Source organism: Adiantum capillus-veneris, chromosome 6 (genome assembly GCF_014529385.1).
Source record: "Adiantum capillus-veneris isolate H3 chromosome 6, ASM1452938v2, whole genome shotgun sequence".
NCBI classification, from domain to species: domain Eukaryota; kingdom Viridiplantae; phylum Streptophyta; class Polypodiopsida; order Polypodiales; family Pteridaceae; genus Adiantum; species Adiantum capillus-veneris.
In genome coordinates, this window is record NC_140936.1 from 103,506,679 (window position 1) to 103,578,767 (window position 72,089).

A 72,089-nucleotide genomic window follows, 5' to 3' on the forward strand; every position below is an offset into this window, starting at 1 on the left:
CCTGACTATTTGGCTATCATATATGCTCCACATTAGCATTTTGAGGTAATGTCGTCGTATAAAAATATATAAAATTAACGACTCTACCTTGAAGCTTCATAGAATGTTCTTGGAATATCAATGCCCATCGAGTTGTGTATTTTGCATGCTTCCACATTTAGTTTGCGGGAAGGGAATCATGCATAAGTAGATATTTTGGCTTCATATTTGTTTGCAAAATGAATCTTTAACTGACAAATCACAATTCTACCAAAGAATACTAGTGTTATGAAGACTCACGAGAGGAAGAGATGATTGTGATCTATTGATTTTTTCACCGTCTGTACTCACTAAGGCATGGTGTCTCATAGCTCACAAAGGTTTTATAGGCAAATAAAAGATTTATCTTTTGTCCATTATGACTTTCAATTGAAGAATTGTTTTTATTTTTTTCACAGTTGTACTGTTTTGAGAACCATCATATATCTCAATGATTTCCTTGATGCTCCTTGGTCTCTGTAATTGCTTTACAATTATGGAATTCAATTTCTAAAGAGAACAAGAGCCTTCTCACTTGGTTCTTGCACTAAAAAAAAGGAGGTGCTTTGTGAGTGAAAAAGACATACTAAGCCAATCTCCCCTTATCTTTTACACACACATATATTAAGTTTATCATATATCTTTTACCCTCTAACTTGACGTGCTTGCAAAATCGTGGCAACATACTTGCCCTTTGTCACATACTCTACATACTGGGTCGAATGCACCTGTCATTAATTAATTTTCATCCGTGATTCCAAAGGAATCACAAATTCAGAAGCAAACTCTCTTTCCATGTCCGCTCGTCCCCCTGCGCCTCCTCTGAGGTCGACTGCATCGCGATGCCACCCCCCCGCCCTCTCACCTCCTCCCCTCGCTCTGCGTGACGAACTCAAGGAGCTCTGCATTTCCTGAGTCGTCACATATGTCGGCCCTGCAACCCAACACACCTTGTCTCCGTCCCATTGGCTCCGTGCTCGCATGTCGCCACAGCTACCAACTCGCCAGACTGAGAGAGAGAGAGAGAGAGAGAGAGAGGACTGCGCATCTCGAAAGCCCAACACACCTTGTCTCTCTCCCATTGCCTCCGTGCTCGCATCTCGCCACAGCTAGCAACTCGCCAGACTGTCCAAGCTTAAGAGAGAGAGACCTGCGCATTGCGCTTGCATCTCTGCATGCACTGCCCTGCCACCTCCTCGCCTTCGTTTCCCCTGCGTGAACGCGATAGCGCGACGACAACAAAATATCTCTCTATCTCTCCTGCATCTTAGCCGACACAGATGCCTTTTTCTCTCTCGTCCGCGTGACATGTGTCCGCTTTTCGCTTCCAACCGTTGGAAGGGATCTCCGAAGATTCCCCTTAATTCAGATGCTTCGCAAGGAAATAGGGACACATACTACTTGCCCTCAAATTTGAAGGGTGACTCTATATTTCATTTTGAAGGCCTTAAAGAAACTCCCCTTTCCTTTTCACACAAATGGGAAGGGAATGTAGCTATTTTTCCAAATTTCCTACATTTCTTTTGAAAGTTGCTTCATATTTTAGGCTTATAAGCAGGCCTTGTGATTTCATCACTTGTTGCTACTGAAAAATCTCCTTTTGCTATTAAAAAAATAATGAAACAAATTTTGTTAGAAAAATAGACGCTTTCTTTCATGATGTGTTCTTTGCACTTTGAGTGGATGTGAGGGTTGTTTTCAAGGAAATGAGCTCATGAAAAAATGACTCGTATTGGATTCCGACTCCCGAGAATGAATGGTCTTGGACTTTGCAAGAGCCGTGCAGGTAGTTATCATCCCTTGATCTAGACACAACATTGCTCATAGGTTACTCTGCACCACCGCCATAGCCCCCCCTTTACATCCTTGCAAGCTCATGGTATGCTTCTTGTGCCACCTCTACCCCAGAAAAAGTCCCTTCTCCTTCCTGTTCTCACCATGACCTTCTTTCTTCTTGGCCAGCATTACCTCCTAGCCTGCTCTTGCCCATTTGAGAGAGAGAGAGAGAGAGAGAGAGTACTATTCATGGAGACCCAACCCTAGGTGGCGAAAGAAGGAGACCGAAGAGGGTCTTCTGCTCTTATATGAGAAAGATATAGATATATATATATATATATATAGAGAGAGAGAGAGAGAGAGAGAGAGACACAGAGAGATGTAGCGCGCACATGTACAGTTCGCCTTTCAGATTGTTCACTACTAAACAGATGCTCGCCGATTGCAACTTTGCGCACATGCAAGGCAGTCGTTGAAGGAACGCTTTGCTCAGATCGCGTTGCAGGTGAATTAACCAATCAAGATGCTCCACGCCACAACGCTGCAGCTTTTGCAAATTTTGTAGCACGCTCAGTCTTCTTCCCGTCTTGTGAACGACGTGAACGTCTCTCAACGTGAGGAGAAGGGAAGGAAGGGGGGGGGGGGGGGGGGGGGGGGGGGCCGGGGGGGCTCCATTGCGATACAGCCGTTGAGCATCCAATGCCTTGAGGACAGGGGCGTGGGGGACCTGCTGATGTGGAGGGCTCTTTTTGACCGAACGCAGGGATGAACGACGCCATGTGCGCACCACAAGAGAGATGAGAGAGAGAGACACGTGTGTGACTACTGTCTTATCTCACCTCCTCCTTCATATCTTCCTGATTGTTCCTCTACCTCTCGCCATCCACCTCTCACCCTCATCATCTTCACCTGGGCTCTTCCTTTCTTGTATCGCCCTATCTCCCTCTGTCTACACAGTGTAACCAACACACATGCACAGAGTGCGCCCCCCTCAATTTTATATGGTATCTCGAGTGCATGAGTCGGTGCCCTGCTGCGCACCCTCCTCGATCATGGCTTCTATTGTACCTGTGCCTTCGTCCAGCCTATGGCCTTCCTGGAGGAACCCCAGCTCAGTCTCTTCTGTACCTGCTCGCTCCAGCATGCAGCCTTTGATGATGATTATGCTCTTCTTGGAGGGAAAGCCTCGCCCCTTGGAACTGCTCATGCAGGCCCATTAATCTTGCCTGCGGATTTGGGGACCATGCCCTACTGTGGCTTACACGCACCACCTGGCGCATTGGCTGTCATTCTCCTGCATGACAGCCAATGACCTGATGAAGGAGCCCTATTTTTAGATGATGTCACTTCTAAATGTCCTACCCTTCAACCTGCATTGGCCACTTCTGGGATGGCCAACCAAATTCTTTCTTGCTCTTGCAATAATGCAGATGCTACAGTACGCCACAAACTTTGTAAGCAAAGATGGGACCCCACGTAGCTACACAAGTCTAGACCTTGCCGCTATGCTTAATTGCCTTGCAGATGCAGCACCTGCTTCAAGTCTTGCCACCGATGATGCAATCATTCTTAAAGATGCAGGACAATCATCCTTGTGGCTAGATGATCTTTTTACTGAGGAAGATGCCATTCTTACGACCTTTTTATCTGACATGATTGATGAGGCAGACCCTTTTTTGCCTACACGCAAGCATGACGTCCAAGAAGATGCAGCCCTTAAACCCGTTTTGGCAACTTTCTTTACTAGAGCAGCGCATACTGTAGCCCTTCTCAGATAACTTTCTTGGCTTGGCTAGCCCTTCTCTGTTGCAAGTTGAGGCATTCTAATTTGACACTTCTGTAGCCGTGGTGCTACTGGCCAATTCGGATGCCTACTTATGCGGGTGTGCTATTGCCTATTGCAACAAATGCTACCTACGCTGCTGCTGAAACCAAGGCAGAATCTGATGTAGAAGTCGTTGATGGAGTCTGTCCTACTGCTGTAACGAGCCAAATCATGCTGGTTTTCCCCTTTTGGCAGCCAATGCTCAATTCCAGCTCCTGCACGAATCTGTTCTTGCCGCCATGGATGCTACAGAAGATTACCCGTTTGAAGAGGATCAAGTCAAGAGGGTGGAGCAGACAATGTAGCACTTGGTCCAGCATGGCTCCCTCCTATGATCGCTCTTCACAATGAAGTTGGTGACATGGATGCGGAAGAAAATGGGCACGCTGATCTGCAGATCCTCGTGCATTTCTTGAGGCTAATGATTTTCAATATATGCAGTGCTGCAGATAATCAGGAACCGAAGTCGTTCTGTCACATAGATGTTTCTCAAGCGTATGTTGCTTTCCCTGTGGGAGACACTGTGAAATTGCTCCAGTTACTGTTTCTAAGTTTCCATTTGCTTATGCAATCGGCCTCTCAATGGTCAAGGATACAGATGTACCACCTGCTCAAGAACAATTTTCAAAAAATGCAATATTAGCAATTGACAATGCTTCCTTGGTCTCATTGACGAGCCTCCTTGCTATTGAATGTTCGCATATTACAAGTTGGGCCTTTGAGCCTTCAATAGGCAATGTATCAGCTTGAAGGTGATCAAGTATTGTTGACTTTGATGGCACCACCCATTTCCATCGAGCTGTTAGAAAATCACAACCTATGCACATGAGGAGCTTTCGTGTTAACCCTAAAACAACCCACTGCCTCACCATGAGCATCTTTTGTGTTGTCATTCTCACCGAGAGATTCACCCCATTGCTCTCTATCACCGTCACCTACCCCAACCTTATCATACTTTTTTTTTGAAGATGAACAATGCTTGGAACCTTAAGAATTTTTTTATTTTTTAAGAGTGCAATAACAGGAGAGATGTGCGTCATAGCAAAGTTGAGTCAAGAAATTTTCTAAGTTCTTGCATATCATAATGCTAGAAGGGTCATGTCCCTATGCATAACTTTTCCTTGGAAGACCTTGTGATTTTTGGCTTGCCCAAAGGGCTGAGGCCTTAGGTTTGCCTCCCCATTTTGCTAACTAAAAGTAAGGTTTGTATATTTTCTTATTTTATTCTAAATTTTGAAATCTATTAATTCATTGATTGGGCGAGGGAGTGAGTGGCGATTTATGAAAGAAAGAAGACTCATGAAATGGAGCCTTCAGCATTCACTCGATGAATCGTGATGGGTTATTACCACTACAGCTTGCTTCAACAGTGCGCATGTTTGTGTAATGATGGCTCTCTCTCTCTCTCTCTCTCTCTCTCTCTCTCTCCATCCATCAAACCTGTTACTATTAGAGGTTATTTTGCAAGCCTCGTGATTTTATCACTTGTTTTACCTTGTTTCCTCTTGATTTTGCGACTCTTCATGGCCGCCAACTCTATTGCCCTCTCATAGGTATCAACCTCTTTTAGCTCAAGCTTCTCTTTGACCTTAGGATGAAGACATGCCAGAAACCGTTGCAATTTGAAGTAGCCCCCTTGAATTACGCCTGTTACTGCCGCTAATTGATCCCACAACCTTCCGAATTCACCAACAAACGCCTCGTAATCACCACGATATCTTGGCGTAGACTCTGAAGCTTCTCTTCAATTTCTCACGGTGTCACATGCCTTCCAAACTTTGCATTTAAAGCCTCTTTAAGGTTGTTCTAATTTTCCTTGACCGCATCATGTAGCCTGTTGTACCACAACTTGGCGTTGTCCTCCATGAGAAGAGGGAAAGCCGCCACCTTTGTGTCGTCTGTGAACATGTGTAGTTAAAACATATATAGCTCAAATTTCAGAAGCCATCTCTCCACTTCTTCCTTCCCCAAAAACATAGGATGGCTCGAATTTGAAGGCCCCCTTGAGTGCACTTTTATACCGATGTCGCTCCTCGGTGCGGGTCACCAAAACCTGATGAAAATCAATGGAATGCACACTCCCATTCCAACAATTGCCTCGTTATAGCTTGGAGCACTTAATTGTTGAATAAACCCCTTGAGGTGCTCTCTCTCCTTACACCTTTTCCTCCCGCTCCCCCAAATGGCCTCACTGTAGCTCAAATCCCTTCAATTTTTGTTTTCTTCCCATACACCATTAATCCCCCTCCCCCCCCCCCCCCCCCCCCCCCCCCCCCCCTCAGCACTGAAGGGCACGGCATATTAAATGAAGGTCTGGTCATCGGATCGACAGAGCATGAGTAGAAACACAGACATTGAGAGATCGCGGACCGTTAGATTGTCGAAAAGTAACCTCGGACAAAAAAAAAGTAAACTCGAACAATAAAAGTAAACTCGGACAAATATTGCAATGATGCCTGAGTTTATTTATTATGCTTAAGTCTCCCATAGTGGTCACAATGTGCGTGCGGGTGAGGTGGATAGGGCATAAGCCTCACGTGGGAGGTCGCGGGTTCGAATCACGGGGGTGCATGGGGGCCGTGCTTTTTTGTGAACCACACATCCGCCTCGAGATGCACGTGGGGATCAACAACTGTTGATCCCACCGCTTGGCCCCGTGCCCTTTGCTAAGCCCCCCCCCCCCCCCCTCCCCTCTCTCTCTCTGATCACTCTTAAAACCTCGAGAAAGAAAAAGGCATGAGTCTAAGTCCATGTTATGGTTTGCGCTGGAGCGGCTCCTGTTTCGCTCTGCTGCCTACGAGGCCATGGAGCTCGGATGCTCGCGTATGGTGTTGTGGTAGGGGGAGCGAGGCTTGAGTATGATGGGGTCGTGTTCGTGAAGGTGTTTGAGGGCAAAGTACTCGGGTGTGAGGCTCTGGGCAGCTCGCCCATTCTTGCATGCGGCCTCCTCAAGATGGTCCCCTCGTTTTTTGGAACTGGTGAAGGTCATCTCTCCTGGATTTGCAAAGCACCAAAACGGCGGTTAGTCTCTTCAACAGTTTTGTTGTGGATGGGGTCATGGTGCCAGTGGAGGGGAGGGTGCTACAATCGGGAGCGCGGAAGGCCCTGCAAATAGTCAAAAATAGCACGTAATCAACGATAAAACACACAAATCTGCATTCCTGGCCAAAGCTCATAATGAGAATCCATGATGTACGCGAACAGAGAGATACAGAGAGCAAAAAGGAGGAAGAGGGCGCGTACAGGCGCACCTCCTAGAGCAGAGTGCTATGCCGGCACGGCGAGAGAGGAGAGGAAGTAGGAGAGAGGAACAAGGTAGACACTGCGTGCAATCTCTCCCCGTGCAAAAGTGAGCATTTTTCTCTTACACGTATTTATTTATAGATTAGTGAATGCTCAAATGAATACATATTGACCGGCCGGGAAATAATTGGCCATGGCTCATAAAGAGCACTTAAATGATAAAATATATTATCCTTTTGCATAACCATTGGCCTTTTCCACCTGTCAGCTGCATAAAATATCAAAATATCAATTCCATTACATACCCCTCCATTGGAAAGCAACTGTCCTTATTTGCAAAGATAAGAATCTGCAAACCTACTTGTCAAAAATAGTGATTAGTATTCTTTGTCAAAAAATTATATCGCACAGGAAAAGAAAAAATGATGAAACTAAATAACATTGCTTATGCCTGTCATCATCCACATACTACCTATTTCAGTGTCCCATACCACTAGAATAAGCACTACATGTCATATCTTGATGAATTAGGATATCATTGGTCACACTCATCATTCAATAAATTAATTCTCATCACTGTCACAAGCTCAATTCCATGAATACTGTCGCGACAGAAAATCATCATATACCAATTTCAAATCCAAATCCAAATCCAAATATTCTTCATATTTTTATACTTGGGCAACAATATTATACTAAGGACAGTGGTGGCCAGCCATCTGCAGCGTGATCTTGGGATTGGTGTTGCCTAAATCGACGAATTTACACTCGATGTGCTGCCTAAATTGGCAAATATGCACTAATGTTGCCTAAATTAGTGAGCATGTATTTATCATATCAATTTTGCAAGGTGTGGTGTGCTGCCTAAATCAGCGGATTTGCACGGAGAACCGATGTTGCCTAAATCGGTGGATCTACACCAGAATGAGCATGTACACACTACCTAAATCAACGAATCTGTGTGTATGTGAGCAATGGACTAGACAAGACATAAAAGAAAAACATTTACTATTTATGCGACACCACTTTGGAGCATAGCAAAGTACTTACAAATTGTTGTTCATAAATCTAAAAATATCTTAGCTGATGTGAGTAGCAACAGAGCTGAATGATAATACATTTCAGTAAAATTTCATTCAATGTAAGTAGAAGCCAAGATCTAAGAAGTGTTTGATTCCATAGCGTACAAGACAATTCAGACAAACAAAATATAAAAAGATTAGTGATGTATTTGATGTACATACCTGGAGGGTATGTTGTACCAGAAAATGTATGTACTTGTGTGTGAGTGGAGGGAGAGCTAGAATTGAAAGAGTCATTATTTGGATCAGGGGGATGTCATAGACAGAATTCTCATATTGTTTGATTTGAATGGGACCCGTAGCCATATCTAAGAGTTTTGGCCCAAACTTGTAGAAGAGGGTTAGTATACTCAACCAAATAAGCACCAACCCAAAATTGGAAAATAATGGTGCAAAATTAAAACAAAGATAAGACATATCTAGCTGCTACCGATGCACTTTTGTTCGTAATGGTATGCATAACGCTTTGTGAATCATGAGACACTAAACAAGTTAGGAACAGAGAATAAAAATTGGCATCAAAATTATTAAACTAAATTTAGATGAGATAGTCACTTGTACTTAAAACAATTTATAAACATAGTGATGTTAACTAGTTGTAATTTTTAACTAGAAAGAAAACTATATGACAATGAGTCATCTGAACAAGACAAACAAAAACATTCCACAAAATTTGTAAGTGCCACAGATCATAAACAATACATATACCTTCATGTGAGAACATCATTTCATGTGGAGTAGCTTAGCATTAAGCAGCAATTGTAAAAAGTGATTACAAAGCAAGGTTGTAATAGAAAAATTTGCTTATATGAGCAAATAGCATTCTCTATTAATTGTCCTATAACATTTAGTGGCCTTGTAACTTGTGTGTAGCGGAAAATAGCATGAACATGGTGAGCATTTCATTAGAATAGATTCCTAATGAGAATAACAAGAGTGCTTGGGTGGAGAGAGCAACAAAAAGTATAACACCTAGTTAGATAGCATGAACAATACTTCAAAAGAGAGAGAAATTAAGCTATTGACAATAGTTGAGGACCAAATTCTCATGGAGCTGGTCCCCCCTCCAAAAGGCTTTGTATTATGGTTTCTCCCATCAAGAGAGACATTTTACAATATAATTCTTTGTGTTCCTTCAATACTAGCTAGTGCAATGAAGATGGAAACTTCAACCACTAAGTAAAACACTTATAAAACACAACATCAATTCCCTCACGGTCTCAGACCCAAGACCTCACACATCTTCGAAGATGGTGAGACCTAGCGGGGTATAAGAGTAGATTGAGAGGAAGAAGGAGTAGTCTTACGAGAAAGATGCACATCTCCTCACATAATCACTCATATTAACATAGCTTAGCTTAGTAATTAGCATGGTAGAGGAGATGAGCACGCATTGAAGATTGGCTCTTGGTTGGATTTGCATCACACAGCCAAGAGTTGTTGGTGTAGGCCCCCCTTCTCACAAGCTTGGAGTGGGTGATAAGCTTTCCATTAAATCTTGAGAAGGAGAGAGAGAGTCGTCTTACTCCACACATGGACTAGTGTGAGTGTGTATGCAATAATGACTTGAGAAAATCAGCCCCCTCTCTCTCTTGGTTGACCCCTCTTGCTATTTGCTCATGCTCGCACCATATTGGACCTTAGCCAATGGAATTTCAAGAGCATAAGATAGCCTTTTGGCATATGTCCCCCTTTCCCCTTTTGTGAGAGCTTTAGGTAATTAGTTAATGCAACTAAACTCTCATTGGACCCCTTTGTCTCCTGGCCAATAGGAATCAGGCAAGCCATTCGGCTGTTGAATGCTCATTGGATCGCTTGGGAGACTGTCCAATAGTCTTCTAGAGAGCTTAATTCTTATTGGTTCTTTTATTAAGTGTTTTTAAATTAATTAAACTTGATTTACTCTAGCGTAATTCTCATTGGTCCACCTCCATGGCCATCCAATAGGATTTGAGTACACCTTGTGGGCATCTGGGCTAGAGTGCTGACATGTGTCCCTCATTCCCTTTGTGTAAAGGAGCTTGTGAGTGTGAGTGTGTGTGTGTGTGTGTGTGTGTGTGTGTGTGTGTGTGTGTGTGTGTGTGTGTCTGTGTGTTTCTTTGTCATCTCCTACTTCTAGGGCTCGCCCCCTCCTATGTAGGGATGCATGAAGACTTTTTGGAACACACACTAAGCATCCAATTTTCCTAGTGATTGACATTTGGACTCAACCTTTGAATTTTGGAACCTTAGCATTTTGGAAGTCTTAATGGGCTGAACCTTACGGTCTTTTAAGCCCATTGTTGCACATTGATCTTTTGCAGGTGGCCCTTCCTTTGGATCCCTATTTTCCCTCCTTTGGATCCCTATTGTGGCCGGTCTGCCAGCTTAACCAGTATTCTAGCTTTTTCTCCCATGGCACTTCCCCATATTAAATGATCAGTTTAACATGAGAAAATCATTTAGGAGAATTAGATATTAGTTATTATGACATATCCTAATTAAAATATTAACGAGTTATAAATGATATCCGATTGTGAAGTCTCCCTTGAGGTATGTGTGTCTTAATGTAATGCAGATCAATGGGAGAGTGGTGCCGTGTTAGTGATGTTTGCGGAAAGATGGAAGCTTCTAAAAATTTGACTATGTAAATGCGATATATGCTCCAAGAGACAATTGTGTCCTTCTTGTACGCCAAGAGACCATTTGCAATAGTGATCCCGACACAATGAAGAGTGTCTATGGTGTGCGCATCTGCCGCATGTGTCGGAGCTAGGGACTTTCCGAGCACCGTGTGCGAGCCACGAAGGCTGCAAGCACACAACTAGTAGGCCTAGCAAGCTCACAAGAGCAGGGGTGTGTCACTCACCTCCCTGCGCTTGTTGCCGTGAAGGATTCCTCGCCACGAAGAAGAAGGAGCCGTCGCTTCGCCACGCTCAACCGCTTCGCCGCCGCCGTCGTGCCTTCGTAATGCTCGATCGTCCACACACACTCTCTCTCTCTCTCTCTCTCTCACACACACACACAAGGAGGTGAAGAAGAAGAAGATGGAGATAGAGATGGAGCAAGAGCACTCTTCTCTTGCACAAATGAGAGAATAACTCAATTTAGGGTTAGGTGACTTTTGTATGAGCTCGCCCCATTCACATTTGGGCGCCCATGCTTAGCCAACTAACCCTTGCGTGTTCCAGTTAGAGTGCGCCTCTCATCGGCGATCACTCTACCCTTTTCCTATTGGACCGACAAGCCCGGTACTTGACTCTACCAAATAAATAATACAATGTCCGCCGTAGGTTACAATGTCCGTCGTAGGTAATAGGGTGTCCGTGAGCCATGAGGGTTAACATATGGGATGCCACATCCAATGGTGAGGTAGATTGTGGCATTGCATAGAGCTTTTGTAATGAGGGTGAAAGGTCCTTTGATGTGCATTATTTGTCTCATGTCAATCATAACTACTTGGTAATTGAACAAGACGATGTCGATCAGGAAGACGACGAAATTTTTCATGGCAAAGAAGGTGGTGAAATTAGTGAGGTCGAGGTAGATGATGATCAGAATATTAAAAACAACAAGATGAATGAAGTTAATTAAGCTCAATACGATAAGCTCTTCATCTACTGCTGATGCAAAGCAAAATGAGAGATTGACTACTGCAGTCCATGTAGAGACAACTGACGATGGTGTAGATTATTGTGTGAAAAAGCAACTCGCAATGTCAATGCCACTTAGCTCTATGCTAACATGTCCAATGTCAACCGCAGTTCCAATTAGGTCGATGCTTGAATTAAGGCTGCTTGATCAGGCTGTAATTATGCTACGAGTGTCAGTGTTTCGAGCTTACCAATGCGTTTGTATCGCATGTCTGCCCATTTTATAACGCTCATAATGTGTAGCAGGATGGCTCCCTCGACAAAAAATCTAGCAACTACAGCTTCTTGGGCTTAACTATGGAGTTTTGCTCAGGGGCAAAAGCATCATGAAGCTCATGTACAACATCATCGATGTCATATGCATTGATTTTTTGGCCCTTTTTCAGTAAGAAACCCCTCGTAATCTGATGACAATGAAATGTCATTGACAGAAATTTCAACAACTTGATCAGCCGGTAAGCCACCCCTTTTAATGGCAGACTAAGTGTTGTCTCACAATGAGGAAGAGGATGATGACATAACCAACCTCTAGGTGGTGAAAGAGCATTGTCTTTTGTGGACATTCTCCATGTATACATTTGTGAGAGACGTTCTCGCTTTGTCCAATCTACGCATGCCATCGCTATCTCTCTTAGCTTTGCTTTGGTGGAATGGAACATTAGCATCTCTACCAGGGGTTTCTGACAGTTTGCTCACTCCGATGCCACCAGCTCTACTCTGTAGTCGGTCCTTCTCCATCCTTTTGGATAATTTTGCATAAGGGGCATTCTCTTTATCATCTTTGCAGCAGATACTACGGTAAGAATTAGCCAGAGGGTTTGCACAGACATCAAGATTAGCCTCTACTTGACCACCTTTTGTTGCATTGCCCGAAGTTTCATCAACATCCCGGTTGCCTTTTAGAGCCGATATAATGTTGTTCAGAGCAACAGCCTCTGTAACATTTAATGGCCTAGTAACTTGTGTGTAGCAGAAAATAACATGAACATAGTGAGCATTTCATTAGAATATATAGATTCCTAATGAGCATAACAAGAGTGCTTGGGTGGAGAGAGCAACAAAAATCATAACACTTAGTTAGATAGGCATGAACAATACTTCAAAAGAGAGAGAAATTAAGCTATTGATAACAGTTAAGGACCAAATTTACATGGAGCCGGTCCCCCCTCCAAAAGGCTTTGTATTATAGGTTTCCCCCATCAAGGGAGACATTTTATAATACAATTCTTTGTGTTCCTTCAATAACTAGCCAGTGCAATGAAGATGGAAGCTTCAAGCACTAAGCAAACACTTATAAAACACAACATCAATTCCCTCACGGTCTCAGACCCAAGACCTCACACACCTTCGAAGATGGTGAGAGCTAGCGGGGTATGAGAGTAGATTGAGAGGAAGAAGGAGTAGTCTTACGAGAAATAAATATATCTCCTCACATAATCACTCATAAAATCTTAGCATAGCTTAGAAATTAGCATGGTAGAGGAGATGAGCATGCATTGAAGATTGGCTCTTGGTTGGATTTGCATCACAAAGCCAAGAGTTGTTGGTGTAGGCCTCCCTTCTCACAAGCTTGGAGTAGATGATGAGCTTTCCATTAAAGCTTGGGAAGGAGAGAGAGAGTCTTCTTGCTTCACACATGAGCTTCTATGAGTGTGTAAGTGATAATGCCTTTACAAATCAGCCCCCTCTCTCATCTTGGTCAACCCCTCTTGCTAATTCCTCCTGTTGGCTTCCCATTGGACCTTTCCAAGCTTTGCCAATAGGAATTACGAGGCATAAGTGATAGCCTTGTGACGTGTGTCTCCCTTTCCCCTTTTGTGAGAGCTTTAGGTAATTAAATAATACAACTAAGCTCTCATTGGACCCCTTTGTCTTCTGGCCAATAGGAATCAGGCAAGCCATTGGGCTGTTGAATGCGCATTGGACCCTTGGGAGACTGTCCAATAGTCTTCTAGAGAGCTTAATTGTTATTGGTTCTTTTATCAAGTGTTTTTAAATGAATTAAATTAAAAGTACTCTAACCTAATTCTCATTGGTCCACCTCTATGGCCATTTAATAGGATTTGAGTGCACCTTGGGGGTAGCTAAGCTAGGGAGCTGAAATGTGTCCCTTATTCCCTTTTTATAAAGGGACTTGCATGAGTGTGTGTGTGTGTGTGTGTGTGTGTGTGTGTGTGTGTGTGTGTGTGTGTGTGTGTGTGTGTGTGTGTGTGTGTTTCTCTCTCATCGCCTACTAAAAGGGCTCGCCCCCATCAATCTAGGACCACTTGAGGACTTTTTGTACACTCACAAAGCATCCAATTCCACTAAGCTTGACCATTTGGACTTACCTTTGAATTTTGGAACCTTAGCATTTTGGAAGATTTAATGGACTGAACCCTAAGGTCTTTGGAGCCCATGGTTGCACATTGCTCTTTTGCAGATGGCCCCCCCTTTGGATCCCTATTTTCCCTCCTTTGGATCCCCACTGTGGCCGGTCTGCCAGCTTAACCAATATTCTAGCTTTTTCTCCCTTGGCACTTCCCCATATTAAATGAGCAGTTTCACATGAGAAAATCATTTAGGAGAATTAGATATTAGTTATTATGACATTACCTCTCTCTTGAAATCATAGTCTTCCTCGACTATGGGATAGAGAAGATAAAGCCCATTCATTAGTCCTTTTTCTAGCTGGTAGAGGATCCCTATTTTACCCTACGACATCATTTCAGAATGGATGACTAATCCATTTGGCGCTTGAGAGCCTAAGGCTTCCGCAAGCATGTCTGTACATTAGTCCTATCAATCTTCCATAGTAGAGTGACAAGCTCTACTTGGTGTTTGGGAGACGTTGTCTCCGCAAACTTGATTCTAAGCATGCATACTACTTCACATTTGTGCACAATAAAGAAAAAGAGAGTCTTATAAGACGAAAACTTTGTGCATTTTAAACATTTGTACATTTTCTTACTCTAGGGAAGCATTGTAAGCATTAACAAGGTTTAGGTTATCCTTTAATTGTATGCCTTGCATCCATCTAGCATCTTCAAAAGGATAATTCTTAAACTTAATAAGATACCGTCGGATAATCTTACCACCTCTTAATACCTTATCTTCATGTCGGAGAATGGACTCGGGCTGCAGTACCTCTTCTTGGTCCTCGATCTCCAGTGGGTCTTCAATAGTTGGTTCTTGAGGTGGCTCTCCTTTGTAGCTTTAGTAGGCTCACATGAAAAGCATTGTGTATGAGCCAATGGCTGGGAAACTTAAGTTGATAGGCCATCTCATTGATTGGTCTAAGAATCTGGAAGGGACCATAGTACCTTTTTGCTAACTTAGCATAGTACTTTTGGTGTCCCGTAGGATTCTTGCCTGTCGTGTGCCTTAATCGAGCCTTGGAAAATTTAAGTAAGACCCAATCATTTTCTTTAAAGGATTGGGCTCTTCTGAGCTTATCAGCAGCAGCCTTTTGCCTTTGCTATGAGACAAGCCAGGTTGATAAATCAAGGATTCTAATAAAAGTTGTTTCCTAACATAAAGATGAAATCCCATTGACATATTTAGAATCCATAAACAACGCATTTTTTCTCACGTTTAAGAGGCATGGCCGCCATTCATAAACCCTGAATATGTTATGAGATATAGTCTAACTAACTTGTGAAAAGTACCCAACTAATCGGGTCCATAGCTTTTAGGGACACGTATATGACTTCTCTAATCTTGGCACAATGAATCTCTAATTTCGCTTCACTTAATAAGAGGGAGTGGAGAGTTTATCAACTAATCAAGGCTACCCATCTTTGAATAGCAACCTGAGCCAGCCCCCACTTTCCACCCCACACTCACACTTTTTATCTTGTTTTCTAATTACTACCACACTGTTTTACATATACAAACAATGTTCCTTAATTAATTCCAGACACAGGTTCTTTTATACAGCCCTTCAAACAATACCAAAATAATTCAAACAAGGCCTAATGAAGACAGTCCTATATTTCAACAAAAATAACTTTTCCAATTTCTCATGAGTTTGCCGCTACCCGCGGACTTCCTCTGTATAACCAACAGAGCCTTTGCAAAGGATTTATTCGCTAACCGCTGTGAGCAGGATGGAAACACACACAACGCCTCTATAATGACCCGACACACACTCTTGGAAGGATATACACACACACTATGGGGCACCACTCGGCTTACACAACACACCTGGCCGAGACAGGGAACACACCTATGGAGTGAGAGGAGAGAGAATATCCGTTTGCTCGCTCCACACAGAGAGGTACACACACACACACACACACACAAAAACTCAGCTCAAAAAAAGAGAATTCCTGATGTTTATATACAATTGAGATTGGGCCAACACCAATGGGGCAAATAGCTCACACAATATGGGTAAAATAAGCCAGATACAATCACAAACTGGAGCAGAAGCTTCGCTCATAGGAGAAATTTACACAGCCAAAAAAGCAGAAAAACAATGAGGAATTTGGAAAAATGGACAGCGCCATCGCGTCTGGAACCGCCCAAAACCCCAGTCTACAATGTCAAAGTGCTCAAATCCGACCTCGGATGAGTAGTTTACGGTCAAAACAGGCTCCAAAAACCCCAAAAACACATTTGCGGCTGTTCTTCCTCTCTTCTCCACGTTTTTTCTGGTCTTCTCTCTGGTTTTCAGTTCCCACACTTAGCTTTATTACTTGGGCACCTTTGGCCTTTTAGATGACCTCAAACGGACCCCGAACAGACCAAAAACTGACCTCGCAGTGCATAGTTGTCACCGTGCTGCATCCATCCGCACACCTGGCACTCAACTTTTTTCAATAATGCATCCCGCCACCACGTGAAGTGGGCCAAAAATATGATCCTCATGATGACCTCTCTGCATAATTATCACAAGAAAACACCCACGTTGTGTCCGTACTTATCCACGTGCAAGTATTGACCCCATTCCACCTCCTGACGCCACTAGATGCCATCTGACGCACCTACTTACCTCATGTCATCGGCCTGCGGATAGCTTCCTCGAGAAGTTTTACGCGCTACTAACTCCTCATTATTGTAGAAAAAACACACTGGTACTGGTGTGAAAATCGATGCACTATGGACATGTTGTCCTACCTGTACACATGTGGGGCCCACGTAACCACCTCGCTCTGGAAAATGGGCAATCCTTTATTCGATGCACCATGCTTGTTTATGTACATATGCGCAATCCCTTGCTCCAAAAAGCTCCTAACATAATTTGCCCATCCCGTAGCCTGCTAGATCATTCATGATCAGCAGTAGCAAAAAGCGATATGCGACTCGCAGCGTCACAGGTCTCCTCATCCTTCACCAATACTGCTTGATCCATAGACAACTCATCTTGCTCAACCATCATTAATCTAGCATGATACAATTTAATACGCAATCCATTTACCCTTGACTAAATCCCATCCAGGTTAGCCAACTGATATGTGCCATTCGGAAAACACTCCACTACCTTGAAAGGGCCTTCCCACTTAATTTGAAACTTCTTTTGGAAGGTGTTGTCCAGCTTACTGTTGTACCGCAAAACCAAATCATGCTTCTTGATACCCTTACTTTTGACCTTTTCATTTATCTTTGCCAAAGCCCTATTTTGCATCTACCCATAATGTTCCAATGCACTCATCCTATCTAGCTGAACCTCTTGTAGCTGTAAAAGCCTCTCTTTGAATGCATCACTAGGTGGCCCAAGCCACTTCTCTAACATCTTGACAGCAGGCAACTCTACTTCCACAGGCAATAGTGCTTCCTTTCCATACACCAAATGAAATGGAGTAAACCCGGTACCTGTCTTCACCGAAGTACGGTAAGCCCATAATGCACTAGGCAATTCCAATCCCAATTCTTTCCTTGGTGCTCTGTCACTTTCGAAAGAATTTTCACCAACTCACCTATGCGCTCCTTGCCGCATTGTCGAAGCAAGGGACTTGCCAATACACCGTGTGCGAGCCACAAATGGCTCCAAGCACACAACAAGCCTAAACTAGCAAGCTCAAGAGAGCAAAGGGTGTGTCACTCACCGCTCTACGCTCGCCTTCGTGGTGGATTCCTCGCCGCGATGAAGAAGAAGCTGCAGTCGTGCCGCGCTCAACCGCTTCGCCGCCGTCGTGCCTTCGTAATGCTCGATCGCACACACACTCTCCCTCTCTCTCTCTCTCTCTCTCTCTCACACACACACACACACACACACAAGGAGGTGAAGAAGAAGAAGATGGAGATGGAGATGGAGCAAGAGCACTCTTCTATTGCACAAATGAGAGAATAAGTGAATTTTAGGTTTAGTTGGCTTTTATATGAGCTCACCCCATTCACACTTGGGCGCCCATGCTTAGCCAACTAATCCCTTGAATGTCCCAGTTAGAGTGCGCCTCTCATCGGCGATCACCCTTACCCTTTTCCTATTGGTCTGACAAGCCCGGTACCTGACTCTAAATAATACAACGTTTATAGATCATAGGGTGTCCGTGTGCCGTGAGGGTTAACATGCACCCCTTCCTGATGTAGATTCCGTCCTCGAAAGCTATCCAGTTGAAGCTCGTTCGTCGAGGTGGAAGAGCATTTGAGATGAATGTCCTTAGCCTTCTTCAGTCACTGCAAAATCAAACAACATTGGCATAGTAATTGCATTCTCATAAGTGATTAAAAAGCATATGCAGTTTTAGGAAGACACATTGATTGGTAAAAGAATTTCAAACAATTTGTTAGCAATGAACATTAAATTGCAATGTAATCAAATGCATAAACAGATGTAAAGGTAAAAAATTAAACAAGTCTGGGGTCACTAATTTGACGGTCGAAAGGCACTAGAGATCGAATATTAATACCATGGGTAAGCTTCTTCATTTTCAGTGGTCAATTAAGTTGTTTAATCGCGAGATCCAAGTATTCATGTTTGAGGGCTGACTAGAGGCTATATCTAGAAAACCTTGTAGTTAAGCTACCATAAAAGGAATTTCTCATGAAATCATCGCCTGACTGATTACTTTTTCTTTGACCCCCCAAGGTCTTTTCACAGTGATTCAATTTGATGTGTGTGCTTATTTTGTATGCCTTGGGTTTTTTGCTTTTCAAGGAAAAGCGCCCACACTGGGAACCTCTAGGGCTCTAGTACCATAGGCGATACATGTGAGTGAAGTACCAATTTAAGCAGGGATCTCTCTTCCAGCTTAAAATTTTACATTGTGGCACTGTGATTTTTTGTTTGTTCATTTTCAGCATTTTAATTTTGTAACTTTGGGGGGTCATATAACACTGTTACCCTCCCCAGGCTCATCACATTAGTAAATCCCTTTATAATACTTAAGCTAAAGGTCAATAGGGTTAAGCCCACTTGAAAGCCCTAGTACATTTCACACAATGCTGCCTAAATTGGATTAAGAACCTAAGTAACCATTGCTTATTAGGAAGGCATTCCCCATGGTATTAAGAGAAGATTTCTAATACCTAGCTTGGTCAAACTAGCTTAGTCGGACTGCTTGATTTTTACACCTAGACAAGTGATTATGACAAAACATTACATTGAATTAAATGTTTGATAGTAAGCAAATGCATTGAATATTAGGCTACCAATCACAATCAAAGCAGACAAACATGGATGCAAAAAGATAAGGGGCAATGCTAATGGACAAGAAACACCTGTTTGTGTCGATGGTCGCGCTTGATTTGAAGTGTGAACGAGAGAAAGGTTCCATGAAGGTCCAAATCCTATAAATAGCAACACGCTCCTGTACACACTAGGAAACAAAAGGAATACCTCCAGGAGGCACATTAGTGGGAAAAGAGAACTTCGCTAATCTCTCAACTCTAAAACAGAAACACTCCTATCGTACTAATCTTACCTACCCTCCATCACTCAAGTGATGAGGATCAAAGGTGTTTTATGGCATAGGTTTCTGTCAATGTACCAGATGTGACATGTGTAGGTCTGAGTCAATGTTTTGACTTTTATTGTGCATACTTGTTTGCTAATTGCTCTTGCTCTTTATTTTTTGTTTTTTGTGAGTATAAAGCTTTATATGTACATTCCCTAAGATTGGGAGATATAGAGGTCAGGGAGAAAGGTTGAGAGGGAAGCAAGTGAATGATGACAGTCAGCAAACACTCCCCCCTTCCTTGGGTAGATCATACCATTTGAAATGAGCTTGTCACCCTTTGAAACCAATTGTTCCAGTTGGTAATCGGTGAGGATTTTTGCCAGTAGTTTTCTATTACCCTAGGTGCCTCGTCAAGTTGCAAGGGTGGTAAGGTACTCTCCCAGGATCGAACTTGAAGTGGTTCATTAGGTGATTCTTGAACACTGGGAGGTGTGGATTCTTTTGTAGCTTCATGGAGGTCCACTACTATAGATGGAGGCTGTGTAGAAGCTTTTACCTCTATGGATGTATTACATGAGGAGCTAGAAGCTTTATGGGACTCCCCCCCTTCCTGAGCTAGGTGGAACAAATCGTTCTTTCTTTGGTACCCAAACTAGCTCTGGACTAGGTGTGTAGCATTCTGTGATCTTTCCCTTTCCACGATCATTGATTCGTTTTGGAGCTACGGGATTGGGCTCACTTGGGTCAGGTGATAGGTAAGAGCACAATCTACGTTTTGGCACCCAGATTTGATCATTTCCTTGATAGTAGCCTTGGGCTTCCAATAGTCGTTTAGGGATCCATCGCAACATTTTCTTACTTTTCTTGGAGCGAGTGGTACGTTTTTTACAAGGCTTCTGTTTTTTAGCACTAGCTATGGTCACTAAAGAAGCTTTAGGGACCCACTTGTATGTTTTCTTCGTTACATTAGGATGAGTCTTGTCGGAAGCGATATGCATTGCTTGTAGCATATTTAAGGGTACAGGCATTTCATCCCCCTCAGGTGTTACCCAGGTCGTCCCCCTATTTTCCCAAATGTCTATGGTTGCTGCTAGGTGGACCCAATCCACATTGTCCGACTCGGTCATCCCAGGTAGGATATCCATATGGACACTCTTTGGGGGTGTGGGGTCCACGTGCGATGTGAAAGGAGAGTCCATTTCCCCACCCCCTTCGTGTGCTTCATTTACATCAGGTTCCGAGCGAGTAGCTCTACCCAATGTTTCCATGAAACGGCTAAACATACTAGTACTAGGCTGTGGAGCTTCGGGAGGTGCATGGCCTTCTCTCTCAGTGTTTTGGGTAGGGTATGCTTCCATGATTTCTGAGTCGGAGGAGGAATCACTAGCGGCTATTTTAGGGTCTTGGGTGGTGCTACCTTGTGTCCCCGCTGAGGGTCTAGAGCCTATCGTGGATGGGTAATGGGTGTCCGTATGAACAGAGGCACTACCAATGTGATCGTGCTCTAACACTCGTCCAGAGCGTAGGTTCATATGACTTGATCCCCTAGAAGTGTCAGTGAGTGCCCGTGAAGGATGCTCACCTAGTATTTTTGGGTGTTTTGCAACCCAAGTCTTCCCTTAATTTGACTTTTTGGTCCTTTTTTTCTGACCCGGCTATAGAATAGAGCGTATGATAGCTCAAAACGAGCGTCTCGGTCAGAGGGTCGTGCCGTGCTTTACAGCCCTCCGTTTGGTCACTCTATGCCCTCGGAATCCCTAAAACTGTCAATTTCCAGTAGGGAACTAGGCCCAAACTAGAAAGTCTAAGGGTGCAAGTGGGAAGAGAAGGGAGGAGAGTGGAGGACTTGTCCCACATGCTCTCATTCCCTCTTGAGGAGGTAGGGTATATATATAAGAGTGAGTCTAGTATATTTCATAAGACTGAGGCCTGGGCCTGGGCCTGGGCCTGGGCTTGGGCTTAGGCTTGGGCTTGGGAAAATGATCCCGATCCCGATCTAACTTTTATACAAACCAACCCGTCCGTTTTAAAACTCACGTTTTTTATTTTTGAAAATTTATCCTCCCCCTCACTCACGTTTTTATTCTTTTTTTTTTCGAAAAAAAAAATTTCCAAAAAAAATTAAATTAATTTTTTTCTTAAATGCAGAAAATGCAGAAATTGAAAATGCAAAAAATTTAACACAGAAAATGCAAAAATTGTAGAAATTGAAACTTGACAGAACCAGAAAATGCAGAAAATGCAAAAACGCAACAAATGCTAACTGTGCAGTGCAAACCAGAAAACGTAGAAAACGCAGAAAACAGAAATCTCCACACAACTACACACACTCATTCCCTGCCTTTCCTATGATAGAAATTGCACCACAAGAAAGCGTAAAGTGCTTAACCGAGCTTAGTGTAGGGCATTTCCCCGGCAGCGGCGCCAAAAATGTGCGCTCCTTGCCGCACTATCGAAGCAAAGGACTTGCCAATACACCGTGTGCGAGCCACAAATGGCTCCAAGCACACAACAAGCCTAAACTAGCAAGCTCAAGAGAGCAAAGGGTGTGTCACTCGCCGCTCTACGCTCGCCTTCGTGGTGGATTCCTCGCCGCGATGAAGAAGAAGCTGCAGTCGTGCCGCGCTCAACCGCTTCGCCGCCGTCGTGCCTCCGTAATGCTCGATCGCACACACACTCTCCCTCTCTCTCTCTCTCTCTCTCTCTCTCTCTCTCTCTCTCTCTCTCTCACACACACACACACACACACACAAAGAGGTGAAGAAGAAGAAGATGGAGATGGAGATGGAGCAAGAGCACTCTTCTATTGCACAAATGAGAGAATAAGTGAATTTTAGGTTTAGTTGGCTTTTATATGAGCTCACCCCATTCACACTTAGGCGCCCATGCTTAGCCAACTAATCCCTTGAATGTCCCAGTTAGAGTGCGCCTCTCATCGGCGATCACCCTTACCCTTTTCCTATTGGTCCGACAAGCCCGGTACCTGACTCTAAATAATACAACGTTTATAGATCATAGGGTGTCCGTGTGCCGTGAGGGTTAACATCACCATTGAATCTTTCATTTAAGCCATTACACTGCAATTAATAAGGAGTGGTATGCTGGTGCCTAATCTTCATCTTTGCGCATAAAATGTCTAGCAGTTTAGCTCTAAATCCTAGCCCCTTGTCCGAAAGTAGCTCTAATGACACCCCAAACTTGCAACATATTTCATCATACACAAATTTTGCCACATCCTTTGCAGTGATTTGTTTTACTGCTATAGCCTCTGCCCATCTAGAGAGATAGTCCACTGCAGTCAAAATATATCTTTTGCCCCTGCTTGTGATAGGTAACGGGCCTATTGCATCAATCCCCCACTTTTCAAACACATCAAATGCCATAATGGTTTTTCGTAGCTCTGGCTTCAACACTCTCTTCCCAAATGCTTGGCACCTATTGCAAGACCTACACCAATGGTGAACATCCTTGTGCAAACTAGGCCATACATACCCCTCTTGCAAGATCTTATGCAAGGTGATCTTTAGAGCAAAATGTCCGCCACATGCACCTTCATGATTCTCTTCCAACACTCTATAAATCTCCTCCCGCCAATGTACACGTCTCAACACGAGATCAGCCCCTTTCATGTACAAGACATCACCAATCAATTTGTACCTATATGCTCTACGCACAAAGCCATACTTTTTAGACTTCTGAATGTCCTTCGGAATGATTCTGTTAGCAAAATCTCCTCTTCTTGAGCCAAACTTTCCCGGACATGATAAAGAGGTAAATTGGTCCTCAACACAAATAGCTCTCCAATCATGCTTTGAGCTGCTTCATGTGCCTCTCCATTTAGAGCACGTTCAATGTGTCTGATGCTCCATGCTTCGAACTTTTTTAACAGGCCTTTAATTTTAAAGCACATTTCCTTCAATGAGGTGTTCTTGCTCTTCCACACACCCAACACTTGCTTCACAACTAACAAGGCATCACCTTTTATGCTCAACCTTCTAACCCCATGCTTCAAACAAATGTGTAATCCGGCTTCCAAAGTAGCATATTCAGCCTCATTGTTACTATGAGCATCCAAACCCTCTCTTGCATACTAACTGTCCCTCTGGATCGTAGAGTGCTATACCCCCTGAAGCCGCATCATGGCTCTTTCTGTATGAGCCATCAAAGAACAAAACATGTGCATTGCTGATCTGTGGCACTTCTTCAACTACCTTTCTCACCACCTCTTCCTTAACAAGAAGGGGATTCTCCTTGTACGTCAACAAATCCGCTAGGGTAGCCCTTGTATTGTCTTCCACTAGAAAAGAGAACTCAAAACCACATTTGACATGTTAGTGCCATTAATTAACTGTGGCAAAAAGGCGTAACTCTTCAAGAAAACAAAAGTTCGTGGTAGCAAGTAATGACGAAATCGTCGACAAGCAAATATTACACTGGCCATCACTAGCTCTACTTCCGAGAACTTTCTCTCTGCTACCAAGTTCACTCGGCTTCCACAATACACTGGCCTCATATAATGGCTGCCCTTCCCCTTTTTCAATAGCATGGCCCCAATGGCATCATCCCCTACTGATGGATTTACATAAAATACTTGCTTCCAATTAGGAGCCTGCATGGCTGACAACCCCCCTAACACCTCTTTCACTTCTTGAAACACTTCCTCACACTTGTCATCCCATTGCAATGGGTCATGATTTGCCACTTGTTGTAATGGATAAAGGAGCTGTGAAGACAATGGAATAAACCGTGCCATGTACTTCACTTTGTGTATAAAGGTTGCCAATTGCTTCGTACTCGTAGGTGATGGAAGAAGAATAATAGACTTAACCTTATCTGGATCAGCCTCATTGCCATTTTCTCACACCATATGGCCCAATAACTTCACTCTTGGCTGTGCTAGATGACATTTCTTTGGATTTAGTTGTCCTCCACATTCATTATATTGAGCCAATACCATCTGCAACTTCTCATGGTGCTCAGCCCTACTGCTGTAGACACAGAAGTCGTCCATAAAAGCTTTAGCACAACTACCAATGAATGGTTCCAATACCCAATTTGCTCTCTCTTGATAGAGAGAAGGTCCATTTGACAACCCAAATGGTAATACTGTGTAGCAATAGCAACCCCATGGCGTAATAAAAGTTGTCTTTGTGCGGTCTTTAAGAGCAATCTTCAATTGAAAATAGCCTGAAAAACCATCACACACACTGTACCTCTCATAGCCAGCCACTGAATCCAAGATTTGATCAATGAATAGAAGAGGATATGGGTTCTTCTTAGTGGCTGCGTTTAAGGGTTTAAAACCTACACAAATCCTCCACTTCCCATCCTTCTTTGGACTGACTACTACTGGACTCACCCATTTTGTGGTTTCCGCTGGAATTATGAACCCTGCCTTCAATAACTTGTCCACCTCTTCCCTCAAGGCTTCCATCTGCTCTTGCCACCCATCCTTCTTAGCCTTTGCCGCACTGGCTTAGCACCTTCTTTCAGCTCTATATGGATCTCTTCTCCTTTGAACCCTCACATCTCTTCATATGAAGTAATGAAAAAATCAAGAAAACTAGCCAGCATGTGCAAATATATCTCCTTCTCCATAGCTGAGAGGTCCCCACTGATCATGTGTGTCATCAATTCTTGCTTCTTTGACGATTCAACCTTGGTTTGCATCAACCCTTCAATCACTTCATAAGGCCCTTCACTTTCATCTTCAACTTCATTCGCAAATGCAACTAAACCAGACTCTTGGATTCCTTTGTCCATCAAAAGAAATGCAACATCAGCATCCTCATCACTGTTGGTAGTGCTATCACTATCCTCATCAGTCACTATGGAATAGTCTTCATCACTAGACTCATCCTCATCTTCATAAAGCTCCTCCAATTGTTTCCTTGTGTCCATATTATAAATCTTCTTGGCACCTGTCTTTCCATAGAGGCTAATCGTACCACGTCTCCAATCTTGAGCAGCTCCCACTGCACGTAACCATGGTCTGCCCAGTATAATAGGATATGCTCACAGCCCCGCTGGCATCACATGAAAATCAACCACTGCCTTTGCATCATATGCTTCCACTTCTAAGCTCTTTACAACACCCAAACATTTTACTTTTTGATGGTTTGCCAATATGATCAGGAAGCCTGACACCCCAGTCACTGTGAGACCCATCTTCTTAATGCATGAGTGTGTTATGACGCATATTTGGGCTCCACCATCCACATAACCTTGTCCCAGATTTTTTATTTTGTGCCACACATCTACTATTGGACAAATGTCTGGTAGCTCATCCATCGCTAACACCTTCACTGAACCCCTCTCTGGCTCTATCTCCATTGGGTTAACCATCCTCTTCCACTCTCGCTTTAGCTTAGGCACCATCTCTATAAGCTGCCTAAAAGTAACATCTGCCTTCCTGCTTGTCAGATCCTCCTTCAAGTCATAGCTTAATTTCCCATCCCCTAGTGGAAAATCTGAAACATGAAACTTGCGACGAGCCCTTCTTTTCCTCTTGGCCTTGACATCCTCGTCTTCATGACTCTTTCCCTTCTTCTTACTAGGACCTGGGGCACTTCTTCCTTCCTTGTCCTCTGCGGTCCTCTTCCCAATAGGCATCACTAATGTATCCTCTAGCTTTGATGCCTTCTCCAACGTGACTACACTTAACACTTTTGTCTTTCCCTTTTCCTCTTGGATTAATCCACTGGTTCCTTCTTTTCTCTTAATTTCAATGCCATAATCATTTGACCTAGTTAGCACCTGTCTTGGCAATGGATACATGTCTCCCCCCATCCTTGGTGGCTTATCACATTGCGGGCTAATGTGGCCCAACTCTCCGCAATTATAACATGTGGGCGTCTGCCTCCAGAACCTGCCATTACTTTGTCCACCACCATTCCTGGGTCTTTCCTCACCTCCTGGCTGATTTGCAAACCTCCCTCGACCTCGATTATTTCCCACTTGACCTAGCATGTTTAAGCTGAGATTCTTCATTAAATCTACCACTTGCCTCATGTCTTGCCTTAGCCCATCATCTTGCACTGCTGTAGTGACCACTGCTGGCATAACCTGAGGAGTAACAGGAACCACTAGTTCATGATGAACCCCTGGCATGCGTCCTTGTAAAGAGTCCATAGGCTGAAATTCAGACCTCATGGGCAAAGACTCTACTCCTAGCAGGCTCATTTTCCTCAGCTTCCACTCTTTGTTTCTTGCTACTTCTAGTGCATCTTCATATGTTCTAGGCTTCTTTAGCTCCACTCTCCAACGTATATTCTCCCAAAGACCAGCCAAGAACCTATCCTTCTTCATCATGTCAGGCGGGGATACCTGTGGTGCTAAGGCCTTGCACATCCGCTCCCATGCCAATGAGAACTTACGTATGTACGCATCTACTGGCTCACCTTCCTTTTGCACCAAACCTTGTACTTCTTGCCACACTTTGTCAGGATCTTCTGTTTTCACAAACTCCACTTCCAATCCATGCCCTAGATTGTCCCAACTCAACCTTACGGGTGGATCGGCCGCACGCAGCTCCTCTTCAAATGCTTTGGACCAAACACATGCATCACTCTTCAAACAAATCTGGAGAAGACGTAACATATGTGACATGTCATGGATCTGGTTGCTAATGCAAGCAACCTCCATCTTTTCCAAAAAGTCTTCCACATCTTCATCACTTCTTCCATGAAACTCCGGATAAGAGAAAGCCATGGCTACCCAAGTTTAATGCTTTAAGAATCCCTTCGAACACACGTGCAAGAACCCAAAACTTTTGACTGACTCAATCCCCAGAAACCTCAATGGAGCTCAACTTTAGATAAGGACAAACACATGCACATCAAATGAGTTTTCATAGTTAATCATCGGAATTACAACAGGCAAAGGACATTCCAGGATCTCTCTTAATCTTCTTGGCCCGAACATAAAGACTATGCGCTGCTGGAAAAAAATCTTCCTGGACACATGCACATTTATCTGGATTCTTTGATTTAAATAAAAAGGAGTGAATTGAGGGCCATTTTGATCATCCATTAAAGTCAACCATGCAGCTCCCAAGAAAGCACACCTGTCTTATCCTCTGATTTTGCCAAAATTTCAACAGCATAACAGCATAAATGGCTTAAAAGACCAAAAAACTAGCCATCATAACTTGGAAAATGTTTTACAGAGTTTCCCCAGAAGTGGAGCAGTGAGAACCCAAAATATAGACTGTATATGTATGCATAAACTGCCAACAATAGAACCCGAGCATCAGGTAGGAATCACTAGTACATAGCCTATGGCGAGGTCACGAAAAGGGTGCTCCAGCTACCTGTACCTGTGTGAATCACATGTACATGTCCCTGTAACCTGTAACCTGTAATCTGCAAACTGTAATCCCGAATGGCGAAGCTGGAAGCTCGAAGCAGAAGGTACTCGAAGAAGATCCTCAGTGGGGGCACCAAAAGAATGTGAGCGGGATGGAAACACACACAACGCCTCTATAATGACCCGACACACACTCTTGGAAGGATATACACACACACTACGGGGCACCACTCATCTTACACAACACACCTGGCCGAGACGGGGAACACACCTATGGAGTGAGAGGAGAGAGACTATCCGTTTGCCCATTCCACACAGAGAGGTACACACACATACACACACTCAAAAACTCAGCTCAAAAGAGGAGAATTCCTGATGTTTATATACAATTGAGCTTGGGCCAACACCAATGGGGCAAATAGCTCACACAATATGGGTAAAATAAGCTAGATACAATCACAAACTGGAGCAGAAGCTTCGCTCATAGGAGAAACTTACACAGCCAAAACAGCAAAAAAACAGTGAGGAATTTGGAAAAATGGACAGCGCCATAGCGTCCAGAACGGCCCAAAACCCCAGTCTTCAATGTCAAAGTGCTCAAATCCGACCTCGGATGAGCAGTTTACGGGCAAAACAGGCTCCAAAAACCCCAAAAACACATTTGCGGCTGTTCTTCCTCTCTTCTCCACGTTTTTTCTGGTCTTCTCTCTGGTTTTCAGTTCCCACACTTAGCTTTATTACTTGGGCACCCTTGGTCTTTTAGATGACCTCAAAAGGACCCCGAACAGGCCAAAAACTGACCTCGCAGTGCATAGTTGTCACCCTGCTACATCCATCCGCACACCTGGCACTCAACTTTTTCCAATAATGTATCCCGCCACCACGTAAAGTGGGCCCAAAATATGATCCTCATGATGACCTCTCTGCATAATTATCACAAGAAAACACCCACGTTGTGTCCGTACTTATCCACGTGCAAGTATTGACCCCATTCCACCTCCTGACGCCACTAGATGCCATCTGACGCACCTGCTTACCTCATGTCATCGGCCTGCGGATAGCTTCCTCGAGAAGTTTTATGCGCTACTAACTCCTCATTATTGTAGAAAAAACACACTGGTACTGGTGTGAAAATCGATGCACTATGTACATGATGTCCTACATGTACACATGTGGGGCCCACGTAACCAACTCGCTCTGGAAAATGGGCAATCCTTTATTCGATGCACCATGCATGTTTATGTACATATGCGCAATCCCTTGCTCCAAAAAGCTCCTGACATAATTTGCCAGATAGTTGTCACCCTGCTGCATCCATCCGCACACCTGGCACTCTACTTTTTCCAATAATGCATCCCGCCACCACATGAAGTGGGCCCAAAAGATGATCCTCATGATGACCTCTCTGCATAATTATCACAAGAAAACACCCACGTTGTGTCCGTACTCATCCACGTGCAAGTATTGACCCCATTCGACCTCCTGACGCCACTAGATGCCATCTGACGTACCTACTTACGTCATGTCGTCGGCCTGTGGATAGCTTCCTCGAGAAGTTTTACGTGCTACTAACTCCTCATTATAGAAAAAACACACTAGTACTGGTGATAGTGAAAATCGATGCACTATGTACATGCTGTCCTACCTGTACACATGTGGGCCCCACGTAACCACCTGGCTCTGGAAAATGGGAAATCCTTTATTCGATGCACCATGCATGTTTATGTACATATGCACAATCCCTTGCTCCAAAAAACTCTTGACACCGCGAATTGCGCAACCTTGTCATCTCGCTAACCCCGAGGCATCTTGCTACCCACGAGGCATCCCGCTAACCGTGACGAAGAAAAGAGAGATGATAACCTTAGCTTAATCTTTTGCTAATCGCGAAATCATCTCGCTAACCGCGAGGCACAAAAGATATTCTTCCAATAATATTTTCTTTAATTGATTCTTCAAACAGGATCAACCAACTCTTCATATCGCCAGTAACAAATTATCAAACAATAACAATTTAACAAACAATGACAATTTATCAAACAGTTCTTTCACTAATCTATGAAAACATATGCTTGTCTCTTGTGATAGAATCACGTTTCTTGGACAGTTTAAGAGATTCTTTATGCTTGACTTCCCAAGTCAACATGAATAACAATGCAGAATTATAAATTTGTCTTACCAAATTAGCGACATGTTCTATTACCTCCCGTATTTAAGGTTGGACGATTTCACCTTCTTTCGGAGTCGATACCTCCGCTTGAGATTGGAGTAGATGATATCTTCTTTTGCACCTTCCGTGAAGATGGAATGACATGACCATCCTTCGAGCTTCGGATCACTCGCTTCGGGGCCATCGTAACGAGGTAGAGAAAAGGGAAAGAGAGTCAAGAATCCGAAGGGCAACACGACAATGGTAGAGAAGACTTGGAGATGGAGATGGCTTGAAGGTAAGAGCTTGAGGGAAAGAAGGTAACTCCGATGTCAAGGCAAGAGAGCTTCCGCTTCTGAGAGTGTGTATCTGTGTCTCTTAAAAGTGAAGGGAGAGGGTCCTTTATATAGGCTCTCAAGGCTAGCTAAGAATAGAGGGAAGCAAAGAGAGATAAGTTTGCGTACGTTCGCGGCTCTAAAAAATAAAATAAAAAAGTCTTTTTTATTTATTTTGCGGACACAAAATCCAATGCGTGATTTCGGTTCTCCAATTTTAAAAGAAGCTTGGCTTCAAAGACAAAAACTCTAAACTTAACTCCCTCCTCTTTCTTTCCTAAAAATACTCCTCCTTTCCTAAAATTGCTCTCTCTTTCCTAAAAGGTGAACTCTTATCTTTATATACAGTCTTGAGGCTTAAGTTTCCCATCAACCTATGGTTTTTAAGTGAATAAGGGTCATAATTCATAGTTCAAGAGTCCGATTTCCGATCCGATCGTTCCGTTGGAACGCTTTAAGACTTAACAAAATACAACCTTAAATATTTGTAAAGTAAATGAAATACTTTTATTGAAAAATGTTGGGTACATTACAAGTTGCACCATCGCTTTCTTCAGAAGATGAAGAATTTGAGCAGGTGACCTCTTTCTTGCCTTGGTTATCTTTGTCCGCACCATCACTTTCTTCATAAGAGGAAGAGGATGAAGAAGATGGAGAAGAGGATGACCTCTTTCTCGCCTTTTTCTTCTCTTGATTTTTGTCATCCCTCTTTGAATTATGGTGTGGAGAAGTGTACGATGGTCTTCTCCGTTTAGGAGGTGATGGAGAGCGTTCAGCCCGCCGTCTTCGTTGAGCCATCTCCGTCGAGGTGGCAGGAGACACACTTCTTTCTCGTTTCTTTGGTGGGGGCTCTTGAATTCTCCTTTGGGAAGGAGATGCATCATCAAGAAGAAAATTTTTGAGCCCTTTGTATGGATCCTCTTCTTCTTCCCAAATCGAAGAGAGGCCTCTTTTGGAAGTCTCGCAAGGAGGCTTCCTAGGTACTCTCTCTTCATGGTGGGGAGCTTAGAGAATCCCATGAGAACGTAGTCGCCTTTGCACTTCACTTTGGACGGATGGATTGTCCATGGCCTGTTGAAGCCTAGAAACAAGGTAGTTAACAAGCATAGGGGCATCATGAGTAGCCTACTCATTAGAAAAATCAAAGCTATCAACATTAATTTCACTCTCTTTATAATTCTCAGCCATTCTAACAACTTTCGGTGTAGACTTCTTTTTGGTGTACTATGGCACTTCAAGCCCTAGTTGCTACTCCTCTTTACCCCTTTAGAAAAGCACTCAAGCTATTGTACCCGTGGCTCGAATACCATTAATTGCAAGAAATAGAAGAGAGGGTCTTTCAACACCAAAACAGCACCGGCTCCAATCAAGCTTCTAATAGCTCAATAGTGATTAAGCCGTAGGCAAGTCCCGTAGGACTCCACTAGTAAGACCATAGCTCTCGATGGTGATGCCCCGTTATCTGCACCAAGGCAGACGCACTACAAGGCTGAAAAATCCATATTCTACTCACTCAATTGCAATTAATAATAACAACCATTTATAGCTAACTTGAGGACCTCCCTTCTTGAGCAAGATAACAGAAACCTTGTGCTCTGATACCAATGTAACATTTAATGGCCTAGTAACTTGTGTGTAGAGAAAAATAACATGAACATAGTGAGCATTTCATTAGAATAGATTCCTAATGAGCATAACAAGAGTGCTTGGGTGGAGAGAGCAACAAAAATCATAACACCTAGTTAGATAGGCATGAACAATACTTCAAAAGAGAGAGAAATTAAGCTATTGACAACAGTTGAGGACCGGATTTACATGGAGCCGGTCCCCCCTCTAAAAGGCTTTGTATTATAGGTTTCCGCCATCAAGGGAGACATTTTACAATACAATTCTTTGTGTTCCTTCAATCACTATCCAATGAAATGAAGATGGAAGCTTCAAGCACTAAGCAAACACTTATAAAACACAACATCAAATCCCTCACGGTCTCAGACCCAAGACCTCATAGACCTTCAAGATGGTGAGAGCTAGCGGGGTATGAGAGTAGATTAAGAGGAAGAAGGAGTAATCTTACGAGAAAGAAATATATCTCTTCACATAATCACTCATAAAATCTTAGCATAGCTTAGTAATTAGCATGGTAGAGGAGATGAGCATGCATTGAAGCTTGGCTCTTGGTTGGATTTGCATCACAAAGCCAAGAGTTGTTGGTGTAGGCCTCCCTTCTCACAAGCTTGGAGTAGATGATGAGCTTTCCATTAAAGCTTGGTAAGGAGAGAGAGAGAGAGAGTCTTCTTGCTTCACACATGAGCTTTTGTGAGTGTGTAAGTGATAATGCCTTTACAAATCAGCCCCCTCTCTCATCTTGGTTGACCCCTCTTGCTAATTCCTCCTGCTGGCTTCCCATTGGACCTTTCCAAGCTTTGCCAATAGGAATTAATAGGCATAAGTGATAGCCTTGTGACATGTGTCCCCCTTTCCCCTTTTGTGATAGCTTTAGGTAATTAAATAATGCAACTAAGCTCTCATTGGACCCCTTTGTCTTTTGGCCAACAGGAATCAGGCAAGCCATTGGGCTGTTGAATGCTCATTGGACCCCTTGGGAGACTATCCAATAGTTCTCTAGAGAGCTTAATTCTTATTGGTTCTTTTATCAAGTGTTTTTAAATGAATTAAACTAAAAGTACTCTAGCCTAATTCCCATTGGTCCACCTGTATGGCCATCCAAGGATTTGAGTGCACCTTGGGGGCAACTGGGCTAGGGAGCTGACATGTGTTCCTTATTCCCTTTGCGTAAAGGGACTTGCATGCGAGTGTACGTGTGTGTGTGTGTGTGTGTGTGTGTGTGTGTGTGTGTGTGTGTGTGTGTGTGTGTGTGTGTGTGTGTGTGTGTGTGTGTTTCTCTCTCATCCCCTACTAAAAGGGCTCACCCCCATCAATCTAGGACCACTTAAAGACTTTTTTGTACACTCACAAAGCATCCAATTCCACTAAGCTTGACCATTTGGACTTACCTTTGAATTTTGGAACCTTAGCATTTTGGAAGCCTTAATGGGATGAACCCTAAGGTCTTTGGAGCCCATGGTTGCACATTGCTCTTTTGTAGATGGCCTCTCCTTTGGATCCCTATTGTGGCCGATCTGCCAGCTTAACCAATATTCTAGCTTTTTCTTCCCTGGCACTTACCCATGTCAAATGATCAGTTTCACATGAGAAAATCATTTTGAAGAATTAGATATTAGTTATTATGACAGTCTCTCGATGCAGAGATGCGCTTTCTTGAACTAGGGTGTCCCTAACCACCGGTTGAACCACACTTTGCTTGCAGGATTTGAGAGAATGGTGGAGCAGAGGACTTCCCACAGTGGAGGGTCTATCTTCCAATCCATGTGATCGGTGCTTCTTATCTACTTTTGTTTCTGCTTCATGTCTTACGAAGAGATCATGACAGCTAGTGCCATGTGTACGCCCAGGCCAGAGAGAGAGAGAGAGAGAGAGAGAGAGAGACAGAGAGAGAGAGAGAGAGAGAGAGAAGGACGTCTGCATGAGGGTACCAATGCGTGTAAAGCAGGAGACAACGAGGGAAAAAGAGGTAAGTAGGGGGATGGCGGCACAACTGAGAGAAAGAGAGAGTGAGACGTTCGACAACTGTGGTTGGCAAACATACAAATAAAAAAGACTGAGAGAGAGACAGCTGTGGTTAGCACCACTCCACATGGTTGAAAGTGGTAGGCGAGAAAGATCGTTGCTGCGTGGTGGGCGAGTGAGGTGAGAGAGGGATTACGGCAGCAGCTAGTGCATGCGCGCATGCTGGGAATTGAGGTGGTGGGCGAGAGTGAGTAGCCAAGACAGTAAACAAGGGATAGAGATAAGTAGGTGAATGGCTGCATGAAAGCAAGACAGATTATAAATAATTTTTTAAAAAAAGTGGACAACACATGTACTGCAGCAACGAGGGTATAGAGAAAGAGAGAGATACAATTGCATGCGCTTGGCCTTGGCCTTGAGGTTCCGTCCAATCACAAGTGGCATGAATGTGCTATGCGTCGTTTGGAAGCGGAAAAGAGAGCATATTATGCATTTGAGAACCTGTGTAATGCGGGAAACATCAAGTGTTGGGTTCTCAAGAAGTAGCTTTTTGATGCATTGGTGACAGCGGTTCTTCTTTATGGAGTTGAAGAGTGGGGCGGGAGCATCTCAAAGTCCACTTGGAAAGAGTTTGAGAATGTCCAAAAGCATTTTCTTACAAAATTTCTCCAAGTTAAGACACAAATGCCATATATGCTCCTAATTCTTGAGTCGGAATCTCTTCTAATTGGGGTTATGGGCATGGAAAGGGTTGTGGAGTACATGATAAAGATGCGTCAAAACCCCTCATCAACTTCCCACAATTGCATGGGAAGCAAGTAAAAAAGTTCAAAAGACGCATAAAAGCAAGATCTTGAGCACGGGATGGATGCAAGACATAAAGAAGTGATTTGGGAGATGGGATGCATTACACTTGCTACAAGATGCTTCAATTGACTCCCAAGTGAATGAAGCTTTTCTACAACGCCAATGTATTACGGCTTGGGAGAAATCCGATGAGTCACGCTTCATACATTACACCACCCATATTGCCCCCAACTACAAAACCATGTTCTTCGTTGAAAGAGGAAACCATACTCACACTTACATGCTTAAGCATGTCCCCTTGTTGGTGATACGCACTATCGCAGCCATTCGGCTTAGCTCCCATTCCCTTTGATGTGAGACATGGCATTGGGGCAATGGAGAAGAGTCAAATCGACTGTGCACACTATGCTCACTACAAGTTCGAGACTCTGAGTACCACGCACTACTAGAGTGCTCAGCTTTTGGACATATCCAAACTTGCTTCTGTCACATTTTCAGCCATGACTTGGACCTACACACTTTCCTCTCCTAGCCACAATGTGGACTCTCCATTACAACTCTCATCACCACAATTTTGGAGCATCGAGAGTCGCTCATTAGCCATACACATACTACATCACATGTAACTTTGGTCCCATAGGTCATATTTGACTTCGGAGGACGATAATAAAATCTCTCTCTCTCTCTCTCTCTCTCTCTCTCTCTCTCTCTCCTAGCTAGTAGCACTTCTAGTTTCATTTAATATTGCTTTTGTACCAAACATGATATCAAATTCACCAGTTTGTGTCTCATAGGTCATTTTGGCCATTTGAAGACGTTAATATATTATTGCGAAAATTACCAAAATACCCCTCTAATTTGTGGAAATTCCCAAAATACCCCTCAGATTTCAAAAATTCCCAAAACACCCTTGTGTCTATTTTGGTTGGATTGATCAAGATTTTCTAATCTTTATTCTTCTTTGACAATTGAAATCAATTTTTGAGTGCTTAGCATGTGACTTGTCAGAAATTATCCTCGAAAATAATGAAGCAATTCATTCCAAAGCCTACATAACCAACTTAAATTCTTTTTATAGCATCTTGTAATGATAGACAATCAATCTTCTTATGAAAACTACAAAAAAAATTATCTTTGGAGAAATTTAATCTCACAACCTGGGGTTTTTTGGAAAATTTGGAAAATTTGGAGGGCATTTCGGAAATTTATGACAAAATAGTGGGGGTATTTTGGGAATTTTTTTCAAAGTAGATAGGTATTTTGGTAATTTTTGCTATATTATTTTGGCCTTGATCTTGAAGTTGATATATCATTTTGGCCTCAATCTAGCAGTTAACATATCATTTCGTTTCTTTCCCATGGCCATCAACTTCAACATTCTAAGGATCACCTAACCGGCTCTCTCTCTCTCTCTCTCTCTCTCTCTCTCTCTCTCACACACACACACACACACACATGGGGATTGACTCATCTAGGTATATCTCACGTGGGGATTGACTCATCTGGGTATATCTCACGCCAGTTTCTCCAAATGGGTTTGACGCATGAGGTTGATCGAAGGAGTGGAACCGCCGTTCGATGTTGAACTGGGTTGGGCCTGCAAATCTCATCGTTACTCTCTCTCTCTCTCTCTCTCTCTCTCTCTCTCTCTCTCTCTCTCTCTCTCTGTGTGTGTGTGTGTGTGTGTGTGTGTGTGTGTGAAGCCTCCTCGACATTTTGTCCTTTAAAACCACTTCCATTTGCACTTGCAAGCGATCGAAACACTCCATACGACAAGTTCAACGTATCTAAACTGGCTTCCTGATGTAATGTCATGTGACTTTAATTTCCAGTACGGTTCGAGAAATATGCATCTCAGCTTAATACCGTGCATATAAATTAGGAAAAATTATCAAAATACCCCTCTAATTTGTGGAAATTCCCAAAATATCTTTGTATCTATTTTTGTCAGATTGTTCAAGATTTTCTAATCTTTATTCCTTTTGACAATTGAGATTCGTTTTTGAGTGCCTAGCATGTAATTTATCACATATTACCTCGCAAAAAAAAGACAATTATGTCTAAAAATAATGAAGCGATTCATTTCCAAAGCCTATATAACCAACTCAAGTTCTAGTTTTAGCATCTTGCATTGATAGACAATAAGCCTTCTTATGAAAAGCTACAAATTTTTTTATATTTGAAGAAATTTAATCGCACAGCCAGGGGTATTTTGGAAACTTTAAAAATTTTGAAGGGCATTTTGGGGATTTGTGACAAAATAATGGGGGTATTTTTGAAATTCTAGAGGTATTCTGGGAATTTCCATAAATTAGAGGAGAATTTTGGTAATTTTCCCTATAATCTACTCACCGTTGTGACTTTTACAACAACAACCAAAAAAAAAAAAGATGGGACTACAAAATTATTTTGAGCTTCCACCTTGCAGAACGGACTACAAGAGGACCCAGAAACTGCCCGCCACCAAAAAGGGAGCTCATGTGATTAGAGGCTGTCCTCTTTTGACTTTGAATCGCATGCATTTTGTAGAAGTTTCTAAAAAAGACTAGCCTAACGAGGTTGCATATGTTTCAAGCTCTATATCGTTAGAAGGATGTAGCCCCTTTTGTGAATCTTCACATACACAATCGTGCATTGCATGATCGAGTCTTAGTCTTGAGAGCACATTAGCAAAATTCTTTTCAATTGTGCATAAGAGTATACTAAGTAGTGGAAATTTTTAAAGTGGGGCTTTCGCATGTCGCAATCACAAGATCCTTATGATGCTAGGCAATGTAGGCATTCACAACTTGCCTTATGATATTGATGGGATATCTCTTCAGGCATTACGATGAGGAAGGGAGATACCCAAACTCTCACTGCACACTTTTGAGGTGCAGCTAGTTTTTTGGGGTTGGGGTTTTTTTGGGGGGGGGGGGGGGGGGGGGGGGGGGGGGGGGGGGGGGGGGGCGGGGGCGGGGGGGCCACTCATAAATGTCAATCCCCCCTCTGTGTGGCCATACGCTAGCACACGCATGGTGGACCGTAGGAGGCTCTAATGATATAGAACCTCCCACGTTTTGAATATGTCAACATGTGTGGTCCTTGACACTAAGTTCCACATGGAATCAAATGCCCAAGGATGGTGGGATCGACGACTAAGGGTGATTGCCATTTAGGGGCGTTGCATTCGACCCTAGTCCTGTATGTGTAAGGCGATGAGTCTACCAACTATGCTATGCATGTATGTTGCTAAAGTTGGAAAGTATATTAATGCTATGGTAAACTTAAGACCCCTCTCCTCTCGTTTACTTTTCCAATTTTGACGATGATCTGTGTCAAAATTTCAGCCTTATAAATCCCACTGCTCTCACTTCCAGTTCCATTAATACTCCCTAGGAATTAATCCTAAGGTTGTGTGGTTCCAATCAATAGCTTAGGTCATAAAATACACTTAAAGGGTTTTCAATTGTTTATAGCTAGAAAACAAGTGATAATTTGATCAGGCTTGTAAGGCTGTCAGATTGATCTTTAATGCTTGCACCAGGGCTAGAAAAGCACATTTTCCCTTACTGGTGAAAATAAGGGCAAACTTGAAACTCTCTTGGTTGTTAGGTCACAATGATTACACTAAAAATTGTGTAAATTTCCCAGTTCTCTTAAAGACAACAAGCTCAAAATCTACTCAGGATTTTACAATTTTAGCCGGTTAAAATACATTGGACCTCGGTTTTTTCTAACACTGACTTGCACATATCTAGACGCCTTGTCATTGCCAGTTGTTTGAAAGTATTTCCCGTGGACTCTCTCTCTCTCTCTCATTACATGTTATGAGAGCTGCTTTTGTTGTTGAGATGTGTTGGGATATTTCATTTCCTTGAATAGAGAAAAGAGCTTCTTTTGAAACTTTTATGTGGGTTTCCCATAGAAGTATTATTTTTTCTTTTGTACAATTTCTTCAACGTGGTTAAGCTCATTCTCTTTGTGAAGAAATTCTTCATAGGAAAAAGTAGAAGGTTTTGTTGATGTAGAGGGAAGGTCTTGATGATATTCCAAGGTTTCAAAATCAAAACTCGAAGAGGGGAAGGGTATCTTCTTGATGGTAGTTCATATATCGATCTGGCATTGATTTTCCAACTAACAAAGTTATTGATGAAACTGATATCAAAGAGAGGTTCACTATAGACTTCGAGCTGCTTCATTTTTTATTTATCACCCAAATCAAGTATCAGTATTCTTTCTAAAGCATGCATCTTATATTTGTTGGCTTCGTTTTTGGCATCTTTAAGCTACTTTTGATAAGTTGATACCTCATTCTTGTGATTTGTTTTTTTTAATCCTTAAATAGAGTACGAATCATTTGAATTAGATACATCAATTTGGGTGTTTCTCATGATGACTTTGCTTGCTCTAGGGATTTTTCCCTTTTTGTCGATTAAAGGGAGTTGGCATGAAGTCTTCAAGGCTCATGACATTAAGAGATATGGGCAATCTGCAAAATTTTACTCAAAGGTGTTGATTTTTTAGGAAGATGCTTCTTGGGCCAAATTGAGGAATATTGAACTAGAAATCAGAGACATCAAAGAACACTAGCCGTGAGTATCTATATCTTTTTTCTAAAATGATATTTTTAAATGCCATTGATGTTTTATTTTCTTTGGAGGTTTGCAGGAGCATTTCTATTTCGATTCTACAAGGCTAAAATCTTTCCTATAGTAGTTTTTCTTGTAGAATTTTATTGAAGGTTTCAAAAATTTTAGCTGCTTTTGTGCCTATTTTTGAAAGTAGGGTTCTTGTATTACAACCTGCAAATCTTGTCCAAGTGTTGCCAATTAGAGATCCAAATTTTGGTTGTCCAAAATTTTCTATGAGCAGCTTGGTTATAGTTCTTGTTATCTTGTGGACAAAATCTACTTTTATTTCCCTAGAGAATGATGATTACTTGCCGTGTCAATTAGATTTTTTCACTATATGCAAAAATCCCTGTTATAGAGGACAAATTACACATATGTGCTTCACAAAAAGTTTGGAGAGCTAAATTTTCTTGATCTTCTTGGTGACCAGTGAACTCTTTGCAAATACTTTCAATCGGGAAAAGGAGTGGATATTTATCATCAGGAGACCTTAGAATAGAAATTTTTAACTTGGATAGGAAGTATTTGCCACCAAACTTTTAGAAATCCTGTGAGTGTATTTATTACAGCTTTTATTGTAGTTTTCTAACTCATTCTTCCAGATAGAATTTTCTAATATAAGTCCAATTGTGCATGTATTCTAGCAGTAAATAATTTCATCTTGGTTCATATTATCTATATTGTAGAAGGTAATATCTCCAATTTTTCTTATACCTTGCATGAACTAGGGAACATGTGGTGCTTTGGCAAAGCTAGTTGTTCTTTCTTTCATTGAAACTTATTTCTCTATAAGCAATGGAACTTAGAGGCATTGATTCTACAAATCATCAATTTCTAATTTTGGGTCATAGTCAATTTCATATTCATAAAAGGAGGGGAAGGTAGATCATAGGAATGTGTTCTTTTTACGGACCAATGGAACAATGGAACTTAAAGACATTCATTCTATGAATCATCAATTTCTATTTTTGGGTCATAGTCAACTTCATAATTATAAAGAAGGGAAGGTAGATCATAGAGAATGTGTTCTCTTTGGGGACAATAGTAGAGTACTTCTTCATAAAAGTAATCAAATTGGTTCCTGTCTCTTTGAAAAGTTGTAAATAATTGTTTCATTATTGACCTGGTGTGTGCATTGGTTGCATCCTAGATAGGCTCTGTCAATTTTTTTGTCCAATCATAGTCAATTGATTCTATGCCTACTCCTTTTGGCATATATTGTTGATTAGTTGATTGAGGTCCTTAGGAACATGCCATGTTGTATATATCTCGTGCTCCTTCACGAGGGAGAAATCTACATGCTTGTTCATATTATGTAGTGAGAGATTCAAACTTCATGACATTTAAAAGTACTTACTTATCATAGTGACTTGGATTCTAATGTATAGGGGGTTTGATGAATGAGAAGTAAGGAAGATTTGCAGATGATAAGGAAGGAACGATCAAGCAAGTATGCAATGAACAAGGGAGAGATTTTATATTATCAACCATGACTTGAATGTAGCTGCACACTAGTTACTAGTTTAAGTAACTCAACAATTTGTTCTTCAAGCTTGTTGTGTTTCATGGCTTGATAATTACATTGAAGGGATTCATGTTTAGCCTTTAACTTGAGGAGCAATGTGTATTTTTTCCTTATCTGAGATGATACAAAACTGAATAGAGTAGGTAGAAGATGATACAATATTTTTTCCCATGAGCCTTGTGCAATGTGTCTACCAAAAAAAAAAAAATCATCAGATTCAAAACTTTTTAGAAGCTAGCAATTACGGATGCATAGGGCTCTAGGCTTAGCAAGATTTTTGTGCACAAAAGAGGATTCTACTAGCATTTTGGAATAAATCTATGTATATGGCTCTATTTACAAGTTCAAAATTGAGAGTAGGCTATATATCTACAATCCAATTCTCTGGTAAATCAACTTCATACCAAGCAATTTGATCGCATCCAAATATCTGAGAATGATCCTTTGAGCACATATTTATAATTTTCCCCTTATAATCTTTCTCTAGGTTGCATTTATACGCCCTTATATGAAAAAATATACATATAATACGCTTTTATGAATTTTATAACTGTATTATACCCATATATCCGTATAAAATAGAGTTCAATTGAACTATATATATCAAAAAATCAATCGACCAAAAAAGTTATCTTTTGTAACTACTATAAAATAAGGGACCATATGGCTTGAAGTTTCATTGTTTCTAATTTGAGAGAGGTTGTAAAGAGAAATACTAACTAGGAAAAAACTTAAGTATTGGTTCAATATTTGAGAATCTTTAGAGATAGACTCTTGTAAGAGAAATCTTGAAGCAAAATACCAGTTAACACTAGTTTGGTATCAAAATAAGAAATATAAGTGTCCAATTGAAAAAAAATATGCTATGCACACTCTAGATACATATTCAAAAATCCTCTTATAAGAAGAGAGTTGGGAAAAGAGTGTTAAGGACATTTGGGAGACTAAAGGTCCAAAATACATGAAGATATTCATCTGGACGGTGCTCTGGGGAGTCTTGTGAACTAGGATCAAGGTGAATGCTATAGGGCTCGGCTCTTACACCTGCTTTGGTTGTAGGTTAGCCTTTTGAAGACCCCCTTCATCTATTCTTCAAGTGCCCTACCTCAGGGGGGCTAGCCGCCAAGGTCTGCAAATGGGTACGGAGGACATGGAAGATCATCTTCTTTACTGATGACTCAATCTTGGGATGGTGTGGATTCCAAAGCCAAGCCATTTTGGTGTGCACGCAAATTACTAGATTTTGCTACCTGAACCAGGTCTGGAAGTCTAGGAACCTTCTGTTATTTGAGGCCAAACTGCCTTTAGCCCATTTTGATGATATTGTGTGCATGAGCACTAAGATCATCCATGACGTTGGAGCAAGAAGAGCATCTTTGGACAACGACGTAGAATGGATTTATGCATTGAGTTGCTTAGATAACTCAAGAGGGTTGGTTTTTCACCATTGGTTTTGTATCCTCTGTGTTTGTATACAAGCCTCTGTTGGAACCCTAGCCCCCCCAAGGCACCTGTAGTGCTGAAGGGCAATTGTATTCTTTTCAAGTTAATAGAATTTCTCTCAACTCACAATTGTTAGTGGGTTGCCCACGAGACGGACTTCTATAGCATAGCTTTCTAGCACTAACTTAATGTCCATACTCATGGAAGCGACTCGGATGGGGCACGAAGACTCATTGAGGACGTAAACCTCAAGAAGTGAACCTATGGAACAAGAATATCTCCAACACATGCAAATCTATCACTCCCAAATCTGGCAACTTACCTTTTTCGTATGTCACGGCACTCACTTATCAACCCATTTTGACACTCGAACAAAGTCCACATGCTACAAAACTTTAGAAGGAGGTCTAAGACACTTAGGGGCAGTAACCTACCAAATTTGGTTGCAATCCAAGGAGGCACCAAAATCACAATCCATCATGATCTGTTAAGTATGGAGCTTGATTTACCCCTTGTAATTTTTTGTATTAAAAATGCACATTTGTAAGGCCCCCATTATGAGGAGACGCCATTGTGCATGAAGAAAAATCACTCATTGGAAACCAAAATTTTTCACGGACAGTCTTAAGCTTTGACGAAATATTCCTTTTCACCGGAATATTATGGTCGGATAGTGGCCAAAAAGTGGTCGAAAAACGGGCGATCGGTTGGCCAATGGTTGATAGTCAATGGCCGATGGCTGGTGGTCCGAAGTCAATGGCTGGTGGGCAGTGGCTGAATTTAACGGCCAGTGGCCGATTTCAAGATGGACTTGTCTTCTCAATGGCGGCCACACATGGGCGCATTGGAGAGTCCAAGTTGGACTTGTCAACACAAAGGGCGGCTACACACGGTTACCTCTCATGAGAGAGGGTAGCCCTTTTGGCCTATAAAAGGAGGCCTCTTCTAAATACAAAAACGGATTTGTGAAGCATTGTGGTGCATTGCGAAGTTGATGTGAGGTGGTGAGAGTAAAGCAAAGCGGGAGATCCAAAAGGGTATAATCCCTTTGTAATCTACTTCTTGTTTTGAAGTACTAAAGCCATTGAGTGGTTGCTTTCCCGTGGACGTAGCCCACATTGGGTGAACCACGTATATCGTGTGTTCTCTCTCTCTCTCTCTCTCTCTCTCTCTCTCTCTCTCTCTCTCTCTCTCTCTCTCTCTCTTTCTCTCTCTCTCTCTCTCTCTCTCTCTCTCTCTCTACTCTATAATCTCTCATGTGTGAAAATTATCTTTCTCTATTAATAAACTACTCAATTATCTACTTAGCTACATCATATTTCCTAACAACTGGTATCAGAGCAAGGTTTTGTCGTAGCTAAAGTATCTCAAGGAAAGGACTCCTTGAATTGAGTGGGAGAAATGGCGAAGGAAGGGAATCTCAAGATCAAGAAGGTCAACGGCAAGAACTACCAACACTGGAAGATGCAGATTGAAGACTTTCTCTACCAGAAGGATCTTTATTTGCCACTAGGTGATCTTGCAAAGAAGCCCGCAACAATGGCAGATGAAGTGGATTATCCTTGACCAAAAGGCATTAGGAACAATCTGGCTAAGCTTGGCGTCAATGGTGGCCTTCAACATTTTGGAGATGAAGACCACGGAGGACTTAATGGCCTCTACAAGAAACCATCGGCATCCATTAAGGTATTTCTCATGAAGTGCTTGTTCAATCTAAAAATGGTAGAGAATGGTTCAGTTGTAGAACACCTAAATGACTTTAACACCAACATAAGTCAACTTTGATTGGTGAAAATCAATTTCGATGACAAAGTACGAGCTCTCCTTATACTATTGTCTCTACTAGATAGTCGGGACAGCCTTGTGATGGCTGTAAATAATTCTATCTCTGGCACAAATACTCTTAAGTTTGATGATGTTGTGGGTGTACTCCTAAGCGAGAAAATGCAAAGGAGAAGCACAAGAGAATACATCAAGTGTTGCATTGTCCAGTGCAAACAAGAGGAAGGCCTAAGGAGAGGTTCAAAAACCAAAAGGGTCCTGATCACTCAAGGCGGAGCAAGTCACGCACAAAGTTAGTTCTTGAATGTTGGAACTGCGGCAAGAAGGGCCATGTCAAGAAGGATTACTGGTCCAAGAAGAACAAGGAGTCTAAGTTCTTGTCTAATTCCTGGATAGTAGATTTTGGGGTTTCATTCCATGCGACACCACACAAGCAACATTTCCAAGATTACACCAAAGGTAATTTTGGGTATGTATACTTGGGAGATGATGAAGCTTGTGAAATTGTCGGCAAAGGTACAGTTTGTGTCAACATTGCGAACGGAAATGAATGGAAGCTTAAAGATGTTAGGAATGTTCCTTCTCTTTGCAAAAATTTGATCTCTACAGGACAATTGGACGATGAAGGTCACAACATTGCATTTGAAAACAAATGGTGGAAGATTTCAAAGGGATCTTTGGTGGTTGCCAAGGGATAAAAGGTCGGTACACTTTACTTGTGTACTATAGGCATGCAATCTTCAACTTATACAGCAATAGCTACAGAAGTCGACAGTGTGGTGTGGCACTCTCGGCTTGGGCATATGAGTGCCGAAGGAATGCAAATCCTTCAATCAGAGAAGCTTCTGCCAGGTTTGAAAGAAGTGGACTTAAAGTTATGGGAACATTGTGTCTATGGTAAACAAAAGAGGGTAAAATTCCTAAAAGCAGGAAATGAAAGAAAAAATAAAAAACTTGAATTGGTTCATTCTGATGTTTGGAGTCTTGCAAGTACACCACGAGTGTGTTCTTTCAGCAAGCTTATGATTTCGAGCTTTTGCAATCAAAACAATTTTTTCGATCTTTTTGACATTTGATCTAGAGCCTTTATTAATGGCACAAAATAGTAAACCAAAAAGCACACATTTTACATATGTAGACACAACAAAAAACGTACATAAGTTTCACTAAGTCTCAACTTTAAGCTTGAACATTTGGCAATGTATGAACCTCAAAGCATACATCCTTGTTGATGTTTTGCTACAATACACACACATGTGTGTGTGTGTGTGTGTGTGTGTGTGTGTGTGTGTGTGAGAGAGAGAGAGAGAGAGAGAGAGAGAGAGAGAGAGAGAGATTGATTTCAAGACTCAAATTAAGGATCTTTCAATTACACTTGACATGCTCTACACATGGATCCTTGTTGATGTTTTGCTACAATACACACACACACACATGTGTGTGTGTGTGTGTGTGTGTGTGTGTGTGTGTGTGTGTGTGTGTGTGTGTGTGTGTGTGTGTGTGTGTGTGTGTGTGTGTGAGAGAGAGAGAGAGAGAGAGAGAGAGAGAGATTGATTTCAAGACTCAAAGTAAGGATCTTTCAATTACACTTGACATGCTCTACACATGGATCTACAAGACTAAGAAAAAAAACTCAACTTAATCCTACACTCATAATATTAACTGTCCTACAAAGGTAACAAAAATCTAGATAGAGATATGTATTGATCTACCCTTAATGTTGCTTAATAATTTTGCTTGCACCTACTTGCTCCTCCTATGCTATCCTTACAACTTCAGTTCTATAGAACCAAGTTCAATCCCCACTATGTACACCCCAAATTTTATATTGTGGTGGCATTCACCAACAAAGAGAAGCAGTAATTTGAGAGCTTGGATTCATTAAGAATGCATGTCCCAATGGAGTTTTCTTTCTCTAGCAGTCTTTGTTTAGGCAGACTTCATGAGTAGGAGAGGGCCTTGAGGTCGACCAATTTCTTAGCCCGCCCAACCCACCAATGCAAGGTGGAGCTTAGTACCTTTGAGGAACACTTTCCATGGGTGTTCAGCCACTTCAGTGTATTCAAATGCTTGATACATGTGATGATCATCTTGGCAATGTTTGTGGCGGCATGTAAGATCTTTGACATCTCTCATCCCACTAATGTCTGCCTTCATGGTCTGGACCATGTCTGCCTCCATTGGTCTATAGTTGTTGGAAGGCTTGGAGAGTATAAGGTAATTCAAAAATGAGGGCATCTTGCTCCTCCACCCAGGGGATTCACCATGGAAAACTTACCGCACCACGTAAGTGCAAGGGAGGGGGTTTTTTTTACAAGCTACATAAGCGTATAAGTTAGGGGCAGGCCCCCAATAATTTATCTCCCAAGATTAAAAATATGGGAGGGGGGTATCATATTTATAAAGGGGGGAGGGGGGGAGGGGGACCTAACCCGGTTTGATTACTTGTAAACGACTGGTCACCGATGTGCACTAGAACTCAATAGATAAATTTAGGGGAAGTTTTTTTATCATGTCACACATCAAATTTTGCATCAAGCCAGTCATAGATGAGGGTTGATTTGGAGCAGGTCAAGGGTTGATTTACACCAGATTTAGATGGGTCAGAATTGGACGAGTAGCCAGAGTGCAAGTTGATCGGGCACATAGTTTGAAAGTTAAACTAAAACACATTGAGGGTACATCTAGCTATCAATATAAGTGGTTCCTTAGTACATTGCCAATCACTTTGCTACACACTCTTTGACTAGTTTTATTTAGTTAAATCATGTGAGACCTAAATTATATATGTAAGATAGGGGTACGATAGTTTTCTTCATTGATTGTCATATAAGCGTAGAAAGGGGGGGTGATATTTCCTAGTATGAGTCATATATAGGGGTTTTATCAAATTTGTCCGCTCGCAGGTGGCGTCCCATTTTGTATATAGAGTGAATCCCCCGGGCTCCTCCATGTGTAGCAAGTTTCCCAGGACCATCGTTCAAGGATTGGAAAGTAGGTTGGGTCGATCTTGAGGTGTTGCAAAGCATTTATGTAAGTGGTTTCATCCTGGGACTGATTTTCAAAACAATTTTTCTCCATAATTGCTAGCTCTCCAGAATGAGAAGCACTTGATCTATTGTCACTTGTACATCCTCATAGTCGCCCTTTGCATTAGGTTCTAGTGCTGGTAAGAGCTTCTTCTCCGGATGGTGTTTGTAGTCCAACATGATTGTCAAATTTATGCCTATGAAAGAAATATGGCTATGGCACAAACAAGACCATTGTGTTGGAGTCAATGATGTTATGATAACAAAACATATATGCATTACAATGTAAAGGTTTTTAAAAAAAACTGCTAATTTAAGAGACAAGGGGGATCATTCATGTGGAATGGAAGACATGAAAGTATACTTGGTATCTACTGGGTTGCAGCATTCACAACTATGAGTGCAAGACTAGCATTGTTGTCATCAGCTACATCTACAGTTCCTACTCTCTCATGCATAACCTCCATGATGTTCCCAAGATCATCCATATGCTAGTATTAACAAGTTGCACCCCCTCTCTATGGCATAGCTTCACATCAAGGACTAAGTGGGAGTAGTTTATGCCCACTCTTTGCCACTCATATTGCATAAAAATGAGAATATAGCAACCAAGACCATGCACCTACTAAGAGCATCATCAAAAAATTAAGTGGGAGTTTGGTTCTTGTGAGTAGTATTCATGGGGGAGTTTATGTCTTGTGAGTGCATCTCTAATCATGTGTTTTGCTTCGTTATGAGTCAATCATAAATGTTCCAAATTGGGTGAGATTGCTTGGGTATGTGATCTTAGTGCATCAAGACACCCATTTAAAGATTAGCGTGATCTAGGTGTGATGGCTAACTTTGCTACTATAAAGACTAGGAGACTGTGATGTTGGATCCATCGCTCTACCACCCTATGTATAGACCGGCTCCTAGCCCTAGCCATCATATGGATCCCCAGTCCACACTGGTCCAGCCCGAGCCCCTGGCTCAGGTCCCTGACCCCCCTAGGCTTAGGATCTTGTCCTGACATTACTCCTGACTTGGAGAAGCATTTTCGTCCTCGAAAACACAAGTGGTAGTATTTTCGTAAGAACACTGATGTTTTCCGTGTTGGCATCCCATAAGCGAGCCAACTGATACTTGATGCAGTGAGGAGGTTCAATGAAACCAAGAGCAACATTTTGATTTTCAACAATGTTGTCCTTTTGCAAGCACTTTGGTCTAAATGGTAACTCCATGTATAACTCACTTGAGTACTGTAAAGGAGTAACTACAACTAAGAGTTGTCCAAAGGCATAACCAGTTTTTAGTTTAACACAAATTTATTTGGAGCGGCATGCGAATTCATGGACTTTATTCTTTTGCACCTTTGCAGATTTAGTATGCGTTTACACCCTGCCATACAAGGCAATGGCTCAGTATGGGTGCATGGGGTTGGAAAATCTCCCGGGGTGATCACTTTTTAGAATGTGTATGCTATCACGTGAGTTAACTGGAGAGGATTATTAAAAGATCAAAATGTATACATACAGAGGGGGTGGGGGTTTCTTAAATAGGCACGCAGTGTAAATATAGTATGTATATTGAGGTATTATTAATAACCTCTTGAACGCACGTGATATAGGAAGCTTTTGATAAGTGACCGCCCCGGTATCGTGCAGCTCCGCTCCCATGCTAAGAAAGATGCTAGAAAAATGCACATCAAGTTGTTTGAAGCTTACATGATTAATGAACAGTAGTTAAGGCCTGGTAACAGGACAAGTTCAATGTTGAATGTATGTCAAATGCGGTTAAAAAGGCCTATAGATGCCTTAATAATGCTAAAAAGTGTTATGCTTGAAGTGGGCACGGATGGGATATTGTGACCTAGAACTGCAGTGCTTGATGTGTTCTACCAGCCTGTCTTTATGACTCGTCAATCAGAGCTACGGATAAGAAGTTATGGCAATTTAAAGTTTAAGTCGATTGCAGATCCGTACTGGATTGGGCAATCACAGCTGAGGTGACAGAATTGAAATGAATGCACAGGCCTGAAGAGCTCACTTTGTGGAGCGCGCCGGTCTTTTCAGATCAGCGATCAGAGTTCCGGTTGCCAAGTTATTGGCCGTTAAATATTCACCGGGGGCCGGTTCTGTACCAATCTGGTCGGGCTTGGTCAGAGTGCTAACTGGGAATTTTTGAGCTTTATCCAGGTTTTGGAATGCAATGATTGCGGGGGAAAATAAACGTGGCTGCGGCATGCTAGAGAAAAATGAGGTGCCAGGCATTGCCTTGGCCGACATTTATGCCAATTGTGGTGCCCTTACAATGGCTATGGCCGCCCAATAGAGAAAAATAATCTGCTTGGCATTGCTTTAGTCAGTATGTACGCCAATCTTAGAAACCTAGATTGTGCATGCATGGTCTTCAAGAAACTTATGCACCGACGAGATGTTGTCAGTTGGAGCACATTAATACAAGCTTACATGGAGCATGGATATTCCTTTGAGGCAGTCGATATGTATGCAAAAAGGGGTGTACCGAAGATGTTATGCTTGGCAATACCTTGGCCGAGATGTATGCCATGCGTGGTGCCCGAGGGTGGTGCCCAAAGCCCATAACCTTATGGCTAGGCCGCCCGCTTATGGCGAGGCCGCCCACTTCAATTAAGGCCGCCCAAAGCCATGGTAAATGGGCCCCTAAGCTTAGTGGGTGTGTGAAAACAAAAGAAAGAAGAGGAACATGGCGAGCAGGGCAACGGGCAGAGAGGGCTCAAGGACGAACAGGCTCACCGCAGCTGATACACAGCTCGGACGAGTGCGCGCATGAAGGGAAAATCGCAGCTCTTGCCTAGGTGTTCTTTTTCGGCACCGGTTCCGCCAAAATTGGCGCTGCTGAAAAATCCGGCTGCCGCGTCAGCAAGAGAGTTTTTTTACGCCTCCCTAGCAACTACGGCGCCATCGTTGCTAAGGGAGGGAGAGGGCTATTAATAGGGTATTATTTTTTGCATGAGAAGTGTGTGGAAAAGAAAACGAAGAAGAGGAAGCTTGGAAAGAAACAGGAAAGCTCTCTCTCATGCTCGCTCTCTGTCTCCCGAGCTTAGACAAGGAGCCTTCTCTCTTTCGTTCTCGAGCTAAAGAGAAGCAAAGGCAAGCAAACGAGCAAGAGAAGAAGAAGGAGGGCATCAATGAAGGAGGCATAAGGAGCTCTCTCTCGATCTCCGGCTCAAGCAAGGAATCAAGGGAGGCATAACGAAGGGAGTAAGGAGGTAAGGAAGAGGCGAGCTCTCTCTCTCACTTGATCTCGAATCTCCAAGCTAAGGAAGGGCGAGCCTCTCTCGAGATCCAATCCGAAGGTGCTTCAGCTCGTCCTCCGCACACAAGCAAGGGATAGTTCTCTCTCTTAGAGAAGGGCGAGAGTTTGGCGAGAGGCAAGCTCTCTCTCAATCTTCAATTCAAGGCGAGCTCTCTCTCCCTCTTGAACTCAACTCCAATCAAGCTAGGCGAGGAGATAAGGGCCAAGCTAGGCAAGAAGATAAGCAGTCATAGGAGAAGAAATAAGCTTCGGCATAAACAGTGATTGAAGACAATCAAACAGATGGAATTGACACAATGGGATTTGTTTGTCGACAAACAACCTAATTTTATTTTTTTCTTTTTATTAAATTGCGAAGCCGTTAACGGCCCGGAGCATTCTGTAAGGGGAGTTTAAGCTCCTAAATCGTCATTCGTATCTATTAACGGTGTCGTTAACGACACTTCTTCATAATTGTGCATCAATTTTGTCGGTGTTACCGATTTTTGAGCAAGTTTTGTGCGTCGATAGCATTACCAAGTGATTAAAAGCTGTTGTATTGTGCGGTGCGGAAAATTTTCGCTCTCAATTTTTCCATAGCCAGCAGCCCGGTGCTGACCTGGCTCAAGTTTCGAACACTTATCCCCCGACACGTGGTGAACCCGACGCGAATCCAAGCCGGGGTGGGAAAATTGTTGAAGCATATGTCTACACCCCAAGAAGCAGCCATGCAACAGATGATGCAGCAGTTTGCAGCATACATGCAACAGCAACAGGCTGCCCAGCAGCAACATAATTTGCAAGAGCAGATTCGTAAAGCTCGTCAAAATGTTACGAAAAAGCTGCAACGGTTTGAGGGCCGAGATATTTCAAAATTTTGCAATTTGTATGAGCAGTCTATGGAAGATAATGGTATTGAAGACCAGGATTCAGTGGAAGGATTTCATCTGATTATTGCAGTGCCAGAACTTAGGGCCCGGATTAAAGAAATTCAAGCGGCTGAAGAGCCGAACTGGCAGGAATTTAAGAAGGCGCTGCAAGAGGAATATTTTCTGGAGGATTCTCAACGGGTGACCAGACAGAGTTTTACGAAGTGGGTGCAGAAGAAGGGTAAAAATTTATCTGCACGAGAACTGTTGCGAGAGTTTGAAAAGAAGTTTGATCGGTTATCGTCAGCAGAACAACGTTCCTTGAGGGATCAAAAGGTGGAATTGTTTATTCAAGATCCGCGACTACAAAAGAATTTGGTGCAATTATTAGAGGATCCGGCGGGAGAATTGGGATTGACATCAGATTGGAAATAGTATCTGAAGCAGTGAACATGATCGTAAAACGACAGAAGCGGGTTGATAAGCAAATCGTGATTGAGGTACTGGATGATGATGAAGAAGAGGTTAAAGAGAAGCCACCCTCTACATTGTCCGAAGTGGAGGGGCCTGTTCTTGACGATCTCGTTAAAGGTATTCAAGAACTAAATTTGAATTTTAAAACTGTTAAATTTGAAGGGTTAGCTGCAAAGGCGTCTACTTCTGAACCTAAGCAGCAGCAGCAACCACCACGTAAAAATTGGGATCGATGCATGTGGTGCGATAGTGAAGACCACAAGTTTGTGAGAGAGTGTAATGAGTTTGATGAAGCTTATAAGAAGAATGTGGTTTTCTGGAAAGACAAGAAGATTCATCTCAGGGCAACAGGGGAACTGCTCCGCTTGAACTTTGGCAGAGGCGGAATGAAGAAGATAGTGGAGGAAATACAACATAATGTTGCCCTTGTGGAAGCAGCTACATATGGGCTGCAAGTTTGTGGTAAGGAAGATGATGATGGTACAGGTACAAAGGGCCAGTTGTGGCCATATGCTTTAAAGATAGCAGAAGCAGGTAAGGTAAGATATGGGAAGTTACGCCAGGTGGGTAATTCAATTCGAGAAACTACTGGGTGGACCGATCTAGTGGATTCTCTTTCAGTAAATGCTCAGTATTTGCTTATCTTGACAAAGCGTCTGCTGTTATAGCGGAAGCATAAACCAAAAAGTGATGGAGTTCATTTCACCTGGATAACATGCCTTGCATGCAGAGTTGTAAGCCCTTGGCAAGAGTGATGGCTTCAAACGTGAGAGCCAAAACCATAAGTGCCTTGCACAGATGTAATGGTAGGGATTCTGTGAGTGATATTCCCATTTTGCCAGTGATATTCCCCAAACTTGTGTGCCACTGCCCGTGATGCCAAGTCATTGGGCAGTACCTTGGCACAAGGGAGAAGCCTTGCTTCATGTAAAATTGGCAAAGCACTGTGCTTTGCACAAAAGCAGTAGTTTCCAATGGAAATGTATAAACATGGAGAAATAAACAATATTGAACATTGTCTAACCTGGTCAACCTGCTGAAACCATTTGTCTGGAGATGTCGGAAGAAAAGCTCACTCAAATGTAGATCATCACCATCTCTGTTGCGCGAGAGAAAGTTGGCCTGAAATATCCTGTAGGCATATGGAGAAATTCCCCAAAGGCGTGTGCTCATAGCATACCCCGAATGGGAAAAATCTCAATGCAAGAGTCGTAAATTGAAGCCTTGCTTCACATAAATATGTTTGTGCTGAGAGCCAACGGATGTGGCTGCAGATATCATGACAAAGAGAATCGATCGTGTCGAGCAATTTCAATTGAAAGTAACCGATACTGTGTGGTAAGCATCTTTTGTTAGCGTGTAGAAAACGTGACAAAGAGTCGGCCATTCCGAGCAACTTGCTTCCTTCAACAAGTCCAGTAAGAAGCCATGCCTGTCTCTTTGAGATACTAAAAAATTGGCCCTTGCCATCAATGTATGCAACAAAATTTGAGTGCTTATGTGAACTGTCAGAAATCATGCCTGCTTGGAGTGGAGAAAGTGCATCACCTTTGATGCATGTTAGAGATATGCAATAGAGGTGAGACATGCTCCATCTAAGTCAAATGCTTCACAAGAAATTGACAGCCCTGCTGTTATTACATCAATTCATGGTTGACGATCAAAAGATGTATGCTAATTGCCTCATGCCAGTCTCATACATTACCTTATGTAGAGATACGGCCAGAATTGTATAACCACTTATGCAGATGACAATAAAGTACAAGCATCCTAATGCGTAGACAAATCCTACCTGAAAGGATTTGCTGCTACATGGATTATCTATTGAAAATCCTTAATGACGCAATACATCCGATCGTGCCTAGCTATGCTTATGCTAACCACAGAAGCACCTTGTGTGTGGTACAAGCCTTGCTTGTGGATGCACTTACACGGCTAGTGCATACGAGAGTTTCACGGCATGACTCAAAAATGTTGGCAAACAAAAACCAAAACTATGCATACCTTACCTTTGAAGGTCAAAGACGAATTGTAGTCATGTCATCTGAACGCTACATCAGTTGTCGTTGCCCCTATTCATTGCCTTTACGACTGCTTACTCGCTTTGGATTTTCTGCAATTGCTGCTCGCCTCGGGCATTCAGTAAATACGATTTCTGCTCCTTGCTATCGAGCTTTAAGTGTTTTAGGCCTTGCTTTGCATTCAGTCGTCTTGCCCAATAGCAATGTTGGAAGAAGACGATCTGCCAAGTATTTGCCCAAACTCGGTTTTCCAAAGCTCTGCAATTTCCTTGAATTCGTAGTTGTCGAATGTGTCAAGATGCACAACCTCAACGTACTGTGTATGCCGTGGTTGTAATTGGAATGGGGTGTATGCCGGGGTGGGCATGCACCCTATCGTAAGTAAATTGCTTAAGGCCAAAGGCCTTAGGGAATCTTAATGTGAAACTATAGTGAAGCTGGGCGATGGAGTTTGCCACAGAGCCGTCGCGAGAGAGAAAGGGAGGTCGGGCTCCACGTGTTGCTCGGATGCGCCCACCATCGAGTCGGGTTCTCTCCAGCTCTGCCTCGCGCTCCCATCCAGCTTGACCATGAGCAGTTTGGAGCTGGTCGACGAGCCATCTCCTCTTGCCTCAAGAGGCCTTGCACACGCCACGGCCAACCATCGTCTTCCTCCTGCCTGTCTAGGGGTCACTTCCATGGTTCCTTGTTCATGCACATGCAAAAGCATGAGAGGACCACGCCTGTCCTGTCTTCCCCAAAAAAAGTACTTGGCTCTTGATACCAGTGTAAAGCCTAGGACATTGTGATGCTGGATGGCTCTTGATACCAATTAAAGCCTAGGAGACTGTGATGTTGGATCCACCATCCTACCATCCTATGTATAGACCGGCTCCTAGCCCTAGCCATCATATGGATCCCCAGTCCACACTGGTCCAGTCCGAGCCCCTGGCTCAGGTCTTGACCCCCTAGGCTTAGGATCCTTGTCCTGACAGCTACATTGGAATGTGAAGAGCTTTGATACAAAATGGGAATACTGAACGGATTTGTGAGATAGCTTTATTGAGTTTTGTAAGTCTAATCGTAGAAAACTACTCTTCTTTCAAGAGGGGGTTATGTCGCAAACTGTTGGTGTGGCAACCAATGAAGATGGAGGGGGTTTGGATTAATTGACCAACTTATAGGAGGTGAAGACAAAGAGGGTTAGTATTATAATCCTAACCTTGACCAACTTACAGAGCTAGTAGAAGGGGCCTAAAACCCCATAAGATAAGAAACAACCTAGAAAGTTGAGTAAATATGTTGCTGTGCAAGGACTTGCCCTAAAAAAAAAATTAACTACTGGAAGAAATTTCTTGAGCTATGTTGATTGGTTTTGGGGGCACAATTGTCAAGTACATGGATATCTTTGTTGTTTTATGTTGGTGATATTGTTCTTGTTTAGACTCTCCGAGGGGGTGTTATAAATAGTTATGCACATGAAACTGGGCTCTTCATCACAAGGTGATTGTACTCAATACATCATCACAACAACCAACACAATGGGTCAGGGGATCGATCTACATCTTCAACACCATTCCTGGAGCACCCTCATCTCTCAGGCGGTGATGGCACCGTTTGGGGCACCCTCGTCTCCTACACCAGTCTTGTACATAACTATACGGCGACGGTGATGGTAGTAAGCTCCTTGCAACTGGCCAATCTTCTCTTTTTTTGCACTAAGAGAGATAACGAGAGCACATGCATCACACAACTGTTGGAAGAATTTTTATGGGCTTTTGCAGGCGATGGGGAGGCTCTTGGCCCTCCCCTTTTTTTCGCACTGAGAGATATTAAGAGCACATGTGATTACATGGCCGTTAGATGTTTTCCAACTATTTTCACATTCAACTTACAAATGGACATGTAGTTTGAGTGCATATACGTGTTACCCTCGAGGGTCTCCAATTGGTGAGAGCCCCCGTTGCTTTCTAAGGGGTTGTGTGCGAGCATGTGCACCTAATACCACTCTCTCTGCATAAGAAAAGGGGAGGGACAAGAGCCTTGAATGACCTCATTGTTCATCGATAGCGGGCAAAGCATGTGTAAAAAATAAGTAAAAGTGTAAAAGTGGTCAACCTTTTTTTTTTAAAGGGACGCTAGAGCCTCGCCCATCTTTTGCACACCTGGAAGAACCTCATGTTCATCAGCATACATTTGTTACAAATTGACAAAAAAAATACCAAACAAGAAGCATTGGTAGGGTGCAAGGCAGAGGGTATACGGCAGCATGAAGGAACATATTTACATTTATAGAGAGGACGCAGGTCTCAAGCAGTTCATGAGGGTTGAAGGGTTGGCGCATGTCGTTTGCTCCTCCTGACAGTTTTACTTGAGATTTGGAGCAAAAGTAAAAATTAATGTGGAGTTATGTAAGACGCATCTTTGCAAAAAAAAAAAAGGGAGGAGCTCGAGCACCCCCTTTTTGTCAGAGATGCTTGACTGATTTGGGTTGTTTTCAGGGGATGGCATCTCTCCAAATGCATTGTACACGCACAACACAACACGTGGACAGGGAGCAAAACGTAACGCGTGAGCATGGCAAGATCTCCAGCGACTGCAGTAATTTGCATGCAAAAAATGAGGGGGCAGTCAAGGAAGCTAACGGTTGACTTTGCTTAAGCACTGAAAGATTAAATTTTATGTGGTGTGTTACTATTTTTAATTTGAGTGTATTCATTTAAAAGCTACATATGGGTTAGTTTTCATTTTCTGTTTAGAATGCCAACCCATAATTGTGTGTTTGACCATATTTGTTTTGAAATGCAAATTTTTGGTTTCGAATCCCCAAACTCAAGCATTCCCCCTACTAGCTTTGGTCGACCCCCCCTTGTAGCTCATGCTTGAAGCTCATTGGACCCCTCAGGCCTAGCCAATCACAAGCAAGAGTCATACTTAGCAAGCATACTAGTCTTGGGACAAGTGTCCCCCTTTCCCCTTTGAGAGAGAGGACTTGATAAATGCAAAAAATAATTAATTAAATATACTAATATATCATTGGACCCCTTGGGTGACCAACCAATAGGCTTTCGGCACACCATGAGGGCAACATGAGGAGGAACTTGACAAGTGTCCCTTTTGTTTTCTTTGTACAAAGCTTGCCTTCTATGAGTGTGTGTGTGTGTGTGTTCTCTCTCATCCCCCCTCTTGTAGGGCTCGCCCCCTCCTTGTAGGGATTGATGATTGACTTTTGGCACACCTTACGTCAAGCACCTTAGTCAGCAAGCATGACAAAGACCTGACAGCAAGCACATCAAGCACCTCAAGCTCTCTAGTCGGCAAGCACGACAAGCACCTCAAGCACCTTAAGCGTGGGCCGGGTTCCCACCTCAAGCTCATCCCTAGCTTACCTAAGGTTAAAAGACTTTTTAACACTAACCTTTGGAGGTCTTCAATGAAGCTAACCATAAAGTCTTTAAGTTCCATTGGTTAGCCTTGCTCTTTGACTAACCATCTCTCATTTGGGCCCCTTTACAATTGACCATCTCTCATTTGGGCCCCTTTACAATTGGCCCCGTATTGAGATAGATCTATAAGCACATGTCTATTTCCTAACCCTTGTTCCCGTTTATTCTCCCACATTAAATGATCAATTTAATATGAGAAAATTATTTGGGTTGGTTAGATATTAGATTTTATGACATTCCTTTTCTGAGTACATTGTATCCCTTGGGAGGAGGCTCCTCTTGTGAACCCGACACGCACCTCATTGTCCAAGGCAGTTAGAGGTATGGCAGCATCAGCACATCCTCCTTGCTTTTGAGTGATAGTTTTGTCATGCATTTGGATCATCGAGATCAGTTGTAGGATATGTTATTTCATGTGGATGATAGTGCATGCAGGATTGCTTGTTGGTAGGTGGGATGCAGTCACTGTTCATGATCCAACTTGTCAAAGATGCACTTTAGGGCCTGAGGCTTTGTGACACTATTTTGGATTTGTCTATATGCGTAGCTAGCGTGGATGGCAGTTTGTTGTTTGTTGATTGGAGTGGGCATACACGATGGTTTCGTGATGTGGGAGCAGTTGCATGGCTTTTGCAATTTTTGGGGTCTCACACGTTTTTTTCAAGGCTTGCCGATAGATCTAGTTTTCATGCTCTTCTTAGGATACAGACCGAACACTCTACGGTTGATCCTAGATGCGGGCTTCTACTAGCGGGATAGTTGTCACTACAAAATGGAGCATCACTTTGTAGAACATGTGGAAGGCTCGATGTGCTCACATTCTGGGCTGACATTCTTCCCCTACATCCACCATTTTGACAACCAAGCACTCGCGTTGTTGCTCACCGTTTCTTCCAGCTATGACAAATTTTGCTCAGTAGGCCACTACGAATTGGCCAAGCGGGTCGATTTCGACCACCTTCTGTGTGTAAGGGTGCTTACCTGTGCGTTGTCTATCGGCCTTGGGACATTCTCCATAAGTGCATAGCAGCAAGTTGAGAGATCGTTTGAGAGAAGCCATGCTTCATACATTCTCCCATGCCCAACTTGAAAATGAGAGAGACAAAGGGAGAAGAGGCACGCCATGCTCACCGAGAGAGAGAGAGAGAGAGAGAGAGAGAGAGAGAGAGTCTCTTGCTCCATGCCTCCTCCTCCTCCATGGCTTCCCTCGAACCCGAGCTTTGATACCAATATGAGACCGTGGGGGACTCGACCATGCAAAACTCTCCACCCAGCCATGCCATATGTAGGCTCATAGCCGTCTAAATATAGTGCCCCTTGATCGCATGATCATCTTGAAAATCTATCATACAAATATGAGACCGCGGGGGACTGTACCACGCAACCCTCCACCCAACCATGCCATATATAGGCTTGTAGCCATCTAAATATAGCGCCCCTTGACCACATGTCTGTCCTCGCCCTTGGCCTTGGCATGACACACCACACACTTGAGGAGTTTGGAGCACACAAACACCTTGACAAATTAGCGACTAGCACCTCTCTACCCATCCCTTGAGGCACCTCGCCGTGCACCATATGGCAAGCACAACATTATAGCCGTTTAATTACTTTAATGTGCTACTTTGCATTCTCTAAATATAAATTCCCCGTTTCCTCATGTGGTTATTGATGATTTCTTTTTGTGCATGATATTTTGTCCATGGCGTGCATTTCCATAAACCTCTAGCATCACCAGCCTCTCTCCGCTTAGTGTGATGATCTCTACATATGATGTTTGTTTTGGATGATGCATGGCTGCATGAAGTTTCTTGGTGGATGTGGATAATTCTATGTGTGTGTGTGTGTGCGCGTGCGCACGCGCGTGATGTTATTAGGTGATTGTGTAAGTCATTCTACCATCAAACATGATGCCCTCATTGTATTTGGTGAAAGTTGGTTGGTCTCTTGTAGCCGCAACCAAACCTAGTTGGCATCCCCGTATCTGCTAGGCAGAGATGTCTATGCTAGCCCCGTGAGGCGAAGGCGACAAGGCATGTTATGCAGAGGGCACACCACTTTTGACGATTTTGACTTTTTGTGCCTCAATTAGAAAGTAACATGAGATTTTACTCTTCACTAGAGCAAAGCATCTGATTCAGTAAAGATACTTAGATTGATGAACAACTTGCAATTGTGTATGGTTGGATGCTTGCTAGGAGATGTCCCAAGAAAAGGGTTGAAAGCGTCTAAACATATATGAAAGGTCACAAATTCATTCCTATGAAGGAACGAGACAGATGTACAAGAAAGGAAGGGAATTTAAGTCACAAACAATTGCTAGGATCAAGAATACATGGCCCACTTCCATCCTAATCTCAAATGAACCATGCATGAAGGAATGGATAGCATGTTGTAGATGAAGTGGGAAAAGAAAGTACAAGTCTCTAGATGGCATTGGGCTAAATAGATAGAGAATGGTTTCCAAATAGGAAAAGAATGGCTATGTGTTGACTTATGTCTATAGAAGAAATTGTGATCTATTTTTTTTTGGAGAATAATGCACTATAAGCTCTTTGTGCTAGCAATAACTGCAAAGTGGGGAGGTGGAATCTATATTGCCACAAATGTAGATTAAAAAAGGATCAGATGGAGCACGCACTGTGGGAATGTGAAACATATCATCCAACCTGGTAAAAGATGGAGTTGGCATTGTCCGAGACAAATCTCGGGGACTTACAAAAATTGAGGAAGAATCAAGCCCTTAATGGATATGAGGTGAATATGAATTCCTCTCTCTTTGAAGCCTAGAGGGATGTCATCCTCAATTGCATTGGTCCACAACATGGACATGGACTTCAACACTCTGAAGATCAAAGATTTACTAAGAAAAGCATGTAAGTAAGGTAGTGCCAAAGGAGGAGGCATAAAAGCCAGGTGCTAGTATGACAATTAGCATATAATTAACAAAGATTAGGTATTAACTCATGTATGGTGCATTGTTATTAAGTTGATACACAACAAAATCACTTAACAAACTTTCGAGCATGTAAAGGGGAGTTGGCCTAGCGGTAAAGGCGAGGAGCTTTAGGCACATCTGCTACGCGACGACATGCAATAGTGTGGGTGTGTGGGTGCAATCCCTTAAAACTAGCGCTTGAAAAAACAAGTGATAAAATCACAAGGCCTGCCATTGGTAATATATATCTACACCAAATCAAGTACAATTTTTTGGCTTTCTAAAAGAAGCCCTAGTGCTGAGTCAAGTTAGGCATTCTTCCAATGTTTTTAGTGCCAACGATGGAGACTCATCTTAAATGTTGATGGAGACTCATCTTAATAGAGAGATTCATTATGTATGTGTGGGCACTCTAACTTATACTTGTTCTTTTTTCTTAGGATGGGACTACATTGCTTTTATTTTGTGTACTTTTTTATTTTTAAAGTTTTTAAAGAGTAAAGAGCTTTTTTCAAAAGAACAAACGATTGTGACTCTCTTTCTCTCTCTCTCTCTCTCTCTCTCTCTCTCTATATATATATATATATATATATATATATATATTATTTTTATTTCCCTCATATCTTGATTTCCTTTTTGGAAAGCCATCATGAAATCTCACCTTGTTTCTCTTTAACGATGTTGCTCAACTTCCAAAATAAAAGAGTATCATAATCATAATCTCTTCATATCTTCATATAGACTAATGTTTGACAAAATAGAAAATAAACGAGAGGGAAAGTGAGATGTGGTGCGTCCTCATGAAAATGAGTGAGTGAGTGAGAGTGAGAGAGAGAGAGAGAGAGAGAGATTTGGGAAAATTACCAAAATATCCGTCTAATTTGTTAAAATTCTCAAAATGCCTTTCAAATTTTAAATGTTCCCAAAGTACCCCCGACATTTTTGCATTAATCCCCAAAATGCCCTTCAAATTTTCCAAATTATCCAAGATACTCTTCGTTGTGAGATCAAATTTTTCCAAAAAAAAATAAAAAATTGTAGCTTTTCATAAGAACAATGATCATCTAGCAAATCAAGATGCATATCTAGAATTTGAGTTGGCTATGTAGGCTTTGGATATGATTTGCTTCATTATTTTTAGGTATAAATTGTCCTTTTTTGGAGGTAATTTGTGGAAAATTACATCCCTAGCAATGGCAAGCACTCAAAAATGGATCTCATTTGTCAAAATGGAATAAAGAGTAGCAAATAACGCACAAGGGCATGTCGAGAAATTTTGAAATTTGAGTACTATGGGAATTTCCACAAATTAAAGGAGTATTTTGGTAATTTTTCCTATATATATATATTTTTATGTTGTTTCACATCAAGTGAAGATGTAGTGAGAATGGGAGATCGTTCATGATTGGTTATCAAAGCATGATGAGAGAGCTAAGAATCGAAGTAACCTCACAATGTGGAGCTCATGCCATTCTGTTGTGGTCTAGTTCATTGAAGCAGGAGACATCGATCAACTTGTATCGAAGGTGTCTACGATGAAGCTAAGTGCCGATATCTTGTGTGTGTGATGCTTGGCATATGAAGCACAAGAGAAGATTGAGAAAGGTGTGAGGTGAAGACACAGGAAGGTACACATCTTTTCCTACGTCGAGGGATGCAAAAACTGTGGGAGAAGCATCCTATGCCGGGCTCTCTCTCTCTCTCTCTCTCTCTCTCTCTCTCTCTCTCTCTCTCAAAATTGCAAATGTTAATACTTTATCAAGAATTGGAAGCATGCAGAAAAAATGAACCTCTAGGCTTTGCCTATGTTACATCAAAACTCAATAACTTTGCATGTAATCAAGCCTATTTAAAGGCTCTTCTAATGACCTGACATACATCAAGTTACATCAACAAGGCGATATGGTTATCGATTCATGATGCTTCAATTCCTCCTCTCCCTTCTTGTGCCCCCCAATGTAAAGCCAATCTCTCTCTCTCTCTCTCTCTCTCTCTCTCTCTCTCTCTCTCTCTCTCTCTCTCTCTCTTTCAAGTGTGATCAATCACCATACTTTAGCGAATTGGATAATTCCAAGACATGTCAAATTGATATCCAAACATTCAAAATGAGATGAATATCAACTGTAATTTTTTGACCACAGAAGTACAGAAACAAAAATGGGAATTACACCATGCAGACACTGGAGGAAGATATCATGTATGCAATAGCACTGTCACACTCCGTTGCCTGCACTCATTAAATGCAAAGTTTGTTAGTCATCTCAAAGCCATAAAACACCTACCAATTCTTCTGCGGATTAGGTCCATCCATGTAGCTGTCAAGCTTTCTCACCACACAAATGTGGCCGCAATCTACAAGCTGCACAAAGAGGGTATATGATGGTAGCTTCCCAATTTATTGGCTTGTGAACAGCTCAGGAGTGTTTGGGTCACATATCCGACACTTCGCGGGGCACGGCTCACCACACATCCCAATACAAGGATGACCACATTTTAGAGCTTTGCCGCAAGGTGTGTCACATCGAGGCCTTGTGCATATAGAAATGCAAGGAAGACTACAAGAATAGTGTTCACACATCCAAGGACATGGCAATAAGCATGGGACACAAGGTTTCTCACAAGTCTGGGCACAACGCTCATGCACACAACGATTAAGGCATGGTTTCTCTTGAGGCCATAGGGCTTGCATGGTGCACCACATGGCGACTTGCATATGTGGAAACATGGCAAGGGAATTGCACATGGATGGTTGCAAATGCTCACATGCTGCTCACCTTGGCACCTTGCACACGTACCACTGCAACTATGCCCACAAGGCAGCTTATGAGAGAAAGGGTAGGAGCAAGACTGTCGCAATCCTGAGGTTAGTCGATGGCATTGTATAGTAGCTTTATGGCCGCAGACCAAGTTCGCATCAACCATCGAACGTCATTGTATTGAGGAGATATGTTCCGCTAGACTGCATACCACCACCTGAATGTGATCACATGGCAAAGTTTGGTGTACCTTTGCATTGCAACTCATAATTTTTCTGTTACTGCATTTTGCTTCTGCGACATGACCGCAAGGCATCTGCATGCTGAGAGAGAGAGAGAGAGAGAGAGAGAGAGAGAGAGAGAGAGAGAGAGAGAGAGAGAGAGAGAGAGAGAGAGAGAGAGAGAGAGAGAGAGAGAGAAAATATGGCTTGAGCCGTTGCAACCCTAGCTCATCATCGCCCTATCCCTGCATAACAAAAATACATATAGCCTATGCTCATAACAAGCCATGGGTGCACCAAGATCCAAGCAGAGCATACCAGTAACATTCCATACATTGGGGGCTTTTTACAAGGAAGCCCATAACCTTTACAAAGGAGCTACCATAGTGCATAAACTCGATATAGGAACTAAAAGGACTGCCATGTGTGCCACCTCCTTGAGAAGACTGCCATTGCACCCCAAGAAGCACACAACCCAGACAAACAAAGAGAAGATGCAACCCGAGCATAAGCATAACAAAAACCAACCTGCAAGACCCCAGCACATCGATCAATGCACAACTGAACCTTGGAGGCCACCATTAAGGACAGCCCTGCCACGACCATCCCCAGTCACCAAGACTCCTTGCCCATCATTAGCACACCAATTGGGACCACCTTCCGCCACCACAACAACCTTAACCGAACGCGAACAGGATTTAGGGGGGGCCACGTCCTTGCTGAGGAAGACCGACGGAGCTGCCTTGGCACCACGCCTAGGCACACGAAGCCGCCATTGAACCTCCGAAAGGAAGTGAGGGAAGCGGCAACTCTCCTCGCCAAAAATAAGGGCGGATGGCAAGGGCACATGGCCACACCATGGCTGGAGGTGCCGGGTCTCCTACCCCGAGAAACCTCGCTCCTTGGCCAAGCCCGCCATAGAGAACCACTGCACCAGCACCTTTAGACGTAACCTTCAGACGAAGTGTGTACAGAGGGCATGATGGCGGTTGCTCAGTGCCCCCTTCCTTTCGTTCAGATTTCCAAAATTCCCTACGAATCATTGCAAGAGAAGGCTCATGACTTCGAGGCACGGCCACAAGTCCCATAAATGTCCACTATCTCTCTATCCACGGTCCAATAAAACAACAGATAACTCTGTCTAGTTTTTGAAAAATACACACCAGTCATCTAAATGAGTGCCCACTATCTTATTTCGACCAATCAACATTTTTGACCTATAAAAAAATGCTTGAAAATACAACTTCATTTTTTTCTATTTTAGCCAGCAAAAAGAGAATGCATCGCTATAGCCTTGCCCTTTGGGCAGGCCAAAAAATAAAATAAAATCCAAGCCTTAGAGTCCCTTTTTGGGACTCGGCTCTAAAACCGCAATAGTGTGAAAACACTCTTTTGAAAAAGCCCATGTTCCTGTGAAATTCTTCTATCTCAAAATTTTGAAAGGGCTAATGGGTCAATGCCACGTGCCCGTATTCTTTTAATGTGACGGCGTGGCAGTTGGCTAGAGCTGTTGATGTGGCACTTTGAAAAAGCCCATGTTCCTGTGAAATTCTTCTATCTCAAAATTTTGAAAGGGCTAATGGGTCAATGCCACGTGCCCGTATTCTTTTAATGTGACGGCGTGGCAGTTGGCTAGAGCTGTTGATGTGGCACCACGTGGGTCCGAGTGCTTCCGTGTCCACGAGTATCGTAATACAAAATGTTGCAAGAATAACCTCTTTGGTGTTTAACTATTTTATTTGCTTTTTGTATAGGCTTACCTCATCCTCTTCATCTGTCTTCTGTCTTTCGATCGCCATAGCCACCGCGTCCCCCCTTCTTCTGCCTTCTGTGTACAATCCACTTGTAAATCAACCCCCTCGCTCTTCGCCAGAGCCAGATCTGCCTTGCCCTTCTCTCCATCTGTACAGCTTTCATTCGTCGCTCGTTCACCCGCTCGCTTCTCTTGCTTTGTTTGTACAGATCGGCTTCTTCGTATAAATTTTGCAAACTTGATACTTACGGGGAAACATTTCCATGGCAGCATCTTGCCCCCCCGCATCGTACCAGTTCGGTTCCCGCTCTAGCTCCATAGCTGGCACCTCCTTGGCTTCTTCGTCACAAACATCCACATCATTTTCAAGAGTTTTTCTACCTCGCAAAGTGCATTTTAGATCTGCTCGTCTCTCTCCCCCCCGCAATCTGCTTTCACAGGGACCGTGGGAAACATATTTTTCTTCAGCCTCTTCCTCATGCACATCCGAGCCTGACTGGTGGAGGCGGCAAAGCTGCAGCCAAGCTCAAGAATGGCCAGTTACTTGCAATGCGTTTGAGACATTAAATGGAGTCTCCCCCTCGCTCTCCCATGAGGCAAACATATCAAAGCAGAGGGAATATGCCTACCGAGATACTGTCACAAGCAGGGGCCCTAAAGGTGGGGTGCCTGTGTATGTCATGCTACCACTAGATAGCATAAACCCTAGTAACAATACAGTAAGCAGGAGGAGGGCAATGGATGCGAGTCTGCTGGCTTTGAAGAGTGCCGGTGTGGAAGGCATCATGATGGATGTGTGGTGGGGCATTGTCGAGAAAGAGGGGCCCCGCAGCTACAACTGGGATGGTTACAGGGAGTTGGTAGCCTTGGTCAAGAAGCATGGCCTGAAAATTCAAGCTGTTATGTCCTTCCATCAATGTGGAGGCAACGTTGGAGACTCTTGCTTGTAAGATCTTTTGTTTCATCGTTGGGGCTGATTTTTGCAAGCTTGTCTGCCATGATTTATCATTGAAAATTAGAGATACAAAACGTGTAAATGTATATTGTTGAAGGTAGCATCAATGTGAACGATTGCTCCCTTTTTGGAAACAGGATTGTGAAAAAAAAGAAAATCTTTACCAGGAATGATGTCAGTAGTTTGTAATTCTTGAGTTTTGTGTTCATCTTGCATTTATAGTTGCTGTTATTCTTCTTCTTCCCAATCTGAAATCGGAAGGCTTATGCACTCTATCTCTTTCATCAATAAATGTTCTTCTGAATGCAGCATTCCTCTACCTAATTGGGTGGTAGAAGAGGTAGATGGAAACCCTGATCTAGCCTACACCGATCAGCATGGGAGAAGGAATTATGAGTATTTATCACTTGGTTGTGATACCCTTCCAGTATTGAAAGGAAGGACACCTGTGCAAGTATATTCAGATTACATGAGAAGTTTTCGGGATACATTCAAGGATGAATTAGGAGACACAATTGTGGTAAGTAATGGGATCCACGTATGTGGAACAGGATTGTGTTCATTAAGATAGAAAATTTGGAAGGTACGAAAAACTAAAAGTGCTGTTACCTCCCACTGGCAGGAAATTCAAGTTGGAATGGGACCAGCAGGAGAGTTGAGATATCCCTCTTATCCTGAGAGCAATGGCACTTGGAGGTTTCCGGGGATTGGTGAATTTCAGTGTTATGACAAGGTTAGCTAAACTGAATGTTTCTTGATTTAAGCTACTCTTTTTGTAATGTCTACATATATTTGGCTCTTGTTTTAGGGTATGCTTTAGCTACTAAATAATTTGTGTGCTCTCTCTAAAACGTACATATTTTCTGCTCTTGTTCCACAGTATATGCTTTCTACCTTGAAGGCAGCAGCTCATGCAATTGGGAAGCCTCAATGGGGCTTAGGAGGTCCTTGTGATGCTGGGTGCTATAAGAACTGGCCCGAAGATACAGATTTTTTTAGAAGGGAAGGAGGATGGAATTCACCATACGGAGAATTTTTCTTAGGGTGGTACTCCAACATGCTACTTGCACATGGAGAGCGTATTCTTTGTTCGGCAGAGAGTATTTTCCGGGTCACGGGGGTCAAACTTTCTGGGAAAGTTGCTGGTATTCACTGGCACTATGGTGCACGGTCCCATCCTTCAGAGTTGACGGCCGGTTACTACAATACGCGCTTCCGTGACGGGTACTTACCAATAGCACAGATGTTTGGGAGGCACGGTGTGGTTTTGAATTTTACCTGCATTGAAATGAACGACTTTGAGCAGCCTGCTGATGCCCGATGCTCCCCGGAGAATTTGATTAAGCAGGTGGTTCTAGCAGCGAGGACAGCGTCAGTGCCGGTCGCTGGCGAGAATGCATTGCCTCGCTTCGATGAAGGAGCACATAATCAGGTGGTGAAGAATTCAAGATTGACATTCTCAGATGATGATACACATGGAGCTGTGTATGACCCCATGTGTGCATTCACCTTCTTGAGAATGAGCCAAAGTTTGTTCCAAGGTGATAATTGGCGATTGTTCGTCCAGTTTGTCCGACAGATGGCTGAGGGAAAGACTGCCCTAGGGGAGGAACATCGCAAGGCATCGGAACTTGTTTATGCTACTCAACCAATTGTTCAAGAAGCAGCAGAGGCCTTGGCTTAGTTTGAAGGGAGAAGGAGCTTGCCATTCGTCTTTTTGTGCTTGATGTTGGCAGTATCCCTCTTGTACGTGCCTGCGATTTCAAGAAAGTAGACAACAACCGATGCTTTTTTGCTGGGTGGGTCTCAAACTGGTGCATTGGAATTGGAATTCTACCTTGAGGTTCGTAAAGATCCTCAACTGGACTCATTATTTTGTATCAGCAATCATTCTCCAAGAAAGCTGGGGCTTTCATATAGCAGAGGACCAAACAGTTTATGTTCGTTTAATGTGGGATTCATTAGTGTAGTTCATTCATATGTAACTATGTTTAGTCAAAATTTTCGAAAATTTGCGCGAGTAGAGCCAAGATTTTAGGGAGAGACCTGGTTTTTCAAAGCTAGAAAATTATGTTTCCCTCCAAAAAGGGTATATAGCCAAGGTACCTGTGTCTGCTTGTAGTGGTAAAACGCGGTGATCAAAGATAGTGGATTGAACTGTACAATGGAGTTATTTGGTACAATTTTAAGCAAGCGCAAGGTGGTAGCCTCATTCTGAGCGTGCATTTATTCTTCAAAATATTGCCTTTGGTTGTTTGATGTGCCATGTGATGCAAATGAATCAGGCATTGAATTGTTGTTTATTTATACGTTTTTAGTTATCGTGTTCTTGGGGGTCAGCAAAAATGTTTGCTACGTACATACAATACGTACGGTAGTACATACTGGCTCGGATGATTAAAAAAATGACATTAATTAACGAGATCCCCTGGTCTCCCACCCCAAATCCCAAAAGGTCAACCTCCCCTCCTCCCCTTGCACTGAGTCCCCCCCTCTGCACTTTGAGTGCCCCCCCCCCCCCCCCCCCCCCCCCCCCCCCCCCCCCCTTGTTTATAAGTGACACGGGGTCACGTTCATGGGATCTACGGCAGGGGCGCGCGATCGGGATCGTGCGGATTTTAGACCGTCGGATATCTGCAGTAGGGTGGGCATGCTTTGTAACATTCAATGGCCTAATAACTTATGTGTAGCGGAAATTAGCATGAACATAGTGGGCATTTCATTAGAGTAGATTCCTAATGAGAATTACAAGAGTGCTTGGGTGGAGAGAGCAACAAAAAGCATAACACCTAGTTAGATAGCATCAACAATACTTTCAAAAGAGAGAAATTAAGCTATTGACAACAGTTGAGGACCGGATTTTCATGGAGCCGGTCCCCCCTCCAAAAGGTTTTGTATTATGGTTTTTCCCATCAAGAGAAACATTGTACAATATAATTCTTTGTGTTCCTTCAAAACTAGCTAGTGTAATGAAGATGGAAATTTCATGCACTAAGCAAAACACTTAACAAACACAACTTGAATTATTCCCGTTCTTAGACTCAATACCTCACACACCTTCGAAGGTGGTGAGAGCTAGCAGGGTATGAGAGTAGATTGAGAGGAAGGAGTATTTTACGAGAAAGATGTACATCTCCTCACATAATCACTCATATTAGCATAGCTTAGCTTAGTAATTAGCTTGGTAGAGAAGATGAGCATTCATTGAAGCTTGGCTCTTGGTTGGATTTGCATCCACATGCCAAGAGCGTGTTGATGTAGGTTTCTATCTCATCAGCTTGGAGTAGGTGATGAGCTCTCCATTAAAGCTTGGGAGGAGATAGAGTATTTTTTCTTCACACATGAGCTTGTGTCAGTGTGTGTGTGATAATCCTTGCAACAATCAGTCCCCTCTCTCTCTTGGGCGAGCCCTTCTTGCTAAATTGGTCTGGCTTTTTCCTCATTGGACCTCCCCAAGTCAAGCCAGTGGGTGTTAAGCAGCATAAGTGATAGCCTTCTGACATGTGTCCCCCTTTTCCCTTTTGTGAGAGCTTTAGGTAATTAAATAATTAAACTAAACTCTCATTGGACCCCTTTGCCTCCTGGCCAATAGGAATCAGGCAAGCCATTGGGCTCCTGAATGCTCATTGGACCCCTTGGGAGATTGCCCAATAGTCTTCTAGGAGACTTAATTCTCATTGGTTTCTTTTATTAAATGTTTTTAAATTAATTAAACTAGATTTACTCTAGCTTAATTCTCATTGGTCCACTTCAAGGGTCTTCCAATAGGAATTGGGTACACCTTGTGGGCATCTGGCCTAGGGAGTTGACATGTGTCCTTAATTCCCTTTGTGTAAAGGGAGCCTGTGTGTGTGTGTGGCTTTCTCTCTCATCCCCTACTAAATGGGCTCGCCCCTTCCTTTGTAGGCTTTGAAGAAGACTTTTGTGCACACACTAAGCATCCAATTTTCCCTAGGGTTGACCTTTGGACACAACCTTTGAATTTTGGAACCTTAGCATTTTGGAAGTCTCAATGGGCTGAACCTTAGGGTCTTTTTAGCCCATTGTTGCACATAGCTCTTTTGCAGATGCCCCCCCCCTTTTGATCCCTATTTTCCCTCCTTTGCATCCCTACTGTGGCCGGTCTACTGGCTTAACCAATATTCTAGTTTTTTCTCCCCTGGTACCTCCCCACATTAAATGATCAGTTTAATATGAGAAAATCGTTTAGGAGAATTAGATATTGATTATTATGACAGGCTTTATGTACGTGTGGACTCGGATCATGTGCACGGATGCGTGTTAGGCGAGTTGGATAGAGCTGAGGAGTGTGGCGGGGGAGGTCGGGGGTTCAAGGCGCGATGGCCGGCTGGGAACCCTAACTTTTTATTCTCCTGGAGCTTTAATCGACGGTGGATCTCTCCAACGCCGTCGATCCCTCGAGTTGGCCCCGTGTCCTTTATGGACGAGGCCTCCCCCCCCCCCCCCCCTTCCAGAACCAGAGGGGAGGAAGAGGCCTGTTTTTTAATTGTGGTGACGTGAGGGCTGCCAAGTCGGGAATCTTGTGTGGATGTGAAGTGGGCAACTGGTCAGGTGGCCTTGTCTATAAATGCCATGGATAGAGAGTCGAGGGATCTATTGCGTGGCCCGGCATTTACCTTTCAGCGATGCGTGGTAGCTTAGATGGTAAAGGTTGGCCCTCGTGAGGGGGGCATTCAGAGTTGGAAGGGCGCTCGCGTCGGGCAGGGAGGCCCAATTTTTTTAAGGGAAAATTACCAAAATACCCCTCTAATTTGAGGAAATTCCCAAAATACCCTCGATATTTTGTCATAAATTCCCAAAATGCCCTTCAAATTTTAAAAAATTCCCAAAATACCCCTGGTTGTGAGAGTAAATTTCTCGAAAAAATTAATTTTTTTGTAGGTCTTCGCAAGAAGAGTGATTGTCTATCGTACAAGATGCTAAAACTACAATTTGAGTTGGTTACCTAGGCTTTGGAGATGAATTGCTTCATTATTTTTAGACATAATTGCCTTTTTTGCGATGGTAATTGGTGACAAATTACATGCTGAGCACTCAAAAACGGATCTCAATTGTCAAAAACGAATGAAGAATAGGAAATCTTGAACAATCCAACCAAAATAGATACAAGGGTATTTTGGGAATTTTTGAAATTTGAGGGGTATTTTGGAAATTTCCTCAAATTAAAGGGGTATTTTGGTAATTTTCCCTTTTTTTAAAGAGGAAATTTTATCCACGGAAGATCAAATGTCCATTGTTGATCCCTTGACTTCTCAGGTGGGTGCAATGTGGAGCCCAAGGTTTGTTCTACGAATAGGAAAAGGGTGTGAGAATCCTGGAAAGATTAAAGAAATTTTTATAATTTCCTTCGAAGGCATGTCATATAGTAGTTTTGTGTATATAGTGAATGCCCTTGTGTATATAGTGAATGCCCACTTCTCTGTTGGGGACGTCTCCATGACATGGCTCCTTGGTGGTGTAAAAAGTACAATAATTTACAATTGTAAAAACATGAATATGTATAGGACTCTTTTCTTTTACCCCTACATTGTAAATACAGGGACGTGTATGGAAATCTCCCTTCTGCTCGTACCATACCAAACAAAAAAAAGAAAAAAAGCTTAAAGCCTTGCCTATCAATCATTCCCTTTGCTTTCTCTCTTCCCAAATTGCAAGGAAAATACTTACAGCTACTAAAAACATCAAAGCTTGTTTTTCTATTTGGCAATTTGATGGTCGGAGCAATTTTTCATGCTAAGCTTACAACTAAGCAATATTACCTGGTTTGTAGGAGGTTGCTTATGAATTGTAAGTTGTCAATCAAGGTGCATGTGAGATTGACAAACCCCTATTTAAGCTTGATCAAGGCGGCCCAAGTGCTCACACATCCTAGTTTAAAATGTAAATTTCTTGGTTGAAAATGAAAAATTATAATTTATGTCAAGATAGCAACAAATGATTATGCATGCATGATGGGTGCCATAGAGAGTGTGTCAGGGGTGTAATAAAGTGGGAGACATTTCATATAGTTAGGGGAAATGAATTTTACCTTTCCACCGTTTGTTGTATCTAAATTCTTGGAGTATTTATGAATTTTACAAGGTTATTTGGATAAATAAGTGGAATAGCACAATATATAGCCAAATAACATATATTCTTGTTGAAAAAATACCAACAAGAGACACAACACATAGAGAGAGGCTTAAAGATTCCCCTTGTAAGAAACACTACATACATCAATCGTATGCTCATGAGGAGCAAAGATTGAGAGCTTTTCTAGGTAGGGCCTCTTCCTTTGGACTTGTCTACTACTACCACTTGCTAACTATTTGAAACAAGATGGTTTTAATTGCTCACAGTATTGTTTCTTGATCCAAGCTCTTAGGACAATTGAACCTATTGGAATGTTGATTGATACCATTTTTTATCATGGAAAATATTG

General features: G+C 42.7%; 1 protein-coding gene and 3 pseudogenes across 1 annotated transcript; 2 read left to right on the forward strand and 2 right to left on the reverse strand.

Annotated features, from left to right (window-relative positions):
* The first annotated feature begins 3,671 nt into the window (after nt 1-3,671).
* On the forward strand, nt 3,672-4,615 carry LOC147456006 (uncharacterized; annotated as a pseudogene).
* Nucleotides 4,616-11,851: 7,236 nt separating this feature from the next.
* Nucleotides 11,852-33,618, reverse strand: LOC147456007 (uncharacterized; annotated as a pseudogene).
* Nucleotides 33,619-62,996: 29,378 nt separating this feature from the next.
* LOC147456008 (uncharacterized) lies at nt 62,997-63,454 on the reverse strand (annotated as a pseudogene).
* A 1,221-nt stretch (nt 63,455-64,675) lies between these two features.
* On the forward strand, nt 64,676-67,859 carry LOC147456009 (beta-amylase 1, chloroplastic-like). Its single transcript, XM_086514595.1, has 4 exons — nt 64,676-65,638; nt 65,957-66,167; nt 66,270-66,380; nt 66,528-67,859. Exons 1-4 carry the CDS (start codon nt 64,956-64,958, stop codon nt 67,329-67,331), a joined length of 1,809 nt encoding a protein of 602 aa, XP_086370721.1. The 5' UTR covers nt 64,676-64,955; the 3' UTR covers nt 67,332-67,859.
* The last annotated feature ends 4,230 nt before the right edge of the window (nt 67,860-72,089 follow it).

What these genes read in the sequence shown, in the direction of transcription:
- LOC147456009 (XM_086514595.1), top strand. Translation starts at nt 64,956, where the DNA reads ATGGCAGCATCTTGCCCCCCCGCATCGTACCAGTTCGGTTCCCGCTCT. An exon ending in AACGTTGGAGACTCTTGCTT is followed by an intron (nt 65,639 to 65,956) that starts GTAAGATCTTTT and finishes TTCTGAATGCAG; the next exon opens with CATTCCTCTACCTAATTGGG. An exon ending in AATTAGGAGACACAATTGTG is followed by an intron (nt 66,168 to 66,269) that starts GTAAGTAATGGG and finishes TCCCACTGGCAG; the next exon opens with GAAATTCAAGTTGGAATGGG.